Below are 71,427 nucleotides of genomic sequence, written 5' to 3' on the forward strand. Positions count from 1 at the left end.
AACAGAAAAATCTTTCAAATGTATTTTTAAAAGGCAGAATTAAAGCATCCCATCCACTAAAATAGGCCATAGATCATTAAAAGCCAAAGTCCTGGCAGAAGAGAAATGATTATATGGTTGGATAATTTGTTAGGTTGAAATTGTTTAATAAAAATATTTTTTTTAAAAAGAAATGTTTTTGCCTGGTGCATATGGATGTGTAATTATGGGTTGATTTATAGAATTTATGGCCCTCTGTTCTACAAATATGTACTCAAAGTAGCTTTCAGAGTCCTAAAAGCAATACACAATAATGTGCCACATTACAATATCACATGATATATTTAAAAGCAGTGATACAAATTTCTATAGGGGCATTTCATGTTTCTTCATTCACTCACGTTTTCATCAAGTTGTTGCCCTGTGTTTTCCCCATTCTGCTTCCATTTCTCCTGCTTGCCTGGAAAGGCTAGCAGAGCAGGCAGCTTCTCTCAGTTGTGAGTGACTCAGTGCTGCGACTCCTCTTGTCTTGGCTTTGACATGTGACAGATCAGGGTGGTCCATCTATAGCCACTTGCCATACCATCACAAATACTTTCCTGGTTGGTGCCATTATAACACACACACACTTTTTTAAATCAACACTTTCATTAGCACACAAAAATGGTTATTGAAAATGTAAAATTTGTGCAATTGCACTAAAATGAAAGAGCACTGTAATCCTATTTTTAAATATATGTATTTTAAACCCGTTGCACACCTCTGCCCTTATATTTATCATTCTAGTGATGGGCGTGTTTCAAATTTACTCTTAACATGCTAATTAACTTTTTTTTAAATTCTAGTCCTGAAGAGTAATTGGGAAATAACATTTAAATAAGCATAAATTAGTACAGAAGGCTGATTCAAACATTATTTTTAAAGGTTGGTTCAGTGGTAGAGTCTCCTTACTTCAATCCTCAACATCTCAGGTGAGCCTGGGAAGATCCCACTTGGAGTGGACCTTGGGGCTCTTTGGCAGTGGGCACCCTGAGCAAGGCCACAATTTGGCGCCCCCAAATGGATCTTCTCAGTCAGGGATCTTCTCAACTGTGTGCCCCCTTGGCTTGGGGCCCTGTATGGGGGAACCTCCCACACCGCCCTCAATCTATTGGTGTTGCCAATACCAATGGTCAGCTTAGGTATAAGGCAGCTGCTCTCTGTGGGATCATCCCCACTCTTTTTCTCCCAAAATCTCTTCCATTTGTCCCGTCAGGTTCCCTGGAAAACCCACTGTTTACCGCTGAATCGGAACAATTGTCAGTTTGCAGAAAACCTCACTGATGTTTGCTTTGATTCAGCAGTAGACTGGGACCATGACTGTCATCTAGTCCAACCCCCTGCAATGCAGGAATCCCAGCTAATGTATCAATGACAGATGACCAACCTCTGCTTGAAAACCTCCAAGGAAGGAGAGTCCACCACCTCTCGTGAGAGTCTGTTCCACTGCTGAACAGCTCTTGCTGTCAGAAAGCTTTTCTGAATGTTTAGTTGGAATCTTCTTTCTTGCAACTTGAAGCCATTGGTTTGAGTCCAACCGTCCAGAGCAGGAGAAAACAAGCATGCACCCTCTTCCATATGGCAGCCCTTCAGGTATTTGAAGATGGCTCTCATATCTCCTCTCAATCTCCTCTTCTTCAGGCTAAATATACCCACCTCCTTCAACCATTTCTCAAGAGAATTGGTTTCCAGACCCTTGATTATCTTGGTCACCTTCCTCTACACACCTTCCAGCTTGTCAACATCCTTCTTAAATTGTGATGCCCAGAATTGGACCCAGTATTCCAGATGTGGTCTGACCAAGGAAGAATAGAGTGGGACTATGACTTCTCTTGACTGGGACACTAGAGACTTCTGTTGATGCAGCTTAGAATAGCATTAGCTTTTTTTGCTGTTGCATCACACTGTTTACTCATGTTCAGCTTGTGGTCCATCAAGACACTAGATCCTTTTCACATGTACTGCTAGTAAGCCAGGTGTCCCCCATCCTATATTTGGGCATCTGGTTCTTCCTGCCCAAGTGCAGAACCTTACTACATTTGTCCCTATTGAAATTCGTTTTGTTAGCTTGCACCCAGTTCTCCAATCTGTTAAAGTAATTTTGAATTCTGATTTTGTTTTCTGCAGCATTAGCTACCCCTCCCTTCTTTTTAAGCTCCCCCCCCTTGTTGTTGCCATTTCTGTGTAAATCTATCCTTTGGGAGGTGTATGCAAATATGAGCCACAGTGGCGTTTTGTGCCTGTTTGGCAAGGCCAGGCCCCCATTTGCATGGCCCCTGGCTGGGCTGAGCGGAGCTCCACTTCTTCCACAATGGTAAGATTGTCGTTTGCTTTCTGCCCAGGTATTTTAGGGTTGGTGTTCGGGAGAGCTTTCTGCTGGGAATCTGGGTCAGCTAAAAGTGAGTCCAACCGTGTGGCTTGTGGGGACTTATTTTTTAAAATGGCAAACTGATAGAGAAATGTGGTAAACAAAAGATTTGAAAAATGAGAAAATGAAATCGACACTCCTAGGTGTTACCAAAGCCTAATAAAAATTGTGGTAACCATCTTTACGCTTCTTGTTTCAGAGAAGCTGTCTTCTTTGGGAATAAAATGTACTATGCAGTTGGTGGTCCTCCTCTGCCCCTCAGTTGTCAGGGGACTGGAACTGGGACTGATTTCATGTCACATCTGTTAAACACTGAGGACTGGCAGCTGCCACTATAATGGGTGGCGAGTATGTGGAAGAAGGACGTGCACATTGCAAGGTCTGCCCAGGCTGGGCAGAAATTAAGGCACCTCTTATCATGTGAGCTCTTTGTAGAGATGCATTACAGACTGTGGGATTCATATGACTGGGTCAGGCCAATCCACAGTTGCTTCTGTATTGCTTTTTGATGTAGGATTGTTATCCTTTGTTCACTCACATTTTACAGAGCATCCGCACAACGTTGTCATCACGTCATTGCATTCCAGTGTTGTCCTGGGCTTTTTAGACTTGGTTATTTGGGTTGTCTGTGCGCTTAAAAATGCAACTCTGACATAAGTGTGTACTGGAACTATTTTGGGAGGGGGCTGTTAAATTCCTGGTTTCTTTCCAATATTTCTTTTCTCTTTTTTCCCATTAAAGCAAAACTGTACTATTTTAGAAGGTGGTATAGAAGGGACAATTAAACACTTGAGTTGCTTAACCTCAAGGCATGCAAAATACTGTAGTCTCTATTGGGCCACCTTCACCCTGCACCAAAAAAAGCACCCTCAATATTCTGTAGCTTTTTAATGTGAGTCCTTATATGCAGCAATCACTACTTAGTTTTTGCATAGCTCTAGTTTGTTTCCAAACAGTTGTCTCCATACTACCCAAGGGGATTCTTGATTAACAAATATAAGAGGAAGATTTTAATTTTGTTTTCTCTCTCTAATTTCCTTTCCTTCTTTTTGCAGAACATATTTGGGAAGAATAAGACTCCGTGAGCAACCTTTTATTGACTTGTGGCTTATACTCAACTGCAAGCAGAAAAGTGGGCTTAGAATCATAGAGCCATAGAATCGTAGAATGGCAGAGTTGGAAGCATAGGTGTAGCCAGGAATTGTGTTGGGGGCAGAACTGAGCTATCTGCCACGTGATTGGTCACTTAGTGACGTATTTTTATTTATTTACTTGATGGGGGGGGGGGAGCTCTTACCATCAGAAACTTTTCCCTCACATTTAGTCAGAATCTCCTTTCATGTAATTTGAATCCATTTGTTTGGGTCCCACTCTGCAGCAGCAAAAAACCCAAGCTTATTCTATTCAGTATGGCAGTCCTTCAGATATTTGAATAAGGTTATGATATCACTTCTCTTATCCATGCTAAGCAAACCCAGCTCCCTCAACCATTCCCCACAAGGCTTGGTTTCCAGACCCTTGATCATCTTAGTCATCCTCCTCTGCACACCTTACAGCTTGTCAATATCCTTCTTAAACTGTAGTGTTCAGAACTGGGCACAATATTCCAGGTGTGGTCTGACCAAGGAAGAATAGAGTGGGACTATGGCTTTCCTTGCTTTGGACATTATACTTCTGTTGTTGCAGCCCAGAATTGCATTAGCATTTTTTGCTGCTGCAATCACACTGATGACTCATGTTAAACCTGTGGTCCACCAAAACCCCTAGATTCTTTTCACATGTACTACAGGCAATCCAGGTGTCCCCCATCTTACATTTGTGCATCTGGTTCTTCCTCCCTAAGTGACATTTGTCCCTATTGAAATTCATTTTATTAGTTTTGACTCAGTTCTTTACTTTGGTAAGATCCTCTTGAACCTGGTTCTATCTTAGCTAGGTATTAGCTACCCCTCCTAGTTTAGTGTCATCTTCAAATCTGATGAAATCTTAATTCCTTCATTCAAGTCATATCCAAAGATACTGAGCAACACTGGGCCTCTGGCACCCCATTTGTCCTTTTTTCCTCTTCATCCCTTATTCTACTATCACCAGGTTGGGCACTGTTTTCCTTTAGGAAGAAGACAGAGGCAGGTACAGGTTGAACAGTTCTGCCTTCTCTCTGTCATCCAACAGCGTTTCTCTGTCTTCTCCATGCAGAGGGGCTGCCACTTGCTTGCTCTTCCTCTTGCTTCAAACATAGTCGAAGAAACCTTTTTATTATCTGGAACCTCCTTGCAAGCTTGAGCTTGTTCTGAGTTTTAGCCCAACCTGACCTTCACCCTGCAAGTGTTGGCTACTCATTATATTCTTCCTTCGTGATTTGCCCCTTCTTCCATTCCTTACACATGCCTCTTTTAAATCTCAGCTCATCTGCAAGCTCCTTATGCAGTCACACTGTTGTTTTTTAGATGTCTCCCACTTTTCTTTCTTGTAAGAAATGTTTGCAATTTTGCCTTCATTATCTCACCTTTAAGAAACTCCATCCATCACCGACTCCCTTCTCTTTGAGTTTTCAGATCATGGGATTTCACCCAGTAATTCCTTAATCATTTTGAAATCAGCTTTCTTAAAGTGCAGTATGTGTGTCCAGCTACACTCAGCTTTTCCTTTCCTCTGTCCAGTGGTACCTCGTGTTACATACGCTTCAGGTTACAGACTCCGCTAACCCAGAAATAGTGCTTCAGGTTAAGAACTTTGCTTCAGGATGAGAACAGAAATCGTGCTCTGGTGACGCGGCAGCAGCAGGAGGCCCCATTAGCTAAAGTGGTGCTTCAGGTGAAGAACAGTTTCAGGTTAAGTACGGACCTCCGGAACGAATTAAGTACTTAACCCGAGGTACCACTGTATAATGAATCCCAAGAGGACATGGTCACTTTCTCCCAAGGTTCCCACTACTTCCACCTGATTGATCAGTTCTTAGCTGTTAATAAGGTCCAAAATAGTTGACCCCCTTGCTGCTTCTTCCACCTTCTGGGAAATGAAATAGTGACTGGAGGCTTCACTCTTCAGTGTGTGGAATAAGGGTTAAGGTATAATTGTGATAAAGAGATTGGTATTCTTGTCCTCTTTTCCCCCTTCTTCTTTTCTTTTTCTTTTCTCTCTTTTTTCTTCTCTTCTTTTGTTTCTTTGCTATCTTTCTCTCTTAGATCAGCCTGGCTTTTGTTGTATTTTATCTTAAAAACTTTAAATAGAAATTGATTCTTAAGAAAAACACATTGTCCATCCCCAGAGGATTATACAAGGCACAGAGGTTCTTCCATAGACAGTTTGCTGGGGAAAGGAGGAGGCTCCTGAGGGAAGACTATGCTAATGCACTGCTACAGAGCGTCTCTAGCAGATACTTGTTCAGTCCTTTTTGGACGCAACTACCCAGGGCCAAGTGGAAGAGGAACAGGGAGATTGCCATCTTAGCTCATGAAGCTTCTGAATGTCTAATTTTGTTCCTGCCCTTCTTAAAAGGTCCAGAGTCCCACCTGTGCCTCCCAAGCGACCAGGTAAGCAGTGGAGTACATTACACAGGGATGCCTGTGTTGCGTTCATCACAAAGAAGTGGGGTGTGTGTGTCCCCTTTTAACTCTCATCCCCTTAACAAGCTTCAGCTCCCAGAAATCTTTGGGGAAGCCATGGCTGTGTAAAGGGGTATCATAATGCTTTAAACATTTGGTGCAAATGTGACCTTAGAATATAAGGAAGCCTCCAAAACTCCTTTATTGCGGTGTCCTTAAGTCCCTGGGCACAAGGCCATCAGCCCCTTTGGGCTCAGCTGCCCAGTTATGCTTTGAGTGGTGTTTTCCAAAGCCTTGAGAGACTGAATCTGTTTATTAATATGAAAGTTTTAAATGGTGTCTTAAGATGCTTGTTGATTTTGTTGCTGATGTCTGTTTTTTTGGGAAACACTTTGCGGGAAGTTTTGATAAAAACATGGCTGAGCCAAAGCCCTTTGTGTGTTTCAGAGAAACAGCTGCAGGGGGTAAGTATTCTGCACAACCAGCCAGCTCCCAGCCCTATCCCTGCCATCTTGACCCCAGAGCCCTCTTGACGTCTGCTCCCTAATGCCAACGTCACCCCTAGATAGCCCCCTATGGCAGACCATCTTTATGTCCAAGTGAACCTGAGTTTCTCTACTTGCTTCCCCCTTTTCCTGGGGGGGGGTTGTGTGTGTACTTGCCACCCAGTCATAGCAATGGCAAAGCCCTGTGTTTTTCTACCGCTTTCTACGGATAGCTCTCAATTCTGCCTTGGGAGAGATTGAGAAAAATCTATGGAAACCAGCCCAATGGTTGTATGTCCACTCTCCCTGAATCCTGGGAACTATTGTTTGTTAACGATGCCAGGATTGTAGCTCTATTAGTGTTAAACTACAGTTCCCAAGATTCTCTGAGGGAAAGAAGGCACTTTCAATGCATGCTGCACACTCTCAGGTGGATGTCCTCTGGACCTGGCTATTTGCTGGCTTCGATTTTGTTCTTAAGGCCCAGAGCGGTTTCTTCTGTGGCTGCTCCCTAGCCTTCCATGACTGCAACACAGCCTGGACCACCGCATATTTGAGAATGTGAGGGCCTCACCCAGCTTCCTCCTTCCATTCTTGTAGGTTCCCAGTGATACTCAAGAGGAGGAGGAAGACGATCTGTATACATATGAAGTCCCCCCAAGTAAAGGGCAGAGCAAGCAAATGGTTCCAGCGCTTGCTGAGAACATATATCTTGGTAAGTTGGGAAGGGTGGGTAAGACTCTGGAAACAGGACTCTCCAGAGTATGGAGGGGGGGAATGTGATTTAGTTTACATTGATAGGCAAGCCTGCCTATTTTGAACTTTCTGAAATAATATGTGAACCAAAGCACAGCCCTCCTTTGAAGGCGGCACTCCTCTGAATTTTGCAATGCAGTTCTCCAGCCAAGTAATGTGCATAAAAAATGCATATACTGGGGCAAAGTGTCCACAAAATTGCATATACTGGTGGAAATAGCATACAAGAGGGCATATAAGGGGAAATGGCTTTGCAAAAAATGTGTTTATCAGGCAGAATTGCAAACAAAGATGGGGTGGACCAGATGATCCTCGGGTCTACAATTCTATATTAGGAGCAATTAAAAATGAAACATTCCTGGATTTTTATGAGGACTTTTTTAAAAATTGCAAACTGATGTGGGAATGTGGATAAATAAACTTAAGAGTGGAAAAATGAGGAAACAGAATTAATTGAGAGATTCCCCCATCCATACTCTGGAGCCATCATCACAACCAGCAAAGTTCCCTGTGCCATTTTGATTAACAAACTGGTTAATTGCAGGTTAAATGACAGTACTGCCAGGTAGGCTTATTCCAAGTTGGAAAACTGTACGCAGAGAGTGCTCATCAGTGAATCCCCATTGAACATGGTCTTAACAGTGTGTCCGTAGGTGACTGTGGAGGCCAATTCTGGATCCACACATCCATTCACAGTGGGGACATAGGTTTTCAGGCGGGAGTTGATCATGGTGAGGGTTTGCCAAGTATGCCTTCCTCTTCACACACCTCTTCCCCTTTCTTCCTGAGTTTGAGCATCTTCAAAGTCCATGACACCTTTGGTAAAGGTTGTTCTCCAACTGGAGCGCTCGCAGGCCAGTGTTTCCCAGTTGTCAGTGTTTATACTACTTTTTTTTAAGATTTGCCTTGAGAAAGTCTTTAAACCTCTTTTGTTGACCTTCAGCATTACACTTTCCATTTTTAAGTTCAGAATAGAGTTGTTGATTTGGAAGATGATAATCAGGCATCCGAACAACATGACCAGTCCAACAAAGTTGATGTTGAAGAATCACTGCTTTCACACTGGTGGTCTTTGCTTTCTCCAGTACACTGGCATTAGGATTCTTAACAAATGTGCAAATGACGCACAACTGCTTTGCAGATGGTTGGGGATATGGAGGGGAAGGGCTGAAGGAACTGGATATGGACAGCCTGGAGAAGAGAGAGCTAAGAGGGCACAATGATGTTACAAGTATCTGCCTGTCACACAGAAGGACTTCTTCTCTTCTGCCACCCAGAGGGCAGAACTAGATGGGTTTGAATTGCAGGTGGATTTTGGCTGAACATTAGAAGAACTTTCTTGACAATAAGGATAGGGGACAGTTCAGTTCAGTTCATATCTATAAAGAAGCCTACCTAATTTGAACTTTCCTAAACACTAGGCAGACAGAAACACAGCCATTCGAAATTGCAGTTGTCCAGCCAAGTAACATGTACACAAATACATACACTGGGATTAAGTTTCCATAAAAATGCATATATTTGTGAAAATGATGCAGAAAAATGTATTATATTCGGGGAAATTGCATTGCAAAATGTGCATATTAGGCAAAAGTACATAAAAACATGTGTTTATGAGGAGAAATTTGTACTAAATAGCTAATGAATTTTCATGAGGATCCAAAATAGCAATAATTGCAAACTGATGTGGAAATGTAGAGAACTGAATAGAAGAGTAGAAAACTGAGAAACTGAAAGAAACTGAAATTGGCAGATTTGCCCATCGCTACTTGATAAGAAGATCTGTTTGTCAATGGGATCAGTTACCTAGATGGGTCGAGGTCTCCCACATTGGAGGTCTTTAAGCAGAAGCTGCACAGGTGTCTGCTGGAGAAGCTCTGTCTCTGGAATACCTGCCTTGAGCAAGGTGACTGCATCACCTGCAAGGCCCCCCCCCGGGATTCTAGTGGGAAGAGGGTGGGTGGGTGGAGTGAGCCATGTTGACCAGGAAGAGGAAGGGGAGAAGTGAAAGGTGCTTGTGGGGGTGCAAGAGTTATAGCTGGGACTTGTGATCTCCAGTTCCCTCTCAGGTTGTCTCTCTGTCCTTAGATCGCCCGGCCTTGAGGCGCTTCTCTGAGCCACACAACCTCCTCCAGCCCAAGTCCCTTCCGGTGAGTGATGTGTTGCTTGCACAGGCAGGACAGCTGTGCTCTCCAGACAGCCAAGTATCATCTCTCTGGCTAACTTGCAGGGCATTAAAACTGCAGGGAGAAATTGTATGTTCAGCATTTTTAATCATTTTCCTACTTTTTATAAGTTTTAAGTTAAGAAATGAAATCTTTTGGATTTGGGATGTGTCCTTTTCTTGAAAAGCAAAATTTCTTTTGCACAAGGGCTCAAGACACACAAGGACCTTCTCCAGATTGGTGTTTTTCTGCAGCACCATTGGCCCAAAAAAATAGTGTATTAGTGGTGGATTTATACTGAACCGTCCACACTCCCTTCTGTTTTCTTAGTTGTTCTGTGTTGCTTCCCTGGTATTACTGCATGGGTGTCCCTCCAGATGGCAATAGAGCCCTATAAATATCAGGATAATACCCCACCGTAAATGCATGGCATGAAAAGTTACAGGGCATGTACTGACGGGATGCAAAACTGTATGTCTGTCCACTCCAAAACTTTCACAATCACAAGCAGTGTTGAAAGCGGGATCTTGTCTAGCCCTACCAATCCCACCAGGAGCAGAAATCATCATGAATACAGAATAAAAAGAATGTCTGGAGTGTCCCTGTTTCAATGTGAAGCGCAATTCAGTTCTCTTTCATGCCTTGCAGTTCCTGTCCAAGCCTGGAGCAGATGCTGACGACTCCAGTGACGGGACGTTCAACTTCCTGGCCATAGAAAGAGGTCAGAGGAAGGGGCTGGGCTGAGAAGGGGAGCAGGTGGAAGGGGGGATGATGCCTTCCTGGGGACTGAGGATGTCTGAAGAACCTGCGGGATCAGGCCCATGGCTCATCTAGGCAGAGGGCCTTCTCAGTAGTGGCGCCCACCCTGTGGAACGCCCTCCCATCAGATGTCAAAGAAATAAACAACTATCTGACGTTTAGAAGACATCTGAAGGCAGTTCTGCTTAGGGAAGCTTTTAATGACTGATGTTTTAATGTATTTTTAATCTTTTGTTGGAAGCTGCCCAGAGTGGTTGGGGAAACCCAGCCAGATTAATAAATTATTATTATTATTATTATTATTATTATTATTATTATTATTATTATTATCATCATCATCATTATGCCATTTCGTTCTCACATTGGTCAGCTAGATGCCCCAAAGGGAAACCAGCAAGCAGGGTCCGAGCACAAGAACGCTCTCCTCCCACGCAGCTGGTATTCAGAAGCATTGCTGTGGAGGCAGGCCAGAGCCACCAGGACTCGTAGTCCATGAATCCACCCAGTCCTCTTTGAAAGCCACCCAAGTTGGCGGCCACCACTGTGTCCTGTGGCAGGCAGTTCCATAGTTTACCTGTGCATTGTTCTTTTTTCTGTCCTGAATCTTCCAACGTTCAGCTTCATTGGATGTTCCTGAGTTCTAGCACCATGAGAGAGGGATATAAACTCTCTCCACTTTCTTCATGACATGCATAATTTTGTGTACTCCTTTCATGTCACCTCTTGCTCACCTTTTCTCTGAACTTAAAAGTCCAAATTCTGCAACCTGCCCTCAAAGAGAAGTCACTTCATCCCTTGAACATTTTCATTGCCATTTTCTGAACCTTTTGAACTCTAAATCTCCTTTTTGAGAAGAGGTGACCAGAACTGTGCACTGGACTCCAAGTGTGCTCTGGGGTTGTATAATGACATCAAGCAATTTTATTTTCAATTCCTTTTCTCATGGTCCTTGGCATGGAAATTGCCTTTTTCACAGCTGCTGCACACTGGGTCAACTTCTTCGCTGAGCTATCCAGTACAGTCCTAAGGTCTTGTGATTATTATGGGGTGATTGTCATGTTTGGAAGCTGGCAAGGCAAAGAGTCTTGCTGTTTTTTCACCTGACCCTGGAAAAGCCAGGCTGGGCCAGTGGGGGTTGAGGAAAGCTGTGGCACCGCGAGAGACAGACAGGCTCAGAACATAAAGCACTAAGCAGGTCTGTGCCACTTTCCAGATTAAATATCTGAGTCCAAGGCTCTTCAACAAAGAGGAGGGAGCGCTTAATTTGTTTTATAGCTGTGCATGGACAATGGCAGCATTGTTAGCATCCGTCTGTCTCGAGAGACAATGGAGTATGCCGGGAGCGGGGGGTGAAATCAAACTGCTGCATTAGTGGCACCAAAATGGCCTGGCTGATGTGGTCCAAAGTAAAGCAGAGCAAGACGTTTGGCACCATCTTAGCTGCAGGAGTTGCTGGAAGGAGGTGTACAAGGCGCCATGCAACCCTTTTAGGGACTCCTTCCAGATTTGTATAGGGTTTAGTCTTTAGCCTTTACTTCTCCAAAATATCCCACAAGGCAGTGGAGGTTCAGGATCAGAGATTTTCTTCTGCTCGTTGGATTTCCTTCCCAGGCGGATGAGCCCCACCTGCCCCTCACTTCCCTCTCCAGCACAGGCAGAAACTGCCTTCTTGACTGGTGGACTCCCTGTTGTTCTCAGCTGCTCAATCTGCTGGAGCCTCTCTTTGCATGCAGGGGATAGGCAGTCCCTAGCTAGCCGAGGGTTTCAGACCCATCAGCTCCCCTCACCTGGTTTAGCCAGCCAGTGGAAGCCATTCCCTGGGGTGTGGCTGCTGTCGCCTGCTAACAGCTTCTAAGAGCCACAGGTGAGATCTGAGTACACGGTAGGGACCAAAGGCTCACAAACCACCCCAGAAGGAGCATGACGTGCCCCCACCAGAGGCACTGCCCCTGCAAGCACCCCATACACCCCATACATTTAAAACACTTAACATCCCCAAAGAATCCTGGGAACTGTAGTTTGTTAAAGGTGCTGGGAATTGTAGTGCTGGAGGGGTAGGCCACAGTTCCCAGGATTTTTGAGGGGTGAAGTGCTTCAAATGTATGGTGTATATGCAGCCTAAGTCTCCATTGAATTCAATTGGGCTTACTTCTGAGTTAAGCTTCATGGTTAAGCTCGTGCTTTCAGCTTCCTCCGGGGCATTCTCTGGTTAAATGTCACAATGAAGTCACAAGGTAGCCTAGTTTGATTCAGTCTCAACCCAGAATCTGTAATATGGCTTTGACAGCATGGCTCTACTTTACAGGGTTGTTGAACAGAAGCAAACAGTTTACTCCAAAGTGCTATGAAATAAATATTCTTCTTAACCTGAGAGGCGGTGGTCCTTGCTTAGAAGCCCTTCCTCAAATCCTACATGTTGGTTTGCAATTACTGGGTGGTGTGTGGAAAGCACTTTGCTCATGCTCAGAAGTAATGCAGATCCTTTCTTTGCAGCTCTACAAAAAGGGATGATGAAGCAGTCTGTGCCGCTGCCTCTTCCTCTCTCAGCCCGACGGGGGTCTCTGCCAGTCCTGGGTCCCTCTGGGCCCCAAGCGAAAGCTCTCACCAGCAGAGGTAGGTGGAATTGCTAGGCAGCTGTGGCCTCACTGGAATCTGTGACTGAAGGTTGCTTGAGTAAATTCTTACTTCAGTTGACTGGAGACAGGCAGCTAAGGGTCTTTCAGAGTATTAAGTAAAATTCATTCCCAAGTTATACCTGAAGATCCTCTGCCTGCTTGTCTCCTTGTCTCCTAGATTAGACTACCAACCTTCACCCACCTGGTGCTCTCCAGATATTTTAGACTACAACTCACGTCAGCCCGTCAGTGGTCTTTGGGATGGGAAGGGAAGAAGGCAGGGAGACCTACAGCATACCTTCCAGGTGCCCCAATTTAACTGGGATAACCATGCTTTCCTTCAAGGCGCCCTGGGCTCACCCTTCGTCTCGGAGTGCCCTGATTTTGCACCGACTGCGGTGGGGCTGGCGGAAGCGGCTCCTGCAACAGCAGCGGCATTGTGAAGGAGCACTTCCCGGCCTTTGGGAAGGAGGCGTGAGACTCTGGCAGGCTCCTGGAGCCCGCCTGCCTCTTCTCCTAAGTCGCCAAGTGCTTGCCTGGCTTTGGGAAGAGTCAGAGCACGGTGCCTTCTTCCCTAAGGCAGGGCTGGCAGCGCTTTGGGAAAGGTGGGAGGCCCGTGTCCCAGTTTTTATCAGCAGACTGTTGGGTCATTTGCAACAGCAGGTGGAGCCAGAGCCCCTGGCAGGCTGAGCCCACTCCTTGTCGCTTGGTCCTCTCATGGGCCTGGGAGACTCTCCACCCCAGGGCTGTGAGTCTAAGAATGGCGCCAGTTGGGTTCACTTTGCATAGGGGCTGCTTGAGGGCCGGTGGGAAAAGTAGGCTAAGGAATGAGATGTTAGTGTGTTGATGCGCACATCCCACTTGCTGAGTAGTGTGGGAACATATGTGTTACACACCACCCCAATTTCTGAGTGTCATGAGACTCCAGGGGCGCCAGCACTTGCCCAGGGTTCGGCTTCCTTGGAATGAAGGTCACTGGAGACTGAGGTGTCTTTAGGATATACGGCTTCATTTACACATATCTACAACCTGAGACTAAGGAGGAGGGGGCTGGGATAGCTCAGTTGGTAGAGCATGAGACTCCTAATCTCAGGGTCATGGGTTCAAGCCCCACGTTGGGGCAAAAGATTCCTGCATTGCAGGGGCTGGACTAGATGACCCTCAGGGGTCCCGTCCATCTCTATGATTTTAACCTTATAAAATTATAAGCTGACAGACGGTGCCACCTCCTGGCAGGCAGGTGGAAGCTGACTGAGGTGGGGGGGGGGGCCAGAGCCCAGTGGAGGAGCCCCTGCCAAAGTGACAGCCAAATAGCCCTAACCCCTCCCAGGGCTAAATGGGGTAACATGCTGAGAATGCCTCTGGTGTGGGGAGGGGGAGAGCCATGGCCCCAGGTGATAGGTGGGGGGAGAGGGATCCCAGGTGTGAGGCAAGTTGCCAGAAAGTGTGTTGGGTTTTTGGCAATTCCAGTGGGCAAACAGGGCACTGCCCCCCCACTCAGCCCCAACTGCCTGCCTTCTGACATACAAGGAGGGAGAAGATGGGGACCAAACTACCATTCCTTGTCTCTGCCTGTCACTGGCTCTGGCGCCACCAGCTGTGGGGCTCCCTGCTTTCTGCCCTACCAATATCAGGGGTACAACACTGAACAATTCCCATTACTGGTCTGGTTGTTAGTGGTGCCTTTGCAGAGTTAGATCTTAATATATATGCAGATATTTTGGTTTGAACTGTGCTTTTTAAAAAAATGAATTAATGAATGGACATTATTGAAATGTTATTACATGTTTGAAATGTACTGCGGCTGGTATTACTGAACTGCTTAATGGTTATTTTTATGTATTGCTGTTCTTGCTGTTCAATACCTTGCATATTGTAAGCTGTCTTGGTCACAATTTCCTTTGTGGAAGGGCAGCATATAAAATTGGAGTCCAATTCAGCCAACCTGGTGCCCTCCAGATGTTTTGGAATGCAGGGGCTCATGCTCATTGCTGTTTTTCTAGAAAAAGAGGTGCCAGAGCTCACCATGAACTTTTCCCTTGTTCTCTTAGAATGGCAATGGCGCCCACCTGAGAGGGGCTGGAACTGGGCTCTGCTGAGCTCCTGCTGCCTTTGGGAGGGGGTGAAGAGAATGGGGGCTGGGGGCTTGGGGAAAGAGGCAGAAGAGGAATTGCTGTTGGCTGCTAATTCTTGTCTTCCTTTGCACCACTTTGCAGATCCTTTACCAGCCCTGAAAGATGATGAGGTAACTAAGAACCCACCTGCCATTTAGAACATATGCTGCTTCAGATTACTGTCCCTGGTTAGCACATTTGCAGCAAGGGTAACTTGCAAGTTTCCCTGTGGGCAGCCGGAGACACGACCAAGTCCATAGGAAGGACAAGATGGGCCCTCCCTCACCATTCCATGAGCAGAAGCTGACCTGTCTGGCTGCTGAATCTCCAGCACTGAAGAGTAAATAGTTCTCCCAAGGAACCTGAAGGAAGCAGCCTAGATTTAGGGGACCAAGGCAGGCCATGTTGCATACATAGCTCTGTCTTCCAATGGCGGGAGGAGGAGCTGAGGAGGAACTGCCAGGGGGCTGTTGCCACTTCCTTCTCCAGCATCTGCTGCCTGAGGCTGTTGTCTCATTTGACCTAATGATAAGGCCGGCCCTGGCTGGAGAAGAAGAAATCAGAGGCAAGCAAGTGATCAGCATGTGAGTGATGTTCTCTCTCTCTCTCTCTCTCTCTCTCTCTCTCTCTCTCTCTCTCCCCCCACCCCCAGGAGGAGACCCAAGAGGAATCGATCTATGTGGAATGTGAGCCCAGAACAGGTGAAGCCCCATTCCCCACCAGAAGCCACCACTGTGATGCTTCTAGGAAAGGACTGTAGCTCAGTTCCGGATAGCAGACTTAGCAAGCAGAAGGTCCCGGGGTCATCAACGCCTGCCATCTCTGACTTATGATGGGAAAGACCTTTTGTCCAGGACCTTTGGGGCCTTCTTAAGGGCTGCTCCCAGACTCATCTTGTCCCCCCCCCCCCGCCACTGATGGCCTCCTGACAGCAAAACAATCCTCTGTGTTTTAAACCATATTAAGGTAAAAAGGTAAAGGACCCCTGGACAGTTAGGTCCAGTCAAAGGTGACTATGGGGTGTGGTGCTCATCTTGCTTCCAGGCCGAGGGAGCCGGAATTGTCCACAGATAGCTTTCCAGGTCATGTGGCCAGCATGACTAAACCGCTTCTGGCACAACAGGACACCGTGATGGAAACCAGAGCACACGGAAACTCCGTTTGCCATATTATCTTCCTTTCATTATGTCCTTTAAGCAGCTGCCATTTTAACATTGTCTTTGATCTTCATTGTGATTTTGCTTATTTGTTGCATATTGGACTTTATTGTTGACCCACTAGGGCTTTTTTATTTTGTTAAGGGTGATCATCATCTGAGTGATCCAAACATGTGACAAATGGATGGATGGTCTGCTGTATCTGGAATACGGCAGCTTCACATTGTCCCCAGTGGTGCTAGGTGCTTGTATCCAGCAGACGCCAGCTGGGACCAAACCCGCCCAAAGAGGGGTGCTGAGCTCCAGCCTGCCACCTTCCTCGTGGCCTGATCCTCTTTTTTCCCCTTCCAGCCTCTGTGTCCCGCAAAGTGCTTCCTTGTCCAACCCCAGTGCCTCCTGTCCAGCCTCTGAAGCAAGCCAGGTGAGTGTGTCCTCCTTCCAGAAGAGAAAATCCCAGTATCTGTACATCGGGGTAGCCCACATGGTGCCCTCCAGATATTCAAAGAATCATAGAATCATAGAGTTGGAAGGGACCCCAAGGGTCATCCAGCCCAGCCCCCTGCAATGCAGGAATCTCAGCTAAAGCATCCATGACAGACGGCCATCCAACCTCTGCTCCAGCCCTCATCAGCCACTGCACCATGGCCATTAGTCAGGAAGGATGAGAGTGAAAACACCCATGAACACTGAGATAGGATATTAGTCTCTCTGTCCCTTACTATCTCTTCAGAGGGGCAGCGGTTTTCCAGGGTCCTTGGCAGGTATCCCTCACTTTAGCCCTGCATTCTGGGACTCACTGCACTGAAGAGTCTGAGAGCTGAATGAAGTGGTCTTTCTTTGAGCCAGGGGTCAATCCCACACTCTTGCTTCTGTACTTGCACCGCACCCCCATTTTCAGTGGTGATGCTCAGTATTAGGGAGGGGCCCCATGCACTGCCTCCCTGACCACTCCTAGCCCTGCCCTGAACAAGTGCTCAGCAATCAGCATAGTGGGCTGGCCTGTTCTAGACTGGAGGAACCAGTACCTAGGCTGGCTGTGCTCCTGGATCCAGCCTTGTTGCTTGAGACCCAGGTCTTGTGCCAAGGAGCACCTTTCTGCAGCTGCAGCTGGTTCAGCAGCTATGGTCATCCCTGGTCCAAGGTGGTCTGAGAACAGTGTTGCATGCTCTAGAAATTTCCTGTTCCGATTCAGAAGCTGCACAATGTGGCTGCGCTAACTACCCAATGGGTCACTGTTGCTTACTGAGAGGGCGAGAGGCAGAGGGGTCAGTGCAGTGCAAGGACAGCAGTGCAGCCAATCCAGAACTGCCCCCAGCACATTTGCAGGGCAGGGACTCCCCAACCCTTCTCCCCTCCCCTCCCCCCCCCGTGACAGCGACTCACCTGCCCAGAAGCTCTTGCCTCACCCTGTGAGCTGCTCCTGCTCAGATTTCTGAAGTGTGTCTACCAAGGCTTCTCTTTACTGTTGCTGCTATTTAAACTGTTAATGGTTTTAACCAGTGTTTTTTTCTGGGGGGACGTAGGGGGATGCATACTGCTAAACGTTTTGTGAATCTAAGTTTGGCCTCATTGAGGGGCAGTATTTCAATATGAGTAGGAAAATGAGAATACCCGTAAACATTTTTTTTAGGGGGGAAAAGCACTGGTTTTAACTACATATTATAATTTGGAATGACATTGTATTTCACTTTGAGGTCACAATGGGATCAAAAACAGCATGTAAGTGCATGAAATAAAGACATAGTAGTTGTTGTTAAGAAGCAGTGCTGTCTTGAACAGAGATTAACTGCTCTCTGAAATTCACCAAGGACCTGGGCACGTTCACAGTTCTTTCCCTTTTCATAATCAAATGCTCAGTCTGAGACCTGGGTTTGCAAATCTGTGGATCAAGGGGTTCTAGATCCTAAACGTCACAGGGCTAATGTCACACCACAATCCTATTCTTCCCCCCCTCTCTCTCTGATGTTAGGCCAGCAACCACTCCATCAGGACCCCAGAAGGTAGGTGTGGGGCTGGCAAGGGAGAGCTTGAGATGAGGGTGATGGCCAGGGGAGGTCTCTGGAACTTTGCATTCATGGGCTTAACTGTTGTTTTGTTTTGTTTTGCTATGCTAAGGCAGGCCACCACAAACTCAGGATGCAGCAAACCAAACTGCTCAACCTACCCTACAGGGCTGTTGTGCTGAGAAAATGGAGGGAGGGAAGAGAGGGACTTGTTCATGAAAAGAAAGGGCAGGATAACTAAAGGGACCTATGGGACCACTTTGTCTCAGATTTCCCTGCTTGGCAATTGCACTCCTCAGAGGAGGCATCACTCAGCGAACCGAGTGTCCTAGAGTTGCACTTAATAAGCACTTGAGGGCTGGCTTTTAGTGTTGCAGCTCCAGCCCTCTGGAGTAAACCATGAACTGAAATTAGACAGGTGCCTAGCGCCTTGATAACATTTTTGTTTAAGGAGGCTTGCTCTGAAGTGCGTGACCCAGTCATTTTAGGGAATGAAACCTGTGAATTTTTATAAATGCATTTATTGCTTTTAGTTTAGTGAGTTTGTAATTTTTTTGTATGGTGGTTTATAAATCAGGCCTGTGATGAGGAAGAGGATGTCCGGGAGCAGGGGTACATGGAGTTAGCCCTATGCAATTGCTGGGCAACAGGTAGAGATACCTAGGTTATGGGAACAGGAAGTGAAAACTCTGTGCGCTTGTTTTCTTTCCAGGCCTTTGCGGAAAACCTGTGCAAAGGTAAGTGCCACACCCTGAAGCCTCTGCATCAGCCTTTGCCAACCTGGCCCCTCCAGATGTTGGACTACAGCTCCCACCAGCATAGCCTCCAACATGTGGAGTCCCCAAACTCGGGTGCACGAGATCATGGAGCCCAAAGGATGTGCTTTTTTCAGGACCGTGCTCTCACTATGCCCAAAAATGTGTGTTTTGGGGTGCTGCACAAGATTGTAGCCCTGAAAAGAAGCGTGTTTCTGGGGCAAGATCTTGGTGCAAAATTGTGTGAGATCATGGTGACCTGGGGGATGGGGGATGGGATGTCCTGGTTTTTCTGGGACAAATGCACCAGCCCCAGCCATGTGATGCTGAGGATTGGGGGCTTATTCTAGTGGCTATCTTTGGGATCCCCTCCTAGTCTGTGGTTTCATATCTGTAAGGTGAAATTCTGTAAAAACAGAGATTGCTAAAATGATCAAAGAAGTCTCTTTTTGAGTTAATGACTTTAGCCAAGTGTGTTGAGTATCTCTTTGCACGGCTGCCATGGAATTTTGAAGGGGTCTGGCCACGCCTTGAATTTTTTTTTGCAGGGGGGCTTGGTGCCCCTGCTCAGCTGTACATGAAGATTGGACCAGGGATTGGACCAGGGATCATCTTCATGCAGAGCAGATTCCTGATCCCCAAGCGACAGCTGTGCCCTGATCTTGATTGCTCATGCAATGTGTGTGTCATTCATGCACTGATGTGGCACAGGGAATATTTGCCTATGTAATACATATCTCAGAAACCCTGAAATGTTCTATCTATTTCAGCTGTGTGTCTGAAGAGTGGATCTGTGCCAGAGGTGAGCAAGGAGATCTTGCCTGAGGATTCTTTGGCTGCCCTGTCCTCTTGCTTATAGAGCAGCAGTTAAAGTTTAACCTCCCTAATCCCATGGGGCTAAGCATAACAACTGTGGGGGGGCACTGCTGTAGCTAACACAGGATTGTTACCAACAGCAAAGAGTCCTGCAGTATCTTAAGGATAATGCATTTATTATGACATAAGGGTTTGTGTTCTAGAAGAGTGATGCCTCTTCTTTCGCCTCCCATGCCTCATTATCAGGGCACATATGAATTTATTTAGTATTGCCGTGGGTGTGGGGTTTTGAGTTTACTTTATTGCTGCAATGTGCCCAAGAGTGGTATTATGGGTGGGCAAATCTGTCCATTCATTCCACCATGGGTTTTTTCAGTTTGTGATTATTATTTTTAAGTCCCCATTAAAAATTGTCGTCATTTTAGTGCCCTTTCCTCCTAATACACACATTTAAAAGCAGTTCCCCCCAATATAAACTTTGTATGTTGTTTTAAAAAACTTATGCATTAATATGCACAATTGACCCTGCGGATGCATTTTTGTACACATTGTTTGATTGAGAAATGCACTGCAAAATTTTGAGAAGTGCAAATTTAGATAGTTTCTGATTAAAATGCAAGCAAAATCACATTTCTCCCCACCCTCCCACTGAACCCCTCTGTGGTACATGTGTGTGTGTGTGTGTGTGTGATCTCAACCAGTGCTCATAAAACTTTACTGTTTGTTGTGTTTTGCTTTGCTCCTTTTTTTGCAGTTGGACTTTAAAAACACCCAGGAGGGAGCCTTTCACCTTTGCTTGACATGCCATTTGTTTAATTTGCCCTTGTTCTCTGCTCCTCTGACTAGAACAAAGAGCACTTTTAACATATGGTTTCCAAGTGTTCTCCCATCCAGGTACCTGGCAGGGCACGTTTTCTGTAGCTGCAGCAGTAATCTTGCCACCTCCCCAGAGAAATCTGAAATGGTACCTGTGGGCGGAGGTCTTCAGTGATGGTGGAAAGACATGGGTCCGAATGGAACTGCCACTTTCGTCTGTGCCCCTACCATTCCCTGTGACTGTGCTTGCCTTATCATCTGCTACATTCCCTTAGGATTTTTGCATGCAAAACAAGGCCTGGTATGCAGGGAGCTGTGACCGACATACGGCTGAGGCTGCCCTCCTCCGGTTTAATAAGGTAAAGGTGAAGTTGCTTTCCTGAAGTTGCCCTGCAGCACCATCATAATGCAGCTGCTGTTCAAGGAAGAGGCTCTTCCAATCCTTTTGCCTTCTGGAGCCACGAAGTCTCCATGGTGCTCACCAGCTGAATTAGCTGCAGCTAAGTAACTCGGAGGTCCAGCAGCTGCGGCTGAATGGGATTTCTGAGTGTCATGAGACCAGAAGAGAGAGAGACCCTGCAGGGAGCCAGTTTGGGAGGCAGGCTTGGGGGCTCCATTCTAAAGGCGTCAATGTAGCACGATGGACAGATCATCTGATACTGGGCACAATCAACCAAAACATTTTCTTGCTTAACCCCACTGGCTGGCAGGAGCTGGGCAAAGATAGGATATCCTGTGGTTAATGGGGAGGAATTTTCCACAGAAGACGCCCTTGGGCAAGCACCGCCTCTGGGCATTCTGCTCCCTGGAGCAGCTGCCTCAGCCTACCTCATGGGTGGACTGGCCTTGGGTCAGAGCACACCTGAAGTAGTGTGTCCAGTTCTGGGCACCATGTTTCAAGAAAGGCCCCTTTTGGGGGCACAGCACAAGCCTTGCATCCCAAAGGCCCCAGGGTCACCCCCCCACTGGCATCTTCAGGGAGAGCTGGAATCCTGTGGAGACACTGCCAGTCAGTGTTGGCAGTACAAGGTTGGCTGGATCAGCGCTCTGCATGAAGAAGCTTCCTATGCTCCAGAGGACATTGACCAGCTGGAGCGTCGGGGGGGGGGGCAGCCAGGATGGTGAGAGTTGGGAAACCAGGCCTATAAGGAATGATAGAAAGAGCTGGATATGTTTAGCCTGGAGAAAAATGAGAAGGAAGAAGAGGAGACATTGTATGGAGAATGGCACTTGTGGAGATAATTATTTATATATTATATTTATATAACACCTTTCCTTCCAAGGAGCTAAAGTTGTTGTATATGGTTCTCCTCCTCCCCATTTCTTCTTCACAGCCACACTGTGAGGTAGGTTAGGCTAAAAGGTGGTGACTGGCCCAAGGTCACCCAGTGAGCTTCATGGCTGAGTGGGAATTTGAACCCTGGTCTCCCAGGTCCTAGTCTGACACTGTGACCATTGCACCACACTGTCTCTCACACTGGTTTTACCTTTTGTTAAAACTAAGGTCATGTGTGTCTTGTCTCCTTTGGTTGATGGAGACCATGATGATTTGGTATACAAGATTTGGTTGAAGGAATGATAAGATTGTATAGTAAAACAGGATTGAAGATTGTACAATAGAGTATGAAGAATAGCTACTGGCTTTTAAAGGGAGGAGGAGGAAATGGGGGTTTAAATTTTCTCTTTGTGTTGAATTTATTGTATACATGCAATTCAAAATCAACAAAAAAATGGGGGCGGGGAGGTTATTCCAAGGGCTGAAAAGGAGGAGATGGACAGGCTTCTCTTCTGCTGTTCCACAAGGGAGAACTAGAGTCAAGGGAAGTAACAGAAAGCAGGTGTCGGCTGCACATGATGAGACACTTGCCCTATTAAGCAGTGAAACTGACACTTAAATTATGGGCTGGGGGAAGAAAGCCTATTCCAATTCCAAGGTCCAGATTTTCACTTGCATTTGACGTCTCCTCCCTTAACCTGAATGTCTCCACCCTCTTTTTTCACAAAAGGACAGTGCCTACCTGGTGAGGCAGAGCTCACGGCACGGCTGGAACCAGCCATTCACTTTGGCTGTGCTCTTCAAGAAGCACGTCTACAACATCCCCATCCGCTACTTAGAGAGCAGTCATCAATACACGCTTGGCAAGGATGGCAGGAGCCACGAAGAGGCGAGTGCTCTCTTTCTATGTTGGGAGGGCCGTGGCGCAGCCGTAGAGCAGGCAGAAGGTCGCGAGTTCCATCTCCAGCATCTGCAGGAAAGGCTGAGAGACCCTCTCTCTGCAATACTGGAGCTCCGCTGGCAATCAGCTTAGTCAATGCTCAGCAGGTTCACTGAGTCCTGTCACCTGTATTTCTCATGTTTTTCATTTCGGGGGATTACCGGTATGTGGAAGAATGTTCTAACTGTGCTTACTCTCCTTTTATGACAAAGAGATGCTGGAAACTAAGTTGTGGAATGGGCACCAAAAATTGGTTGCAGGCCACTTTAATCTTGCTTCAGCTGTTGCTCCTTCTTCTCTTGCCCCTCCTGCCTCCCTGCCTCCCTCAGTGTGGGCTCCCACGGACAGGTATCCCCAAACTCGGCCCTCCAGATGCTTTGGGACTGTAACTCCCACCATCCCTAGCTAACAGGACCAGTGGTCAGGGATGCTGGGAATTGTAGTCCTAAAACATCTGGAGGGCCAAGTTTGGGGGTGCCTGTCCTAGGAGAAGGAGTCAAATTAGTTAAGTGTACACTGAAATGTGAACTGAACTGTTTTTCTCTCCCATCCCCAGCCAGAGGGCATCTGATGTAGGGCCACCTTGCAGAAGCCAAGGAGGTCCAGGTCTCCTCAGTGCCTGGATAAGCACCTGGTAACCCCCTGCCCACCAGCCAGAGTTCCATGATGGAAGAAACAAATGCGCCCGTCTCCCTCTCAGCTCCCACCCACACTATGCATGTTAAAGCACTGCTGTACCACCTTGAGAGCCACGGCTTTCCCCAAAGGATTCTGGGAGCTGTAGTGGTTGAGGACCCCCTAACAATTCCCAGCGCCCTTGGCAAACTACTGTCCCCAGGATTCTTTGAGGGAAAGCCATGTCTCTTAAAGTGGCCTAGGTGTGTGTTCAGTATATAGGGTGAATGTGACCTCAGTCAGCAGAGCTCTGCCACCTCGTGACTTGAGGGAAACTGGACTAAAAAAGCTAGTCCCTTGAGGTACAGAAAGAAGCTGACCTGCTCCCTGTTCTGCTCTTTTCCTTGCCAGCTCTTTGACAGCGTTTCCAGCATCATCCAAAGCTACAGCGAGCGCCCCTTGGTGCTGGTTGATGGCAGCACTTCTGCCAAGGAACAGACTTGCTTGCTGTTTCCAGTGAAGCCATGACTTTGGGGCCTGGGGAGTAGGACCAGCTATGGGGGAAGATGGGACGTCCGTCCTGACCTCAGGCACGAACGGCTTCATTTGCCTGGCTGGACCAACACAAGGCCAAAGGATCAGTGTGGCACCCTGGCATTCTGCAAAAGGTTCTTGTGAATCATTCTTCAATATTCCTCAGTAGCCTTCTTCTGGCAAACAGCAGTGCATCTGCAAATATATTCCACTGGTACTGAAACGGCAAAGCAAGGGAACTTGTGGGCTGGTGGGATGGAAGGGAGAGTTTAGCAGGGATTCCCACCTAAGGCACCAGTCCTGCTGTTGGGTGGTTTTATTTGTTACAAAATTGAAATGTTGCACCCAGTTAATAACACTGTTGCACAGCACTCCAATCTCTGAGCAATGTGAGATTCCAGGGGTTCCAGGCGCTTCTCCAGGGCTTGGTTCCCTCGGAATGAGGGGCAGCGGAGACTGTGGCATCTTTAGGATATGTGGCTTATGTACACATATGTGCCTACGATGAGCCTACGATGGAAGGGCTCACAGAATTAGCAAAGGCACAGCCTTGGATTCAAGCAAAAACCAGGCATGGCCCTGTCTCTCAGCTGCCCAGCCTGCAGCCTCCTGCTTCCAGCTCCCCACTCACACACCTCAACTCTGGCCTTTTGTCTTTCTTCTTCTTTGGCGATCCCTCGTAGCCGAATAAGATTGTCTTCCATAAACACAGTTTTAACAATGAGGCCTAAGTGACTGTGGAGGCCAGTTTTGGATCCACATGTCCTTCCACAGTGGGGACATTGGTTACCAGGCAGGAGTTGATCATGGTGAGGGTTTGCCAAGCATGCCTTCCTCTTAGCACATTTCTCCCTTACGTCCTGAGTTCGAGTGTCTTCAAAGCCCATGACACCTTTGGTAAAGGCTGTTCTCCAACTGGAGCGCTCGCAGGCCAGTGTTTCCCAGTTGCCGGTGTTTATACTACATTTTTTTAGATTTGCCTTGAGACAGTCTTTAAACCTCTTTTGTTGACCACCAGCATTACACTTTCCATTTTTAAGTTGGGAATAGAGTAGTTGCTTTGGAAGACGATCATCAGGCATCCGTACAACGTGACCAGCCCAACAAAGTGGATGTTGAAGAATCATTGCTTCAACACTGGTGATCTTTGCTTCTTCCAGTACACTGGTATTAGTTCTCCTGTCTTTCCAAGTGATGTGTTAAATTTTTCGGAAACACCGTTGATGGAATCTTTTGAGGAGTTGGAGATGGTGTTTATCAGTGGTCCATGTTTCACAAGCGTACAGTAATGTTGGTAGTACAATAGCTTTGTAAACAAGCATTTTGGTTTCCCTGTGAATGTCCTGGTCCTCAAACACTCTGCACTTCAATCAGGAGTAAGCCGCACTCGCAGAGCTCAGGCAATGCTAGATTTCAGCATTTTGTCTTTCTAATTAATAGACAATTGAGGAATGGGGACCCACTTCCTTTGTTACATTAACGACCCATACTTAGGGGGCCACTACCAATAAATTTGTCAGGCCGTTCCAACAAATTAGTCCTTGTTGAATCCAGGAATTGGAAGGGACTCCGGCATACTCAGACCCACTAGCCCCAGACCGAAACTCAAAACACTACATTCTTAACTCAAAGGTGGATAGCTTTCAGGCTTGTTGGATCTACTTTGTCTTTTCCTAAATTCGCAAGAACTGCCAATATCAGCTGACACAAGAATCCACTCCTGGCAGGCTTTCGCCTTCATTTTAGTAACCCAATTTATCTGGGGGGAAATGTAAGTTTCCTTTTGCAATTGTTAAAACATTGTGAGTCATAAAGCCTTTCTGATCTACTACAAATCACCCTGAAATCTGCCAGTAGACCCCTGTCTCCCTTCTGCTCACCCCAATTCTAGAAAATCTTGGTTTCCGTATATAGTATTGATATACAGTTTTGTTTTAATGTATGTTAAAATCTATTACATTGCAAAGCCCAGGCTTTTATTTTGAAAACATTATTCCAATTTCCCTAGCTGCTCATCCTCAGAAGAAAAATGAATTACAGTAACAGAGTAACTCAACTCATCTGTTGCTGTATTTTCTAATAACTACAAGGATTTTATTCTGCATGAAATTGATGCAAGGCCCAGCATGACTTGCAAATTACAGCCCATCTAGTAGAAAAGCATTTCCCCCTCCTATTCAGCACAAAGAAGAATCAGGAGAATAGCTTCCAGGAACATGTAGAGAATGCCCACGAGAACCAGCTAAATCAGTACAAAACTATATAGCTGTACTGATTGCCTCAGAATATATTGCCTTCTAGTTTGTAGTGATTTTTCTAAAATGATAATGCTTATTCTCATCTTGGTTCATTTTGTCAGTAGGGTGGGTTTGTTCCATTTGTTGTTTTCTATATGACCTGTCATATGAACTCAATAAAACATTATAAAGATGAAGGTGGCCAGGTGCCCTCCTTTACAGAGGATGGTCCTCTAAGCCATCCTGTATTTGAAGGCCTGCCCAGTCCAAGTCCAGTTTAAAGAAAAGGAACACTCAGAAGGGTGAGCGCTGGAGCTCTGCGGTGGAGCAACTGTCTTGCATGCAGAAGGACAATGCAATTATCAAAGGTGCAGGAGTCCTGGTCTCTTCTGCATCTGGCCAGGCTACATGCCTGTTCTGTGACATTTTGAGGGGTCCTAATAAAGGTTTGGCCTGTTGTGCATTTGGGAGGGTTTTTTCTTTGCAGAGCTCAACAAGCATTTTTTTAAAAAATTGGAAATGTCAGTCTACTGGCAACTCACTGAATGACCCGAAGGTTTCCTCAGTTTTCACTAGATCTTGCCTCTCCAATAAGGGACAGCAAACAAAACCCCAGAGGGCCGGAACCTTTCACGATTCCTTGTGTTTTCTTCGCCAGGACAAGATGTTACATTTTCTGACTCGTGATTCGACATATTTAGGCAGTCCTCCAACCGAGCGCAGCTCCTCAGCAGCAACAGGCCACTCTAAAGAGGCACCAAGACAGGGCCTGGATCCTACAACAAATCCAGTCACCAACTTGGTGCCCATATCTATTCAAGGAACACTTTTACAGGACCTTATAGTGTCTGCAGCAGCATCAAAAGGTTCAGTTCACTTGAGCCGCCTGTCGCACACTCTTAATCTAGCCTACCCTGCAGGGACGCTGTGAGGATGAAATGTGCCTCAGTGCACAGCACCTTGAAGTATTCAGACTGCTACAGCACAACAAAACTGGGAGAACACAGCAAGAGACAGGCATGGAAAGTTTTGGGATTTCAGCAGGATGTTACAGCATAGGCACTGAATGGAAACGAAGCTGTGTGGAAACCACAAAACCTTTACAAGCGCAAAAAGTATTGAAAGTAGAACTGTGTGTGACCGCCCCAAAAACACCCTGAATGTGCAATGTGGAGGGGCTGCATTTATTTTATTTTATTTTTATTTATTAAGTTTGTACACTGCCCTTCATCTGAAGATCTCAGGGCGGTTCACAGCATAAATATACAATATAAAAAACACAAAATATATCATAAAAACAAGACCAGAACAAACTAATTACCACCCTCCCCCCCACCCCCACCCCCACCCCCCACAATCACATTTAAAAGGATACAGGAGGTTAATCAAAGACCTGGTTGTAGGGAAACATTTTTGCCCGGTGTCTAAAGACCCATAATGAAGGCGCCCAGCGTGCCTCCCTGGGGAGAGCATTCCACAAGCAGGGAGCCACTGCAGAAAAGGCCTGTTCTCATCTTGCCACCATCCAGACCTCTCGCTGAGGAGGCACACGACAAAGGGCCTCACATAGTGTTTGCAGGGTCCAGGTAGGTTTGTATGGAGAGAGGTGGTCCTTGAGGTATTACTGAGAGGTTTAAGACTTTCTAGGTCAAAACTAGCACTCTACCGTGGGCCCAGAAACTATTTGGCAGCCAGTGCCGTCAGGTCAGGATTGGCATAATCTGCTCAAACCGTCTTGCCCCGGTGAGCAACCTGGCCACCAAATTCTGCACCAGCTGAAGCTTCTGAACTGTCTTCAGAGGCAGCCCCACGTGTAACATGTTGCAGTAATCTAACCCAGAGGCTACTAGAGCAAAGACAAGAGAAGTAAAGCTGTTTCTCTCTGTTCAGATAGGGGCGGAGCTGGGCCACCAGCTGAAGCTAATGGAAGGCCCTCTGGGCCGCTGAGGCCACCTGAGCCTCAAGCTTCTCCACATTTGCTATTTGCCTTTCTTCCGGCTACATATGCCTTTCTTCCCTCCCCCCACCCTGTCCATACAGTTATGGGTGACCATTGGTGTCTGCACCTTAGTCAATGGTAACAAATTTTCTCTCTCCATTACTTACTGTGTAAATGAAAATTATGCTCAGAGAGATATTTTATTTATCAACATCGCTTGGTTGTCCTTGGACAATTCTATTGGCAGGTAACCAGGGTTTTTGTTTCTAAATACCAAGATATATTACAAGGTGTGTTAATAAGCTTGACCATTAGGCAGTAAAGAGATGTGAGCAGCTGCTGCTGAGCCCATGATCAGTTTGTTTGAGAGAGGTATCCGCTCCACTTTTCTTGAGTTTTCTGCGAAATGTGTCAAATGTGCATACTTGGTTGCTTTTGTGACACAGTTCACATATAAATGCACATGCGCTGTTTGCTTGCTCATTCATTCTTTTACTCATTCATCCATTTAGTGAGTTGTTCAATGAGTGTGCGTGATCAAAGGCTGAATAATTTTTGGAATCAGCCTTAGAGCACATTTGGCTCTAAAAAGCGCACTGACAAAGGACGAGAGAAAAGGCTATCTGTGCCATCCTTACACATAGCTCTTTTGTTTCTTGGCAGCCTGAACAAACCCCAGGCAGGGCTCTCGATGCCAGATCACCTGATGCTGAACCATCGTGTTGCCTTGGCAACGAGGGGAAGGCAGCTTGAGAAGAGACTTGGGCAGGGAAAGGTTTGGCCAGGATGGAGGTCGGACTGAATCATCGCCTCATTTGAGCTCCCCCTCCGCCTGCCACCTCCTTACTGCATCCCGTGGTGACATGGTTGTTGTTTATTTCTATGGGAGGGAATACCCTAGATCAGGCTTGTCCAGCTTCCAAGAGACTGTGATCTATTCCCACAATAAAAAAACTGGCGGTGATCTACCCACTGGATTGACCCTATACTCCCCAAATAAGGGGCAACAAGGTGAGTTTGGTAGGTCAGTCTGGATGATGTCCTGAGTCCCTTCCAGCTCTTGGGATCCTGTATCTGGGGGGGTAGAATGTGTAAGAGCAAGTTTTCCAGACCAGTTCCTTCTCTGGGCAATGGCTTTGGCTGACTAGTTAAGCCCCATGAAGTTGCTCTGCACCATAGAACAGAAGAGTGGGCCTCCCCACTCCCCAGCCAGCTCACCTAGCAGCTAGGTAGGAGAAGAATGGCCACAGCTATGTGTGAATGAGCTGGGAAGAGGCTGGAAGGTGGAGACACAGAGACACGCCTGCTTTGTGCTGGATCCAAAGCTGTGACCAATGGAGAAGCAAGATCATTTGGTGTGTTAATGCTGTGAGCCCCTCCATCCTATGCTCAGGGTGTCTATATATGTGTGTGTGTGTGTGTGTGTGTGTGTGTGCGCGTGTGTGTGCATAAAACCAGATATCCTAAAGACTCCACAGTCTCCACTGACCTTCATTCCAAGGAAGCTGAACCCTGGCTAAGTGCTGGCGCCCCTGGAGTCTCTTGACACTCAGATACTGGGATGGTGTGTAACACATTATTTCCCACGCTACAGTAAATACAAGGATAAATGTAAGCAGTCGGGGACTACAGTTCAATTCCTTCACAATATGTATAGCTGCAAATTTAGAAACAATTTCCATACTTCAAACAGAAATACAGTGGTACCTTGGTTTCCAAACAGCTTAGTTCCCAAACAACTCGGAACCCGAAAGCTGCAAACCCGGAAGTAGGTGTTCTGGTTTTTGAAATTTGCCTCGGAAGCCAAACATGCTATTGAGCTTCCGTTTTCACTGTTGTGCAGCTCATTTGAGTCCCGCCCCCCCATCATAATAAAGGCTTTTTTCATTCTGTTTGTTTCCTTGAGCAGCTAATTTAAGCCCCACCCCCATCATAACTAAAGCCTTCCGTTTCTGATTGCAGTGTTCTGAGGTGATATTTGGTGCTTTTGTTTTTGCTATTTTTTGCGGTTTTGTTTGTATGGCTTTTTCATTTTTATGACTGTGGCTTGTTTTTCTTTTTATGGTTGATTGGTTGGTTGGTTGGTTGGTTGATTGATTGATTGACTGTGGAAATCAATAAAAGCCCCCCATCCAAACAATGACTATCATCATGCAGGTAAGAAAAAAATTAATTTTTATTTTTATCTTCTACAATACTGTCTTATTTATTTTATAGTACAGAACATTGATTATTGCTTTCATTTTAGGGATCAATGGTCTAGTTAGATAGTAAAATTCATGTTAAATTGCTGTTTTAGGGGTTGTTTTTAAAAGTCTGGAACAGATTAATCCATTTTCCATTACTTTCTATGGGAAATGTGTGCTTTGGTTTTGGAACAGACTTCCAGAAAAGTTTAAGTTTGAGAACCAAGGTACCACTGTACAATACAGCTCACCACCGTGAGAAAGAATGTGACCAGGTGAGTCATGTGCCAACTCAGTGTGTTGTTGATGGGCAACATAAAGGGTTTATGCTCTTTGGTTCTTGTGGTTCCTAAACTTTAAGATGGACTTGGACTGGGAAGCCCTGCAAACAGAGGGCAGCTTCAAACAGAGGACTGTCCTCTGCAGAGTAGGATTCCAAGCCACTCTCCTGCTGGGGGAAGGAAAAGAGGGATGGGAAACTGCCTTCCATGAACTACCTTAAGTTCATTTACCTTAGGATCCAAGGGAACCATGACTGGATTTGCTCTTCACCCATGCCATCAGTAAATAACATAAACTTCTGTGGCAAAGGTAACAGTTTGCATTTGAGCTAGTAAGTATTCCTTGCTGCAATTGGCTGTGTTTTCCTACCCTCCAGCCACCTGCTAGCCTAAATGAAATATATTTAAAGTTTACAATTGTTGGAGTGCTCCAGAATTCTTCATCAGGGCAGAAGAGGAGTGGAAAGGAACTGGCTGGGCTGCTACACAGGCTTGGAAGGGACCCATAGGTCTTATGCAGAATCACCTTTCTGAATCCTATAACAATATTAACACAGCTGAAGGTTAATTTCAAGGTAAAAGCATTAGAGGCCAAACTGGGTAGCTTGGGGAATGTGTTGATTAGATTTGCAGGTCAAGCAACAGAATGATAAAGACAGATCCCCTTCAGCGAGCTCAGGGCTCCTCAGATCACCTGTTCAGTCAGCATTCATCATGAGTTGCTTCCACAACACTCTGCAGTGGTCACACTATGTCTTTATCGAGTATTCTGGTTTGTTTATGACAATCATCCTGAATTTATACAGATTTGCTTGCAGGGTCTTTACACGTCTTCCTGTTAATTATTTGTTCCCCACCCATTGTAAGCATAAAACGTCTGTTCTTTTATTAAATCTGCTTTAACTCAGCAAAGCTTAACTTCTGGCATGAACTGGAATCCCCCCTCCCCTTGACCCAGCAAAATGTCTGGAGGCACCTTCAATGGTCTCAGAGAAGCGGAACTGGGGATAAAGGCCAAGTATTGAAACGACTCCTGTTCCTGAGCTCACATTTTCCCTGAGGAGTGTTATTGCCTTTGGAAGGACGGGGATCTGATAATTTCAAACACTAAACATTGTACTGTTTGTCAATAATAATAATAATAATAATTTATTATTTATACCCCGCCCATCTGGCTGGGCCTCCCCAGCCACTCTGGGCGGCTTCCATAAAAACCAAAAATACAGTAAAATATCACACGTTAAAAACTTCCCTGAACAGGGCTGCCTTAAGATGTCTTCTGAATGTCAGGTAGTTGTTTATCTCTTTGACATCTGCTGGAAGGGCGTTCCACAGGGCGGGCGCCACTACCGAGAAGGCCCTCTGCCTGGTTCCCTGTAGCTTTGCTTCTCGCAATGAGGGAACCGCCAGAAGGCCCTCGGCACTGGACCTCAGTGTCCGGGCAGAATGATGGGGGTGGAGACGCTCCTTCAGGTATACTGGACCGAGGCCGTTTAGGGCTTTAAAGGTCAGCACCAACACTTTGAATTGTGCTCGGAAACGTACTGGGAGCCAATGTAGGTCTTTCAAGACCGGTGTTATATGGTCTCGGCGGCCGCCCCCAGTCACCAGTCTAGCTGCTGCATTCTGGATTAGTTGTAGTTTCCGAGTCACCTTCAAAGGTAGCCCCACGTAGAGCGCATTGCAGTAGTCCAAGCGGGAGATAACCAGAGCATGCACCACTCTGGCGAGACAGTCCGCAGGCAGATAGGGTCTCAGCCTACGTACCAGATGGAGCTGGTAAACAGCTGCCCTGGACACAGATTTGACCTGTGCCTCCATGGACAGCTGTGAGTCCAAAATGACTCCCAGGCTGCGCACCTGGTCCTTCAGGGGCACAGTTACCCCATTCAGGACCAGGGAATCCTCCACACCTGCCCGCCTCCTGTCCCCCAAAAACAGTACTTCTGTCTTGTCAGGATTCAACCTCAATCTGTTAGCCGCCATCCATCCTCCAACCGCCTCCAGACACTCACACAGGACCATCACCGCCTTCACTGGTTCTGATTTAAAAGAGAGGTAGAGCTGGGTATCATCCGCATACTGATGAACACCCAGCCCAAACCTCCTGATGATCTCTCCCAGCGGCTGCATGTAAATGTTGAAAAGCATGGGGGAGAGGACAGAACCCTGAGGCACCCCACAAGTGAGAGCCCAGGGGTCTGAACACTCATCCCCCACCACCACTTTCTGAACACGGCCCAGGAGGAAGGAGCGGAACCACTGTATGACAGTGCCCCCAGCTCCCAGCCCCTCAAGACGGTCCAGAAGGATGTTATGGTCGATGGTATCAAACGCCGCTGAGAGATCCAGCAGAACTAGGAAACAGCTCTCACCTTTGTCCCTAGCCCGCCGGAGATCATCAACCAGTGCGACCAAGGCAGTTTCAGTCCCATGATGAGGCCTGAATCCCGACTGGAAGGGATCCAAATGGTCCGCTTCTTCCAGGCGTGCCTGGAGTTGTTCGGCAACTGCTCGCTCAATCACCTTGCCCAAGAATGGAAGATTTGAGACTGGGCGATAGTTGGCCATCGTGGCCGCATCTAAAGATGGTTTTTTTCAAGACTGCACAGACTGTACTTTTCGCATTTCACTGCCTATTTAACCCCATTGTTTACAGCTCCCTGCTCTACCATACACAGGTGTGTCTATGGTTGCTGCAGAAAACTGCTAAGTTTATGCTTTTCAAATCTGGTGAAAATAATTCTAGTCCATGAATGTTTGTGCCATGCATTCTGTCTTTAAAGTGTCGCAAGGTTCATCATGGCTTTTAATGTTTATCAGTGGGCTGTTTCTCCTGGGCCGTGTCCAGAAAGTGGTGGGGGGAGATGAGTGTTCAGACCCCTGGGCTCTCACTTGTGGGGTGCCTCGGGGTTCTGTCCTCTCCCCCATGCTTTTCAACATCTACATGCAGCTGCTGGGAGAGATCATCAGGGGGTTTGGGCTGGGTGTTCATCAGTATGCAGATGACACCCAGCTCTACCTCTCCTTTAAATCGGAAGCAGTGAAGGCAGTGAAGGTCCTGTATGAGTGCCTGGAGGGGGTTGGAGGATGGATGGCGGCTAACAGATTGAGGTTGAATCCTGACAAGACAGAAGTACTGTTTTGGGGGGACAGGGGGAGGGCGGGTTTGGGGATTCCCTGGTCCTGAATGGGGTAACTGTGCTCCTGAAGGACCAGGTGCGCAGCCTGGGAGTCATTTTGGGCTCACAGCTGTCCATGGAGGCACAGGTTAATTCTGTGTCCAGGGCGGCTGTCTACCAGCTCCACCTGGTACGCAGGCTAAGACCCTACCTGCCCGCGGACTGTCTCACCAGAGTGGTGCATGCTCTGGTTATCTCCGGCTTGGACTACTGCAACACGCTCTACATGGGGCTACCTTTGAAGGTGACCCGGAAACTGCAATTAATACAGAATGCAGCAATTAATACAGAATGCAGCTAGACTGGTGACTGGGAGTGGCTGCCGGGACCACATAACACCGGTTCTGAGAGATCTGCATTGGCTCCCAGTACGTTTCCGAGCACAATTTAAAGTGTTGGTGCTGACCTTTAAAGCCCTAAACGGCCTCGGTCCTGTATACCTGAAGGAGCATCTCCACCCCCATCGTTCAGCCTGAACACTGAGATCCAGTGCCCAGGGCCTTCTGGCAGTTCCCTCATTGTGAGAAGTAAGGTTACAGGGAACCAGACAGAGGGCCTTCTCGGTAGTGGCGCCCACCCTGTGGAACACCCTCCCTTCAGATGTGAAGGAAATAAGTAGCTATCCTATCCTTGAAAGACATCTGAAGGCAGCCATGTTCAGGGAAGTTTTTAATATTTAACTCTGTATTGTTTTTAATACTTGATTGGGAGCCGCCCAGAGTGGCTGGGGAAACTGGGCGGGGTATAAATAATAAATTATTATTATTATTATTATTATTATTATTAATTGGTGCAGCTGTTGTGTGTGATGCATCCATGTGTGATGCTTGAGAAAACAGGCCCCAGGGGCTTGGGAGGAGATGGGCTCTGGGCAAGCAGGCTACGCAGGTTGCTTATAGATGCTTCTATGAGCTGAGAGGGCTCTGCCATTAGGCAGAGTGAGGGGGCTGCCTCAGGCAGTTGGTGGGGGCAGTGAGAGAGGAGGTTGTGCCCCTCTACCTGCCCTGTGCCTCTTAAGAAAGCCTGTTGATGCTGCTATCTTGTCTCTGGTGTGGAAGTACGAGATTCGTAAGATTCATTTGTCAGTCCTGTTGAATTGCACGTGTGTATCTTCTCAGGCAGCAAAACGTATTGAAGCAGCCCTGCAGAGTAGCTGGTGTGGGGCCCACTGGCCAGCGCTGCTTCCATGCCTTGCCCCTTTCCTGAACCTTTGATCTCTTTGCCATCCACAAACTTGCCTACCTTTGATCTCTTTCCGGCTGAAAAGAGGCCCAAACAAATGAATCACGCAGCTGGCTATCAAAAGGAAAAAGAAAAGAGAGAGGGAGGGGGAGAGAGAGAGAGACTGCATGTACAGGGTCATAAGAGTTCCTGCGTGAGAAACAGCAGCACACAGGAATGAGATAAGGCCTAATGCAATGCCTGTCTTGCCTGCCTGCAGAGGGAGGAAGCACAATAAGTTGGTGCTCGCAGGCATGTGCTAATTTTGCAAGCGCCTTACAGTATTTGTTACACACCAAGGAGCAATCATGTCTTATAGTGTGGCAGCAGCTCTGGAACACCCTGCCTGCTCCAGATATTATTGGGTTGGAACCTTTGTGGCATTGTTTTAGGTGCCTGCTAAAATAAATTGTTTAGGCAAGCCTGACTAGACATGCAATTTTATGATGTATATTTGTTCTTAAGCTCTGTAGATTTTATCTCCGTTTTGATCATTTTATTTATTTATTTTTTTAAATAATATTTTATTAAGTTTAACAATAGAAAAATGGAACAATAAGAACACACAAAAAAATATAAAACACAACAATACAAACTTTCACAATACATAAAATACAAACATTTAACAAGAAAACAAAAAAAAAATCAACACTCAAAAAGTAGAATAAGAAAAACACAAATCACTCTTTTCTAATTATTCATCTTCAATTAACTTATTTTCCTGACTTCCTCACGCCTCCCTTTTTTATATCCCTTTTTAACAATTAGTTCAGCAAATTCGTATCCTATTACTTTATCCTTATATATTTTACCTCCCAAATTTCAAATTTTTATCTCTTATTACTAGAACCCCTTCATTTTAATTCAATGTCATCAGCATTCATACATTTTACAATACTTCTGTAAATAAATTTTAAATTTCCTCCAATCTTCTTCCACCAACTCTTCTCCCTGGTCTCGGATTCTGCCAGTCATCTCAGCCATTTCCATATAGTCGATTACTTGCATCTGCCATTCTTCCAAGGTGGGTAATTCTTGTGTCTTCCAATACTTTGCAATGAGTATTCTTGCTGCTGCTGTAGCGTACATAAAAAAAGTTCTATCCTTCTTTGGCACCAATTGGCCGACTATGCCCAGGAGAAAGGCCTCTGGTTTCTTCACGAAAGTATACTTAAATACCTTTTTCATTTCATTATAAATCATCTCCCAGAAAGCCTTAATCCTCGGGCACGTCCACCAAAGGTGAAAGAATGTACCTTCAATCTCCTTACATTTCCAACATTTATTATCGGGCAAATGGTATATTTTTGCAAGCTTGACTGGGGTCATGTACCACCTATACATCATTTTCATAATATTCTCTCTTAGGGCATTACATGCCGTAAATTTAATCCCAGTGGTCCACAACTGCTCCCAGTCGGCAAACAAAATATTATGACCAATATCTTGTGCCCATTTAATCATAGCAGATTTTACCGTTTCTTCCTCAGTACTCCATTTCAACAGCAAATTATACATTCTTGACAATATCTTAGCATTGGGTTCCAACAATTCTGTTTCCAACTTTGATTTTTCCACCTGGAAACCAATTTTTTTATCTTGATTATAAACCTCTCTTATTTGAAAATAATGTAACCTGTCTCGCACCTTCCCTTTGAGCTTCTCATAACTCTGCAATTTCAGCTTGTCACCTTCCTGTTCCAAAATTTCACAATACTTTGGCCATTTTGCCTCCATATTAAGTTTTTTCATAGCTTTCGCTTCCATAGGTGATAACCACCTTGGGGTTTTGTTCTCCAAAAAGTCTTTATATCTTGTCCAGACATTAAATAGTGCTTTCCTGACAATATGGTTTTTGAATGCTTTATGCGCTTTAACCTTGCCATACCACAAATATGCATGCCACCCAAATACATTATCATAACCTTCAAGATCTAAGATGTCAGTGTTCTCAAGAAGTAGCCATTCCTTCAACCAGCAAAAAGCTGCTGATTCATAATAAAGTTTAAAGTCCGGCAGGGCAAACCCCCCTCTGTCTTTAGTATCAGTAAGTATCTTAAATTTTATTCTGGGCTTTTTGCCCTGCCAGACAAATCTAGAGATATCTCTTTGCCACCTCTTGAAACAATCCATCTTGTCAATGATTTGTAATGATTGGAACAAAAACAACATTCTCGGCAGTACATTCATCTTAATGACAGCAATCCGACCCAGCAAGGAAAGCTTCAAATTCGACCAAATCTCTAAATCCTTCTTCACTTCTGACCAGCATTTCTCATAATTATCTTTAAATAAATTTGCATTTTTAGCAGTCATATTCACCCCCAAGTCGTTTTGATCATTTTAATAGGTCTACTTATTGTTAAAGTCTGTTGATTTTATCAATGCTTTCCTTATGAATAAACCACTTAGAGCTTTATTGATATTTTGATTAAACAGGCTATAATTCTTTTAAAAAATGAATAAATACAAATTTCATCAATGCCTGGTTTCTAGAAAATGAATCATCAAATGGCAGCTCATCATCTGATCAGTAAGCACAGGAAAACTGGTCTAGGACTAACATTATCTTTGGAACACAAACATTTGTCAAATTGCTTTAGCTGAAAAGTTGTCAGGAAGAGTGAAGGCTGTGAAAGGTGGAAAAAAACCACTTTGACACTGTTTGGTTTTACAGTGGTACCTCAGGTTACATACATACATTATAGGATGCTGCTGAAGAACACCCTGGGGCCAAAAGGTGTTGGGCTGTTGATAAAAATCCCTCAGCATCTTGAAATGTGGCCTCATTTTTGTGTGATCTGTAGGTGGGTGGGGACACAGGAATTGGGGCTTTTGCCTTCTGTGGTAGAGGTGGTACACTTTCCTTGTGCGCAGAGACACAGTGCTTGGTAAAGCTTTACTTGTTGAATTTCTGCTTGTCCTAGAGCTCCTAACAGCACAGGACAGCAACACTATCCCTTGGAAATGCTGCACTTTGAAGGCTGGTGCATGGAGGCATGCCGGGGCGATACAGTATGAAGGGGAGGGCCCTCCAGGCATGTTCAGAGGCTCTCTCATCCAGATGGCGGAACATGAATGGCAGTCGCAGCCTGACAAGGGAGCTGCTCACTGAGCAGAGGCAGGCCTGGGGAGCTTGTAACTGACCAGGATGAATGCAAGGTCACCCTGTGGGGAGGCCCACCAGGGATCTAAGCAACCACCTGTTTCTTTGCTGACTGCAAAAACAGGGCAGCGCAGAGGAGGCTTCTTAATGTGCAGCTGCCTTTGGTTCTCTCCCCCCCCCCCGCCCCCCGTCACAAGGAGGCCCAGCACGAGGGTGAAGACTGGCCTGCAACATGAATCTGGAGGCTGGACACCATACGGCCCTGCATCTGACGCAGGTGTCGGTTTCACGGCCTCCCCGCTCACACCTCCCGGATCTGTCCTCTGAGCTGCTGGTGCTCCTGGAACGAGAGGGTACAGTAGCAGACGTCACTTTGCCAAGGCTGGCAGATTCCTGGACACGTGCCTTTGTCCTCTCTCCAGGAACTCGGCCTGAACTCTTTTCGCCCTGAGCTGCTTGTACCGTAAGTGGATCCCAGGAATGAAGATGTGGAGCACAGGAAAGGGTGTGTATGTGTGTGTGTGCGTGTTTGACTGCAGAAAGGTGCTTGGCAGAGTTTGCCCAGCAAGTAAGGTACTAACACCCAATGCAGAATATAGCTTCCTCCCACTTCCAGAGTATATGTACATATGAAACGCCAGTGTTCCAGTCCACACAGGCATTATCCAATAACTTTGCAAGAGCTTGGAGGCTGTAATCAGATTTCCATGTGTGTTGTTTTCCCTTTAGAGCCCCTGCAGACGCTCTCTTTGATCAGAGCAGTAGCGCTGAAGGGGTGCATGCTTAACCCTTTCCAGAGTTTGTGGGCACAAGGCACCCATAATTTAGTAAGTGTTAGAATTTAATCAAGGTTTGGGGTGTTAAACTGCCAGCCCTGAACTCCCAGATCCAGCAGGGATTCAAGGCCAGCTTCCTCACGAGGTGGGCACCTGATGATGGCCAGGTTCTTAACCTAACAAAAAATGAGCCATCAGAACATTCAGTGCTGGACGGCAAGGGGAGTGAACCCCTCTTCCAGCTGTGTGTTGGTGGGCAGAGACAAAAAGGGGTTAGGATTTCAGTTGTGGATGGTGTAGCCTGGGGAGAAATCCTTTTCAGTCTGTAAATGGTGACAAGGAAGAAAAAGAGGGGCAAAGAGCACCACATGGGCCAACTGTGACAGAAGGAGAGAGAGAGAGAGAGAGAGAGAGAGAGAGAGAGAGAGAGAGAGAGAGAGAGAGCACACATGGCTGAATTCTCTGTTCTAAAACCTACGCCTGCTGTGTCTATGGGAGAAACCAGAGACCCTTTTGGAATGTGAATGCTCTGAACTGTCTGCATTTAGATGCAGGTTGTTTATAAGTGTAAATAAACCATATATAACAAAGACACCACAGTTTCCACTAGGTCTCATTTCCAAAGGAAACACAGACCCTGGTTAAAGTGCGCCTGCAGCCCCTGGAATCTTGTGGAGATTGGGGAGGCGTGTAACACTATTTTAATGATCTAAATGCTTTTTAATATCTATATGAAGCTGCTGGGAAATGTCACCAGGCAATTTGTCATGAATATGCGGATGACTCTCTAGCTCTCTGTCCCAACTGAATCAGGAGAGGCGGTTCAGGTGCTAGATCAGTGCCTGGAGGTGGTAGTGAGCTGGAAGTGGGCCAAGAAACTTAAACTAAATGTAGACATGATGTGTTTTGAATTCTTGGGTCCAAGAGGTGGGATGGCAGCCTGCTCTCGATGAGGTTTGCACTTCCCTGGAAGGGGCGAGGGCAGAGCCTGGGGTTACTCCTGGATCCCACATGGTCACCAGAGGCTCGGATTTGCCTCTGCAGCTAGCAATGCCTATTTCCAGCTATGACTGGTTCGCCAGCTATGGACTCTCTTAGAAAGAGATGACGTAGCCACAGTACTCCAGACTGTAGTTACTTGCAGATTAGAAGACTGCCTGTGCTCTGTGTGAGATTGTCCTTGAAAACTGGTGCGGAAGGCAGCAGCCAGGTTTTGGTGGGGACAGCTGCTCAAACACATTTAAAACATGTTCTACAGCAGCTGCATTGGGGGCTCTCAGCTTCCAAGCCCAATTCAAGGGGCTCATTTTAGTCTTTAAAATCCAAAATGACTTAGAAAGTAAAGTCATGGATTCAGAATATATGCAAGTTAACCAGTTAGTCATTTCTCACAAAGGTCATGTCCTTTCAACTTCAAACTGGGCAAGGTGAACAAAATAGCAAAAAGACAGGAACTTGCAGGAAATAAACAATGAAGCAAAGGAATAAAGTTGTTATGACACTTATCCAGGAAACCTCCTCCCCCCCATCACCATAAGTTAATATTAGACCAAAATAGTACTTAAACCCCAGATTTGTAATTGTTGGGTAGTTCATAAGCTCCAACAGGACCCCCTTTTTGTCGTACACTCTCAAGAATCAGTTTCATGCTGCACTGGACAAGGGGCCAAGAAGCAGGTGAGAGAGATGCTGTAAACCTTCCTGGAGGACAGGCTATTGGAGGGGAGAGATTACTCTCAGCATGGAAGGCACACATCCCTGACTTGGATTCCATTTACTTCAGGACAGGTATACCACCCCACTCCCTCTTTAGTGTGGGTCTGTGGCAAGTTGCTGTGCCTACTCTTCAGGCTTCGGGGCAGTTAGGAATTTGTTTACTCTTAAAATCAAGGTATGCATGATTTGCTGGCCACATAACTGTGATACTGTCTGAAGCAGCACCTGTCATTTTCATTTCAAGCAATAAACCAATCTTTTTTTAGTTCCTGATGTGTGTAACTTCTCTACAATGGTACCTTGGGTAAAGTACTTAATTCTTTCCGGAGGTCCGTTCTTATCCTGAAACTGTTCTTAACCTGAAGCACCACTTTAGCTAATGGGGCCTCCTGCTGCCACCGTGCCGCCATCGCGCGATTTCTGTTCTCATCCTGAAGCAAAGTTCTTAACCCGAGGTACTATTTCTGGATTAGTGGAGTCTGTAACCTGAAGCGTCTGTAACCTGAAGCGTATGTAACCCGAGGTACCACTGTATTGGGCATAAGGTTAAAGGCTGAAACACTTGGAAACAAGTTCTATTGAGTTCCATGGGATTTGCTCACAACACAAGTAAGTGCACATTGGATTACAGTCCTAGAGTCACAAAGCAAAAGTCACATCCCCTGGAGGCAATGAAAGATTTTTACATAACAGGTCCTTTTCTTGTGCACCAGACCGCACCAGATGCCTTGAAACAGCTGCTGAGCCAAAATCAAATGCTCCATGAGCTTGTCTGCACAGGAGAGGAGGGAGGTTGCTGGGCTGATAGAACAGACGCCTACATTAAATAGGGCCCGAAGTCTGGAATGTGGGGGCTTTCCCTCCCACTGAACATCACCTATGGCATTGCTGTGTGCAATTTGTTGGCTATGACTCAGCAGAAAATAGGTTTAAACCTTTCTCTTCTTCTCCCTCCCTCTCTCTCTCTCTGTGTACAGGGAGGAATTTTCAATCATGATGACTCAGACTCTGTGCTTTCAATCTCTATCCACTTTCTTCATTTTCACACAGTTCATAATTCTATTACCTCTGTCACATTCCACCTCTTAGTTCTCTTTTGCCTGAGCTAAAGAGCCCCAAATAATTCAAGCACAATGAAGGGGCTTGTTCTTCTTCTTTGGCGATCCCTTGTAGCCGAGTAAGATTGTCTTCCATAAACACGGTTTTAACAATGAGTCCGTAAGTGACTGTGGAGGCCAATTCTGGATCCACACGTCCTTCCACAGTGGGCACCCTAAAGACAACAGAAAGCTTTTTGCACCAATCTTCCTTATTAGGAAAGGGGCTCCAATCCCCTGGTCATTTCCTGTGCATTGTTTGCTCTCCAAGGTCCTTTCTAAGATGCAGTGGTCAAAACTGTACCCAGTGTTCTGAAAGGAGGGGCTGCACCTAGTAATAACCTTGTAGCAACATTATCAGCTCAAGCCCAGCAGCTAGCTTTCTTCTTAAGCAAAGCCATATGTGCCCTTGCATTCATTATTATTATTATTATATTTTTTATTTGTATCCCACATTTCCCCCAGACTGGGAAACAAGGTGGCTTTTAGATGAATATGCAACAATGCAGCTAAATTAGAGAAAGCTAAAAACATAAGAATATAATAATTTAAAAGTAATTCAACAATAATAGATCCTTTTAATATATTCTTTTAATTCTATTAAAAATAAAAATAATACCAAGAATAAAATCATCACAGCATTAAAAGCGTGTTGGAATAAAAAGGTCTTCATCTGCTGGCAGAAGGAACAAGCAGGGAGCCAGTCTAACTTCTCTAGGAAGGGAGTTCCAAAGTTTGGGAGCAGCCACCAAGAAGGCCCTCTCCCTCTTACCTGTGAGGGTGGCAGGCCTGAGAGAAGGGTCTCCTCTGACCTCAGAGCCTGGGCAGGTTCATATGAGAAACTATGGTCTTCCAAATAGCCTGGACCTAAGCCACACAAGGCTTTGTTGGTCTGTGTCCGGAACCAGACCATTAGCCACTGGAGCTGTTATAACAAGGCAGCCCTATTTATTCCTATTTAATTGCTTGTGACAGCAGACTGACAGTGTGTAGAATCTCTGAGTCATCTAGAAATATAGTTGGCCCTTTGGGGAAAGCCCATAGCCCTGCGGCAGAGCACATGCTCTGTATCCAAAAAGGCTCCACGTTCCATCCCTGCATGTCCAGGTAGAATGGGGAAGGATTCCAGCCTGAGATCTGGGAGAACTGTGATCACCAGTGTCACCAATATTGAACTAGATGGATTAATGATTTGACACAGTACAACACATCTTCTTGTGTTTCTGTGTGTCATCACATGTGACCTGAAACCAGGCTGAGAAGGAAGAACAGCTGCAGGCCTGGTACAGTTTTGACCACATGCAAAAGTTTGTGCCACTGATATGAGGTGCTGGTTTACATCATAGAAGCCCTCCCCTCATGCGCTTCCTAAAACAGGGTTGCCATACAGTGGCGTTACATACGCTTCAGGTTACAGACTCCGCTAACCCAGAAATATTACCTCGGTTAAGAACTTTGCTTCAGGATGAGAACAGAAATTGCGCAGTGGCGGCAGCAGGAGGCCTCATTAGCTAAAGTGGTGCTTCAGGTTAAGAACAGTTTCAGGTTAAGAACGGACCTCCAGAACGAATTAAGTTCTTAACCCGAGGTACCACTGTAATTCAAAAAGTGAAAATTCAGACACAAAAGTTGTTGAGTTGTTGAGATTTTTTGGCAGAGTTTTTTTGTGTGTGTGTGTAATATCTCAAAAAATATAGTTTTTAGTTTTTACCATTTTTGTAGGGAAATCGTAAAAAAAAAAAACCCTATGCTTCTCATATGGGCTGCCATACACATGAGATTCCCTGGACATCTTAGCCACTTTTCGTTAATTCCGCCCAGATGCCATTTTCGACAGATGAATCCCAGCTGTGTCAGGGAAATTCCAGATGTATAGCAACCTAAAGGCATTTCTTCTTAGTCCTGGATTCTTTGTTATCTGACAGTGTCTGCACTATCTTCTCCATACTGTTGCATTGCTATTTTAGAACCTCTTTCCAGGGCTGAAGGAGAATTTCCTTGCTCCACCTGCCCCGCTTCCATGTTCAGGCACGGGACATGGCTGCTGCCAGACTGCAATTGTCCCTTTGCAGTGGCCTGCAAGGGGAAAGCCTCCATGTCTTATTATGCTGAGCAGGCAAGAAGGGCCAGTCAGAGGGAGACAAAGGCATTAACCGCAAGGGGCAGAAAAGAATGGAAACTGTCACACATGTTCTTTGGGGAGGTGAGGGTCCTGTTTGTGCAACCTTTGCCCCATGGTTAATCAGAAGTCCAGTTTATTCAGCAAATTCTCCTTTGGTACAACCCTAGTTAGTTGGGCCCACTGAGGTGAGAGCTGCATGTTACTTTTGCAGAGGTTTGCAACACAATGTTGCAGTGTATCCTTACTTTGGTCAGCTTCAAGCTTCTTTTTGAGGTCCTACAGACATTACCTGGAATGAAGGCAACTGGAGCAGAGGGAAGCAATATGACTGGGGATGTACACAACTGGGTGGGTGAACTACCATGATGTATTTTTGCTTTGTAGGCACAACACAAAGTGCTGGGAAGGTAATGTTTCTCAAAGTTTTTGAACAGAGGTGTGAGGGCTTCTAAACATCCAAACTGTTAATATTTTACCGGAGAGACACATTTGCTGGAGAGACACAATTGCAAACCATAAATGTAGGTTTGCACAATTGAAGTTGATTATATAAAAAGCCCAGATTTTATTGCAATTAGAAGAATGCACTAAAATGTGGGATAAACAACTGATTGATAGGAAGATGTATCACTTCCTTGGGGCAAAAATTTCATTTCCCCCTATGTTAAGCACCATGTACTTGGGCTATATAAATAAACAATAGCACCTGGCTCTTATACTTTCCAGTCTATTTTTGAAGGGAAAAGTGGGGGTGAAAAATATCAGCATCAGTATGTGGGAGTTGAGCTCCTAGGAATAAAATAACTGCCAGGGTGTTAAACGCATACCAGCAAATTCAGGTTGCGGGGGGGGGAGGGGAGGGGAGAGAGTGTCAGTATATGAGAACATCGCAGCTGCAAACCGCCAGCTTGTTGACATCACATGATGCGGCTATCAGTGGGAAAGAATTTCCCAGGAAGTTCACAGGCTGGAAAAGGCTCTGTGAGGAGTGTAATTTGAAACCTTCCGTTTGCGCATGTACAGGAAGTTTGTCTGAATTGCTAGAAGAACTGAACTGAATGGACATGTTTTTCTCTAGTGCTGTAGTCAGAAATAAAAGAATGTAAAAGACGTTTCTGACTTGTGTCCTTTCCCTGCTAGGGAAGAAGCAGGAGGAGGGGGTGTGCATTTACCCAAGCTTGGGAAAATGTCGCCTATCAAAATCTCCCTGGTCTGTCTGGATGTCAGCCAGAGGAGGTTACCAGTATGCAAGCTCCGAGGACAGTGAGAGGGGCCAGCCTCTGTGGAGGGGGCTTGCAAACCAACAGAGAGAACATTGAAACAATTTGCATTTAAAGGTGAATTTACCTAAATTGCACTCTCTGAAACAATATGAGAACCAAGGCTGGATCTAGACACATTAAAAAAGTGTTTCAGGGAAATACATGGTAAACCTCAAAGTGGGAAAACACGTTGGCAAACGACGGAACTCCACAGCACCATCTGGTGCCCCAGTGTTAAACGTATATACTGTAAAATGTTTTTTCTTTACTAATGTAGCTGAGTCCCCAAGCACAGCCATCCTTTTGCAATGCAACTCTCCAGCCAAGTAATCTGTACATGGATATACTGGGGTAAATTGTGCCCCCCCCCCGGCATATATTAGTGAAAATAATATAGAAAAATTCATTAAAACATAAAAACAACACAACGACACAACAAAAATTATTGTTTTGCAACAAACCAGGTTCCCCAAAAGATTGGACTTTCCTCAGTAAGGAACAGGAAAGTGGGAGAAATAAGTCTGGCTTTGGTGCAGCATCGCCTCACAAACAAATCAGGATGAATGCTCAGTAAACAGTTTGGCTGGAAGTGCCCAGCATTATTAACTCACAGAATCATAGAATCATAGAGTTGGAAGAGACCACAAGGGCCATCGAGTCCAACCCCCTGCCAAGCAGGAAACACCATCAGAGCACTCCTGACATATGGTTGTCAAGCCTCTGCTTAAAGACCTCCAAAGAAGGAGACTCCACCACACTCCCTGGCAGCAAATTCCACTGTCAAACAGCTCTTACTGTCAGGAAGTTCTTCCTAATGTTTAGGTGGAATCTTCTTTCCTGCAGTTTGGATCCATTGCTCCGTGTCCGCTTCTCTGGAGCAGCAGAAAACAACCTTTCTCCCTCCTCTATGTGACATCCTTTTATATATTTGAACATGGCTATCATATCACCCCTTAACTTCCTCTTCTCCAGGCTAAACATGCCCAGCTCCCTTAGCCGTTCCTCATAAGGCATCATTTCCAGACCTTTCACCATTTTGGTTGCCCTCCTCTGGACACGTTCCAGTTTGTCAGTGTCCTTCTTGAACTGTGGTGCCCAGAACTGGACACAGTACTCCAGGTGAGGTCTGACCAGAGCAGAATACAGTGGCACTATTACTTCCCTTGATCTAGATGCTATACTCCTATTGATGCAGCCCAGAATTGCATTGGGTTTTTTAGCTGCCGCATCACACTGTTGGCTCATGTCAAGTTTGTGGTCAACCAAGACTCCTAGATCCTTTTCACATGTACTGCTCTCAAGCCAGGTGTCACCCATCTTGTATTTGTGCCTCTCATTTTTTTTGCCCAAGTGCAATACTTTACATTTTTCCCTGTTAAAATTCATCTTGTTTGTTTTGGCCCAGTTCTCTAATCTGTCATGGTCGTTTTGAAGTGTGATCCTGTCCTCTGGGGTGTTAGCCACCCCTCCCAGTTTGGTGTCATCTGCAAATTTGATCAGGATGCCCTTGAGTCCATCATCCAAGTCGTTGATAAACTCACGAGAAGAAGTAACAAAACACTTGTGATCCATATGTATTGTGCAAGGCCTCATTCAGAACAGCAATTATACCTCTTTGCCCAGATAATTTGTGGAGCAGTAAAAGTGATAGCAAGAAGGTGGGATGGGGAGGGGGCAAATATTCCTAGGAACTGTCTGGGATAGATTGGGCTGAATGCCAAGCCTTAATACCACCTTGTTCTGGCTTTTATTATGCTGCAAAGAAAACTCGTCAGCAAAATTAGGACTTTCTCCCCTCTCTTCTAATGTGATTTATTTTACAGTTTTGAATAGGATTAACCGCAGCCCATCTGCAAGAGATTAGAATGATCTGCACTGTCAACAGAAGAGAGAACTCACTGCAACCCCCTCTTTCCCCACCTCGGCTGACTGGCCTCCTTCCTTTTAGCCCTGCTTCCATAGGCACACTCCGAGAGGCCTTTCAAATCCTCAGTTACCATGGCAACGGAGATGTTCCAAAGCCTGAGGCTGCTGGCAATGAGGAAGGCAAGCTGGAACCCGGTGCTGGGGTAGCCAGGCTAGCCTTGGACATGCAGCAGCAATAAACCTGGGAAGGAGAGAGCTGCTCCCCCGAGGGGACCTGTGATTTGGAAAATGTAAAAGGTGGGGCAATCAGCTAGATGCCCCCTTGGCCTGATCCCGCAGACTTAGTTGTGGCATAAGAACTTAAGAAGAGCCTGTGGGATCAGGCCAAGGGGGCATCTAGCCCAGCATCCTGTTCTCACAGGGCCTACCAGATGCCTCAGCAGCAAACGATGCCTTATGAGGAACGGCTAAGGGAGCTGGGCATGTTTAGCCTGGAGAAGAGGAGGTTAAGGGGTGATATGATAGCCATGTTCAAATATATAAAAGGATGTCACATAGAGGAGGGAGAAAGGTTGTTTTCTGCTGCTCCAGAGAAGCGGACACGGAGCAATGGATCCAAACTACAAGAAAGAAGATTCCACCTAAACATTAGGAAGAACTTCCTGACAGTAAGAGCTGTTTGACAGTGGAATTTGCTGCCAAGGAGTGTGGTGGAGTCTCCTTCTTTGGAGGTCTTTAAGCAGAGGCTTGACAACCATATGTCAGGAGTGCTCTGATGGTGTTTCCTGCTTGGCAGGGGGTTGGACTCGATGGCCCTTGTGGTCTCTTCCAACTCTATGATTCTATGATTCTATGAAACGTACAAGCAGGACCTGAGCTCAATAGCCCACCTGTCCCCCAATTCCCATCAACTCATATTCAGAAGTGGAGGTACTTATCCAATCTCATATAACCCACATGCTTAAGTCGAAATAATGCATGCAGGGGTTAAGACCATAGAGTAAGCTGTCCTGCCAGGCTTAGCCCCCCTTGGGAGCAACAAGGGAATCAGGCCTATGGTTCTCTTCCAGTCTACCAGAGACACTCAACCTGTGAAAAGCTTTTGGGCTGGTTGGTGCAAGCCAGTAATACCAATAATTTAGGAACCTTCACCACTGTCATGACTGTTAAAATAGTATGTGCTTTAAATATGTGCTGTGGAGATGACTTGGGAGCTAACATTTTGAGTAGAGGCCATAGCTCAGGGGTAGAGCAACTGCAGTGCATGCAGAAGGTCCCAGGCTCAATGCATGGCACAGACTCCCTGTCTGAAATCCTGGAGAGTTGCAGCCAGTCAGTATTGAGCTAGATGGACCCAGGCTCTCACCAGGAGAGTTCTGAGTTGTTTTTCTACACGAATAAAGACTTTTAGAAGATAAGGAAGGTACCGTTCGTGAAGCCTGATTTATTACATGCACACACACAGCAACAGTTTCTACGCTGCGTACACTCTGCTACAAGTAGCTGTGGGAAGTCCTGGGAGCAGAGCGCTGAGGCGGAAGCGTGTGGGCTCCAGAAAGAAAAGCTACAAATCAAACATTCCATAGGTTATGGGTGGTCAGCAAACGCTTTGAAGCAGAGACGTGCAAGGACGTGCCGGTGTGTGTTGCAGCCAGCTGAGAAGACGCTGGAGAAACGCTGAAGCCAGCTGGAGTCCTGCCAAGGGTTTGAGGGCGGAGGAACTCGCTGGAGAGGAGCTGATCTGCTGAACCGGGAGCTGGAAAGCTACTGTTGTTTACGTGAGTACGCTGGGCCCCGGGGGAGAAGATGGCAGACAGCCATGAATCGTACGCAGTCCCATTTGAAAAATTGGATGGAAAGAACTGGGAGGAGTGGAGTAGGAAGCTGAAGGCCTGGCTGGTAGCCAAGGGTTTGTGGGAAGCAGTCCAACAGCGTCCATTACCCGCACCAGCAGCCGATGCTGCGGCAGCAGACGTTGCAAACGCACACGCGTCACAGAGAAAGAATCAAAAGGCCCTGGGAGCTATCGTGCTCAGTTTGGAGGGCTCACAGCTACCTTTGGTGGAGGGTCTTGACAGTGCCCAGGCTGTTTGGCAGGAGCTGGAGAGGGTTTGCCGAGAAACCACAGCGGAAGCCAAAAGCCACGTCCCCAGATGCAGTACAGCCTCAAGGAGAGCTGCTGGCAAGGTTGGGGGGGCAGAGAAGACCAAAGGCAAGTTTGCAAAGTTTTCCACCGGTTGTTTGTGTGACGAGGAGGAACGCCGCCTAAGAGGGGGCCAAGCTGGCTCGGGAGGCTCCTCAGGTTGCAGAGGGGCCAGGCCAGCGGAATGCTCCGTTCAGGCTTTTTCCGCTCGTTGTTGCTTTGTTTGCAATTCTCCTGACCATTTGCGTCGCTACTGCCCCCAGAGAGCAAGGGAGACAGGGCAGGATGTTTCCAAGGTTGCTTCCCATGGGAACCAGTCGGGTTTCCATGGCAACCAGTCCAGCAAGGGAGGCAGGCGTGGGAAGACGCAGAGAGTACGTGACTCAGAGGGAGAAGACGGCGCTTATCAGCTAACTGCATCCATGGCGGTTTTAAAGGACACCTGCCAAGGCCCCAAGGACGGGGGCAGCGGGAAGTCTGTTGCTAAGGCAACAATGAAGGACAGCTCCAGTGAAGACAAAGTGATGCGTTGGATTGTGGACTCTGGTGCGAATAGGCATCTTATAACTGAGACACCTGGTGTCAAGATGTGGAACTGCAAACCTGTTTCAGCTGGGAAATCAGTGTGTTTTGCAGATGGCTTACAAAAGCCATTGTCTGATGTTGGAAATGTTTATGTTTCTGTTTTGCAGGCGCAACTGGAAGTCTACGTGTCGCCAGGGATAAAACATTGTCTTTTATCTGTACCTTGTCTCTTACAGGAGGGGTATAAGGTTTGTTTTGAAAAGAATGTCTGTACAATTTCCAGAGGGGGGAAGCAACTAGTAAGTGTTGAGAAAAATCAGAACAACCTCTTTGTTCTGGAAACACCTTTGGAGGGTGAAGGGAATGCTGGCAAAGCCACCGTTCACACTCATGTTTCATGTGCTTGCGTGTGGCACAAGAGAATGTCACATGGTTCTTGTGAAGACATCCAGATGTTATCGGAGTGCACTAAAGGGTGCAAAGTAAAGGAATGTGGTAAAACCCTAAATTGCAGAGCTTGCAGGAAAGCCAAGACCAAGGGATACAGTTATCCCAGGGTGGAGAGAGTAACCACAAAACCTTTTGAGCTTGTGCACGCAGACCTTTTTGGTCCCATGCCAAAGCCAAGTCTGGGCGGGGCCAGGTTTATGCTGACGCTGTCAGATGATTTTACTCAGAACGCATGGGTATTCACGCTGAGAACGAAGGAGGAAGCAACGCAACTGATCAAAGATTGGATTGCAGAGGTGGAACTACGGTTCTCCACCAAGGTGCAGGGGTTCAAGTGTGACCGAGGTTCAGAGGTCACTGGGTCTGCTCTAAAGAGTTTTTTTTGCCAGAGAGGGATACGTCACAAGGTGACTTCTCCTCAGGAGAGGGGCGTGGCAGAGCTTAGGAGTAAAGCTCTGGTTCAAGCATCGGAGATTCAGCTGTGTGACTCTGGTTTGCCTCAGAGGTTTTGGGCTGAATCGATTAAATCTGCAAATTTCACGATGAACAGGTGCTACAATTCAGTGGTAGGCAAAACCCCGTATTTTGCACTCCACGGAGAGAAACCGCAGGTGCATTTCCTCCGTGTGTTTGGTACGAAAGCCTTGGTGCCTGTACCAAAGTTTCAGCAGAAGGAGGGTGGCCCAAGGTACCAGGAAATGATCTTCTGTGGGTATGAACCTGCGACAAAGGGGTGGAGGTTTGTATATCCAGAAGGTGATCAGACCAAGCTTCTGATCAGTAAACATGCTGAGTTCTGTGAGCAGAATGGTTGGTCACGGATCCAAGCGAGTCCTTACGTTCTCTCAGAATGTCTATCTGATTCTGAGGTGGAGGGAGAGGCAGAAGCTGAACCTGTTGATGAGGACCAGGTCGCTGACCAAGGTCAAGAACAGGGTTGGGCATCTCCACAAGTTGTTAAAAGAGAGCCCAAGAGTGAGCCTTCGTCTCCCGTTAGCAAAGTTCAGAAGGCCCGAAGACACAGTAAGTCAGAGGGGGAGTCTTCTGATACCAGTGAAACACTTGCTGGACCCAGTGGGACAGAAGGAGCACCTGAGACTGTGCTCAGACGGTCCGCACGCACCACGAAGGGGGTACCACCTGAGAGGTTTCAGGTCACCAGCGCATGGGTTGGTTTCGCACAGTGCGAACCTGGGAGTTTTGAGGAGGTTCAACAGTTGCCTGACAATGATGCCAGGAAGGAGCGAAAGGCAGTGGGGAAGGTGTTGAACTTTCAGAGGTCTGTAAATGTGTGTTCACAACTACTCTCAGAATGCAATACGAGAGGGGGTGTGGAGAGAATCAGAACTTACAGGGTTAAGAAGTTCTGAGTGACGTCTCACATTCTGAGGCGTGGTTTAGTATACTGAGGGGAGTGTTTCCTGTGTCTCAGTGTTGTTCCGTTACTGGAGGAGAGACGAGCAAAATGAGTGCTCTGTCACCAGGAGAGTTCTGAGTTGTTTTTCTACACGAATAAAGACTTTTAGAAGATAAGGAAGGTACCGTTCGTGAAGCCTGATTTATTACACGCACACACACAGCAACAGTTTCTACGCTGCGTACACTCTGCTACAAGTAGCTGTGGGAAGTCCTGGGAGCAGAGCGCTGAGGCGGAAGCGTGTGGGCTCCAGAAAGAAAAGCTACAAATCAAACATTCCATAGGTTCAAAGTTGGGAAAGGATTACAGCAAAGCTGTATATTGTCTCCCTGCTTATTTAATTTATATGCAGAATTCATCATGCGAAAGGCTGGGCTAGATGAATCCCAAGCCTGAATGAAGATTGCTGAAGAAATATCAACAACCTCAGATATTCAGATGACACAACCTTGATGGCAGAAAGTGAGGAGGAATTAAAGAACCTTTTAATGAGGGTGAAAGAGGAGAGCACAAAATATGGTCTGAAGCTCAACATCAAAAAAACGAAGATCGTGGCCACTGGTCCCATCACCTCCTGGCAAATAGAAGGGGAAGAAATGGAGGCAGTGAGAGATTTTACTTTCTTGGGCTCCATGATCACTGCAGATGGTGACAGCAGTCACAAAATTAAAAGACACCTGTTTCTTGGGAGAAAAGCAATGACAAACCTAGACAGCATCTTAAAAAGTAGAGACATCACCTTGCCAACAAAGGTCCGTATAGTAAAAGCTATGGTTTTCCCAGTAGTGATGTATGGAAGTGAGACCTGGACCATAAAGAAGGCTGATCGCCAAAGAATTGATGCTTTTGAATTATGGTGCTGGAGGAGACTCTTGAGAGTCCCATGGACTGCAAGAAGATCAAACCTATCCATTCTGAAGGAAATCAGCCCTGAGTGCTCACTGGGAGGACAGATCGTGAAGCTGAGGCTCCAAGACTTTGGCCACCTCATGAGAAAAGAAGACTCCCTGGAAAAGACCTTGATGTTGGGAAAGATGGAGGGTGCAAGGAGAAGGGGACGACAGAGGACGAGATGGTGGGACAGTGTTCTCGAAGCTACCAGCATGAGTTTGACCAAACTGCGGGAGGCAGTGGAAGACAGGAGTGCCTGGCGTGCTCTGGTCCAGGGGGTCACGAAGAGTTGGACACGACTCAACGACTAAACAACAACAAAAGGGCCAACTCTGTCAGGCCGAAAGAATCATCATCATCTACCCCACATCTGCTCACTAGAGCTTCCTCTTTAACCAGTGGTGTAGTATAGTAATGCTTTGTGTTCTGATTCCAAGATCCACTGAAATTGGTTATTTATGCCAATCACCTGTTCTTACACCTTCTGAGGCAAAGCTTTGTCCATTTCTGGTACTTCCACTTCTGCAGTCTTTCCATTCCCTTGAGCTAAGAAAGCGAAAAGTGCCATATTAGCAGAAACAATCTGACAATCTGGGCAGATACAAAGGTTCTTCCTTCTACCTCTGTTGGTGAATATCAGCCTCAGTTGAATTCCGCTATAAAAATAGCTTTATAGATCAGCAGAACACTTAAAGGGGTGGGAGCAAGTATCCATCTCAGCAAGCTGCCCTTTGTACTTCTTGGTGTCACTGTATTTCATAAACATAAGGTTGGATAGGAAATGTTGGTTTACTGAGTGAAATTGTCTGCCAATAATTGCCAGGGCTGCTACTCAACAGGGTTTTTTATGGATCCACTTAGAGTTCTGTGCAATGGCAATTTCCAGAGGGATTGCTGTCTAAGTTTTTTGCTGCAAAAACAATGAAGAGACAATAAAAAAGAGACTAAAAACATTGAGAAGCACCTTAAAGTGCAATACATTTTTATCGTTGCATAAGTGCCTGGCGTGCTCTGGTCCATGGGGTCACGAAGAGTCGGACACGACTAAACGACTAAACAACAAACCAGGGGTATCCAGCTTTTTTTTAAGACAGTGGGCCTATCTGAGAAAGTGCTGTGGTGACCAATCACAAAACAACAGTGGAGGTGGGTGGCTTAACATTAAAAGGTTTCTGTGGGTGACATGGGCATAGCCGGGGGGGGAACAACTGCCCCCCTAAATCAGTGCAAATCAGTGCAAATCTGAGGTTCTGCCTCCACTAACAAAAGCCTACATAACACATAAGACTTCTACATTTTAAGGAGCAGAAAAAGAGACAGTGCCACAAAATGTTGTGGGCAGGCTCCTGCATCAGTCTCCCCTGTCTGAATCAACAGGGAAAAGGGCACCAACATCAGCTGCCACTGTGCTCACTCACTCTGCCCTTCTCCTCTGTTCAGAATGGAAAGGGGAGTGCAAACAGGAACTGAGCAGGAAAAGCAAACTGTATCGAGTGCATTGTGAATTTCTAAGGGGATATTTATCTGATTCAATTCTCCCAATTGGAGAACAGAGTGTTTGAGGACCAGAACATTCACAGGGACACAAAAATGCTTGTTTACAAAGCTATTGTACTACCAACTTTACTGTACGCTTATACAGTAGCACTTACAAACACCTCAAAAATAAGTCATGCCAGACCAATCTGATTTCTTTTTTTGATGGAATTACAAACTTGGTGGATCAGGGAAATGCTGTGGACATAGTGTATCTTGATCTCAATAAGGCTTTTGACAAGTCCCCCACGATATTCTTGGGAGGAAGCTAGTAAATGTGGGTTGAACAAGGTAACTGCTAGGTGGATTTGTAGCTGGTTGACTGGCTGAACCCAAAGAGTACTCATAAATGGTTCCTTGGCATCCTGGAAAAAAGTGACAAGTGGGGTGCTGCAGGGTTCTGTCCTGGGCCCGTTGTTGCTCAACATTATAAATGACTTGGATGAAAGAATTGAGGGGATGCCCATCAAATTTGCAGATGACATCAAACTGGGAGGGGTAGCTAATGCCGCAGAAGACAGAATCAGAATTCAAATCTTTAACAGACTGGAGAACTGGGCCCAAGCTAACAAAATGAATTTCATTAGGGACAAATGTAAGAGTCTGCACTTAGGCAGGAAGAACCAGATGCACAAATATAGGATGGGGGACACCTGGCTTACTAGCAGTACCTGTGAAAAGGATCTAGGGGTCTTGGTGGACCACAAGCTGAACATGAGTCAGCGAATGCTATTCTAGGATGCATCAACAGAAGTGCTTTCCAGGTCTTTATTTACTTTGCCTTTTTGCTTTTCTAGCAATGGGGGGTCCCTCCTGGATTGTTAGCAGGCTCTGCATAATTAAAAGGTAAAGGTACCCCTGCCCGTACGGGCCAGTCTTGCCAGACTCTAGGGTTGTGCGCTCATCTCACTCAAGAGGCCGGGGGCCAGCGCTGTCCGCAGACACTTCCGGGTCACGTGGCCAGCGTGACAAGCTGCATCTGGCGAGCCAGCGCAGCACACGGAACGCCGTTTACCTTCCCACTGGTAAGCGGTCCCTATTTATCTACTTGCACCCGGGGGTGCTTTCGAACTGCTAGGTTGGCAGGCGCTGGGACCGAACGATGGGAGCGCACCCCGCCGCAGGGATTCGAACCGCCGACCATGCGATCGGCAAGTCCTAGGCGCTGCGGTTTTACCCACAGCGCCACCCGCGTAATTAGCTGAGCTCTAAGTGGAAAGATACCTGTGAAGCTGAAAGCATTTGCTGGTTTGTGTGAGGGCTTATCTTCATTTCTTATTGGTTAGGAGGGAGGAGGGAGAGAGCAAAAAAAGCTGGAGACACTGTGCCTGCAAATTATTTGCAAAATTTGTATTCAACTGACCTACCCCCTGGGAAGCTGTTATGTCTCCACCGGTATATTCAACTATATGATGATTTATTGCACAGCCCTACCGGTCATGTTGTGCGGATGCCTGATTATTGTCTTCCAAAGCAACTACTCTATTCCCAACTTAAGAATGGAAAGTGAAATACTGGTGGACAACAAAAGAGGTTTAAAGACACTCTCAAGGCAAATCTTAAAAAATGTAATATAAGCACTGATAACTGGGAAACACTGGCCTGCGACTGCTCCAATTGGAGAACAGCCGTTACCAAAGGTGTCATGTACTTTGAAGAAGCATGAACTCAGGGCGAAAAGGAGAAACGAGCTAAGAGGAAGGCACATTTGGCAAACTCTCACCATAATCAACTCCACTGTGGAAGGACATGTGGATCCAGAGCTGGCTTCCACAGACACCTATGGACACACGGTTAAGACGATATTCATGGAAGACAATCCTACTTGGCTGCAAGCGATTGCCAAAGAAGAAGAAGATTTACCAAGACCCTTCATGAATGCCACAGGAGGTACTGGATTGGACACTGGCCCCCCTAGGGCACCACTTTGGCAATTCCTGCTTTTGTGGATTAGAGTGCACATCACTAGCTGGTCAGCAGCTACTCAGTGCTGGATGTTCCATTTAACCATGGTGGATTAAGCAGGGTCAGAGTTGGCTTGCATCAGCTTTCCTGAGCGGCTGTTCCAAAGAGTGATCTTTTCTTCTAAAGGAAAAAAAAGTACAAAGTCTTGTGGCATCTTAAAAACTAACCATTTTATTATGGCATCAGCTTTCATGTCTAAATGAATCAAGATGGTATCATACAACCGTGAGTTCTAAAGGAGGGGGGAAAGAGACATAATTTAGATGAGAACATGTTCAGAAGACAGCAGTAAATGACAGAATAGCCTTTGCCAAAAGTGTTTGGTGCCATACAAAGTGAGAAGGTAACCTAAATAAGCTTGCTTCATGAACCTTGCTGGCCCTTGGGCAGGGTGGGCATGTGCCCTACTTTAAAGGGCAGTTTTGTGTTTGAAGGCACCCTCTTGTTTTAAGGACTAATCAGTCTAATTAAGATTAAAGATAAAGAACCTCAGGAAGAGAGAGTGGAGGGGTGGGGCGTTGAAGTAGCCCATCAACACTGAGCAGATGGCTGCAGGCACACAGCTCACCTGGGCACAGTTTCTTCCCAGCTATGGGAAATGTGTTGCATTTCTGTGTACATTATAGTAACTCTTTCTAAATGTGAATCTGTATGCTTAAAGAATATGCAAATCTGTGTCCTACTTTGCTTGCAGAAGATCCCAAGTTTGATCCCTGCATTGATATCCACATAGGGCTGGGAGAGATCCCAAAGAGTTGCTGCCAGTCAGTGTTGACAGCACTGAGCTTGGTGGACCAAGGGTTGGACACAGTGGTGGGAGGAGGCAAGAAAAGAGACAGCTTGAATTTGTTCAGAAAGAGAAAGGAATCTGAGATTTTCAGGTAGCAATCTTGGGAGGCTTTAAGTGTGTGCTGTTGTGGCAGTGATGGGTGGGTGGGTGGAAAGACAGAAGTCTGAGATGGCTTTGAAGACCAGCACTGAGAAATGAATTAAATAGACAAATACTACAGATGGCACCTGTGATGGGATGATGAGCTGCTTGTGCGTGAAATTCCTAGTCCCTCAGAGTTTGGCTAAGTCCACAAACCTCTGTCTGTAACGGAGCTCCTTAAGCATGGCTCCGTCAGTCGCTGGTAGAATCCGACAGTGGGCGTTTACGGAACTTCTTCCAGCATAAAAGCTCCTTAACGGAAACGCGTCTTCTGGACTCTCGGCGCGACAGTTTCCGGCGAGGAGTGGGTGTCCCTATAGGAGGTCCTGAAACCTCCCCACTGTTTTCGCTGGAAGTGTCTCTGAGCCATCCCTCCGACTCACTTTCCCTTGGAGCTCCTCCTCTCCCCCTGCTGGTTCCCTCCTCAGCTGATAAGTCTCTCTCAGCCTCTGTGAGCCCTTTCACCTCCTGTTCTTCCGATGGCAGTTCCCTGACAGCACCCTAAGCCCCCAGAATTCTCTTCTTGCATAGAAAATGACCTTCGAGAACGCTCTCTGAAACCACCTACCTACTAGGGAAGGTGAGGAAAATAATATCCCTGGTTGATGGATGCCTTGTTTAATAACTATAGTCATGGGCCCACATGGGCCAAACAGACATTCTATCAGAATCTATGGGCTTTTTTTCATGCACACCCAGCAGGGAAGACCACTGTACTGTGGACAACTCTTATTAATTGCTCAATATTCCCAAAGAGTGAAGCATGCACAGAGAGAAGTTCACCTAAGGCAGCTTTCCTCAACCTGGTGCCCTCCAGATGTGCTGGGTCACAACTCCTATCAGCCCCAGCTATCACAGCTGGAGATTCAGTCCAGCACATCTGGTGTCAAAGGATGACAAAGGTTGTATTAAGGAATAATCACATGTGCTCTGAAATCTCTCTGCTTAGTATATTTTGACCTTTCTGTCTGTTTTACGGGGTGTTTTCCAAAGCTTGCTGGAGTATGGGGCAGATTCTGAAAGGAATGTTGCTCCTTTCGAAACAAAGGCTATCCAACAATTAAACTTCTGACCCTATAAACTAAAGGACAAGCCATTTCTCTCCTGGGGCCTTCCTTGAGTCACTTCCTGTCTGTGTGAAGCTGCTTCTCCCCATCTTCAACGTCAGTAATTATAACAAGTGTGTGTGCTTGCATTTTGAAGCATGGAACCAAAGACGTATGTATCACACTGTGAGATATTTATCTGTACGTACAGGCAGAATTACTTCTCTGATGCAACATGTGCCTGCCAAGAATTAATTTGAAGTATTTCTGTAGTTAAATATTACCTAATCCTTTTTAATGATGTATACACTGAACAATTGTTATAGAAGCTTTGTTTAGGATGTAAAGAGCAAAGCTTCAAAGTGTTGTTGGGTCAAACAAGTATGATTCTTTCCTCTGATGTCTATATGTGCTATTTCTTTAGCATGGCCAACTTTCTTACTGCCAGGCTGTCTTTAACAGCAGCCTCACAGGCCAAAATCAAGCAGGATAATATTTCCCCACCTTTTCAACCTCCACTCCCACGTTGCCAGTTTGTGACCCAGGTATTCCCTCAATTCACATGTGACAATGAACTGGGAAATGCATGTTTCCCCCAGGATCCTTCCTGCACTCTCTTCTGAGCAAGACACCAGGCGTGCCTGCCACACAGCAAACTGGCAATCTTGGAAGTGGAGGGGGGGGGAACATTAATCCAGTGCATTTCCCCATCACTTTCCTAACTGCAAAAAGCTTTTTAAAAGTGAATTTGTTGCATCAGGACAACAGATCACTTTAATCAACTGTGACTTTGCAGACCAAAAGTTACGATATGAGCTTGAACCCCTCCCACAAAATACTGACAGTCTGATGACCTCAGTCAGTCAAGGTTTTTATTTATGACCAGTCAGCTAGGCCATTGGAAAACTCTGCACAACTGTTTTATACGGAAAAACAACAGAGTAATCATAAATCCGACGTGTTACAATATCAACCTCTGTCAGATGGCAAAAGAGGAAGCCATATCACTACAATTAAGGGCACCAATTGTTTAAAAGTATATTTTATAAAACAGGGCTCAGGAATCCGTGGCCCTTTAGATGTCATTGGACTGCAGCTCCCACCATCTCTGAGCATGACCCTGCTGGTTGAGAAGGGCTGATGGAAGTTGGAGTCCAGCAACTTCTGGAGGGCCACCTATTCCCTGCATTAAAGCTACCTGAGCTACCACAGCAAACGTTGGACCTTGGTAGACTACAAATATGTCATGGCTAGATAGCACATGTGGACTATTCCGCTCATGGCAAAAACTGACCTTCAGACAGCAGGGATGGGGTGGGATCAGGCAATATATGAAGGCCGTAATTGGTGTCTGAATAGCGCAGCAGCACCATTTTGACATAGTGCCGGGGAGTATCTGGGCTCTAATTCACCCAAAAAATGTTTTGGACAGGCATTACCACCTCAGCAACTTGTGTTGCTATATTTTATTTACTTACTTTTATTTTTTAAATACAAATATAAATTAGTACCTTAGCAATTACTACTAAAAAAATGGTAAATAATAATACATCAATAATGTAAGATACAGTATATAAATACAATACTATCCTAAAAGATATGAGATATCTATTTTCAAGATAAAAACTTTATTTTCCTGAGTTTATAAAAGAGAATTGGACACATTGCACTGCACTGCACATATTGCACTGCACGGCACGGGTCTTTCGTGCCAACAATGCAATTACCTAATTTTTGCCTTCTTTCCGGGCATATTTTAATAAGATATCTCCAAAATAAAAAGAAAATAGGGGCCATAATTAACCAGACAAAGTATGGATTGTGAATAGAAACTAATGAAGTATGAGGCCTTGTCCCAAAGCAGTTTATTTATCTGGAAATAGCATTAACACAGCGATCACTAATCTGGTGGTCTCCGGATGTTGTGGACTACAACTCCCATCACCCACAGCTAACATTGGAGGATCGGGAGGGCAAAACATCTTTAGGGTGCCGGTATTAATAGAGTGTGGTATTAATCTGTTCCTGGCTTTTAAACGCTAACTCGTTTGGCTGCATGTGGTAGGTAAGAATTGTCTCATCCCTGTCATGACCTCAGAGTCCAGAAACAACCAAGACGGTGTGAAGGTTGCAGAGTCTGTTGCTACGGAGCCAGATCAGGGGCAGGGCTCTGCTCCTGGTGTTGGAGATCAGAAGACCTCCCATAATTGTAGGGAGAGAGCCTGGACCCTTGAGTTTGAGGAAGCAAGCAGCTCCCGCTTCGCCTCACCAACCCAGCAGTGCAGGGAGTGCATTAGGTGAGAGGCCAGGGAAGTAGTACAGTACCTTTGGGGGTGTCGAGGAGAAAGGGTCTGTGGGCAGAGGCTTATAAAGGCTTGGAATTCTCTCAAACTTTGTTAGACCAAGTTGCTTGCTCAGATGTATCCATGATTCCGTAACTTTAAAACCACCACCACGCAACCCACCCCAAAACTTTCCATCATGGTGGCTGCAATCTTTTGTTCTCGGAGGAAAGCGTCTGCTACTTTGGTGATTTAATGGATGCAAAAAGTGCCAGTTCCATTTCTTGATAACTTGTTTTTGGTTTGACCATATGTATGTCACACTGGGTTGAGAGTGGATGACCATTTTGCCAGAGTATAAAAGGTAGCTGCTCCCCACAACTTGTGGAAGAATTGTCACTCCGTGGTAGAGCACAACCTTGGGTTGCTGAAAGACCCGGGTTCAACCTCTGGTGTCTCCAGGCAGGGCTGGAAAAAGGCCCGTGTCTGAAACCCTGGAGAGCTTATGTCACTAAGAGCTTATGCCAGTGTAAGGGCCGCCTCATTTGATCCCTATGGCTTAAAAACTGGGCTTGGCAACTGGCATCTGAAATAATAATAATAATTTATTATTTGTACCCCACCCATCTGGCTGGGTTTCCCCAGCCACTCTGGGCGGCTTCCACAGAAACCAAAAAACACTAAAATATCACACATTAAAAACTTCCCTGAACGGGGCTTCCTTAAGATGTCTTCTGAATGTCAGGTACATATGTCAGGTACATATGCTACATATGTCAGTATTTTGTTTTCTCCTCTGTTCACTGATCTCTCTAAGACCTGGGACCCTGATATGCCACACCCACAAGCATATAATCAAAAGGGGTCCCTTCCAAAGCATATCTGGTACATATGATGAGAGTCCTGTTGCTCAAAGCTTAAGAACACAAGACAATAATAATTAGTTTGAGGGATCAGAGCAAGCAAGACCCAGCTAATCTGCTGTTCTGCTTCCAACTGCAGTCCACTGGGTGCCTCTAGGCACCCCCAGGCAAGGCAGCGAAGGGAAGGCACTCCCCCTCTTGATCCTCAGCATCTTCCTCTGTGCTTGTTTGCTTCACTCTTAAGCTGCTTACAGGGCTAATACGTGTGCTTTCACCACACTAGACCTGCATGACTGTGTCCCACCGAACAGGGTCGGACTTTGGTCTTTCAAATTTCAGTGGAGCTCTGTGGGAGGACAAAACCCCCCCCCCAACTCTCGCCTTCCATTCTGTGCATGCGCTAGGTCATAGTTGTGACACCCTGTGGTGCCCCCCTTGGCTTGGCATCCAATGCAGAGGAACCAGTCATGCTGCCCTAAATCCGCCTCTACACCTAACCAAACTCCAAAGGCAGAGTTAGGGCAGTGCAACCAGTTCTGCCACACTGGGCGCTGAGCCTAGGGGGCACTGCAACTATTGTGTAGTGAACTGGGCAGAACAGAATGAGAGAGGCGGGCGGAGGTGCCAAGTTTTGTCCTCGCACAGGGCACTACTCAGTTTCAGGTTCCATCTCCAGGTAGGGCTGGCAGAGACCTCTGCCTGAAACTCTTGAGAGCCGCTGCCAGTCAGTGGATAATACTGAGCTAGATGGACCACTGCTCTGAGCTTCCTGGGCCCTGCTTTTCCCCTTGAAGGCAGCAAAAGCAGGAGGTTTATTGAGCCCCTGGCCAGCTGTGTTTGGCTTGGCAGGGCACAAACAGTCCAGGCCTGTGCCAAGAGAATATACACAATGGTGTAAAATAAGATTTTGTGGAAGGTTCCATAATCTTTATGGGCACACAGTGATGCAGCTGGATAATTTTAGTTACAGAGGAGCCCTTTACATGGTAATGCCATTAAAAAAAGTCAGCAACCTAAGGTGCCTCCAGCCTGTCACTATTTTGCATGACAGATTTAAGCACATACTGGAAATGTTGGTTTGGGCAAGTAGTACTTGAGTAAAGTAAAGTACTCCATTGCTCCTGCAGAGCAAATCCACTTAAAAAAACCAGAAACAGATTTTTTGTGGTTAGGAAAGTGATGAGAAAATACACTGAAAAGTATGGGACAAGCAAATGATTAACAGAAGCATCCTGTAAGCATCCTGTAAGCAAATCAGGGTGAATGATCATTGTCACATAACCTCCTTGCAAAATCAAAACAAATGTTCAATAAAGACTGGTCATAGTCTAACCACTGCGTAAGCTTTGTGCAAGCAAATCAGGATGAATAAGCAGGTCATGTGGTGCAGTCCTTTCTAGTTACATATCCTATTGCTGGTTTGAAAACCTTTTGCCTCCATGTGCTGGGCTCCTATTTCTCTTTACTCATTGCCTGCATATGGCAACAGTTATCCTGTCTTACATCAGCCCAGATGGACTACCTGCATTGCCTCAAGGTATCCTAACCTGCCTACCATGGCAGAGCAGGTCTGTCTGCTTCTTTGAGATCTTGCAGACACTACCTGGAACTAAGGCAGCTGGATCATCCGAGGATATATGCAACTGGATTGCCCTGACCTATTTTTGCTTTGTGGATGCAACAGAAAGTGCTGGGAAGGCAGAGGCAGTTCTTCTCAAGCTTTCCAAGCGGAGGTGTGGGGGCTTCTAAACTTCCTCTGCTTTCTGCCTCCCAACCCAAACAACACAGCACCAATCATATATGCTCCACAAGTACAGAGCACCTTATACTGTACACTGAGAAAAAGTGACAAGTGGGGTGCTGCAGGGTTCTTTCCTGGGCCTGTTGTTCTTTAGCATCTTTATAAACAACTTGGACAAAGGAATTGAGGGTATGCTCATCAAATTTGCAGGTGACACCAAACTGGGAGGGGCAGCTAATGCCACAGAAGACAGAATTGGGATTCAAAATGACCTTAACAGATTGGAAAACTGGACCCAAATGAACAAAATGAATTTCAGTAGGGACAAATGTATGATTCTGAACTTAGGCAGGAAGAACCGGACACACAAAAATAAGATCGGGGACACTTACTAGCAGTACATGTGTCAGGAACTGAGCAGAAGAGGAATGGTGGAGACCACCTCCCCAGCCTGACCCTTCCAGAGAAGAAGACATTTCGGAATTACAACAGGGGTTTGAGGGGGGAAACTGGGAAATAATGGGAGAGGAGGAGGAGGAAGAGGAAGAACCAGGAGGGCAACAGTTGATGGACACAGTGTCTTTAGAAAGCATCCAGACCCCCCCCCCGAACCCAACAGGCATTGATAGTAGTAGACAAAGGGCCCTCAGTGCCACCCACGGGGGAGATGATGACAAATGAGGACGTGGGAGAAAAGGGGGTGGAGAGTACTTCAGGGCAACACCATTATTTCAAGAGGCTGCATTCCAAGCCCCTGTAAATATTGAATAAAAAGCAGGTGGTAAGGACTTTTCCTTGTCTTATCCATTCCTGGCAACCTGCCATGCGGGTTGGCAGGACAACACATGAAAAGGATCTGGGGGTCTTGGTGGACCACAAGCTGAGCATGAGTCAACCGTGTGATGCAGCAGCAAAAAAAGCTAATGCTATTCTAGGATGCATCAACAGAAGCATAGTGTCCAGATCAAGGGAAGTAATAGTCCCACTCTGCTTTGCCTTGGTCAGACCACACCTGGAATACTGTGTCCAGTTCTGGACACTACAATTTAAGAAGGCTGTTGACAAGCTGGAATGTGTGCAGAGGAGGACAACCAAGCTGGTCAGGGGTCTGGAAACGAAGCCTTTTGAGGAAGTTCAACAGTTGACCAGAGTCCCTCAGAAGGCTGTGGACTCTCCTTCCTTGGAGGTTTTCAAGCAGAGGTTGGATGGCCATCTGTCATGGATGTTTTAGCTGAGATCCCTGCATTGCAGGGGGTTGGACTAGATGACCCTTATGGTCCCTTCCAACTGTACAATTTGATGATTCTATGATTCTAGGGTGCTTCCAAACTGCCAGTATCTTACAGGAGCAATTCAAGTGCTTACTGAAAAATTTAGGTTTGTGCAATAGAAATTGGTTAAGGTGCTTGGTCACCCTAGCACAGCAAATCCACTTTTTAAAAATCAGACTTTTTTGGCTATAAGAAAGTGACAGGAACATGCATTTAAATGTGTGGGATTAACAAAATGTTATCAGGAAGACATAGAAACACCCCACAAGCAAAGAGGATGAATTGCTTTTGTAAAATGGATGAATTCAAGATTAATATTCATTGTCATATAACCTCCCTGTAAACAAATCAGAATAAATTCTGAATAAACACCAAATATAATTTAACCTCCATGGAAGCTTTGTGCAAGCAAATCAGAAGAAAAGTCAATAAACAGGTCAACTGGAGACCACAGAGTTATGTATTGATTCTACTATGTTTAAGAGGCTCTCAACTGGCTGTTGCATTTCTAGATTGCTGCCATTTTCAGGTGGGATTCAATCACATCAGGAAATTCAGGTTGCATAATTACAGTTGATCTGGCATCATTGCACAACACACCTGATCCTACCCACCCATTATTGGAACTTTTGCAATAACAAAAGTCATGGAGAAATGCACTGGAAAGTATGGGATAACAATTGTATAACCTCCCTGAAAACAAATCAAAATGGATGCTCAATAAATAAAAGTTCACATTGTGTAACCTCCTTGGAAACTTTGTGCAAACAAATCAGGATAAGTGCTCGATAAAAGGACTATGGAAGCAACCAAAGGCTGCATGCACACAACACATTTAAAGCACTGTCCTTGCCAAGAATTGGAGAACTGCAGTTTATTGCTCACAGAGCTAGAATCCCCAGCACCCTTCATAAACTAAAGTTCCCAGGATTCTTTGGAGGGATGTGTTTTTCTTAAGCTCACTTCTTCACATATCATGTCGGGATGGTGGGATCATAAATCCCACTTCAATCCACTGTCCAAGAGGCATTTGGTTTGTCCACTTTGCGCTGATAGGGAAGGAGGACCCCCTCCCTCAGGAACCTATCCCTCTTCAGGAACTAGACCCCTCCCTTCCAAATGCTCCTTGTCCAAGGCAGACCTGCCTCACAGCTGGAGAATAAGTGTGGCAAGGCAGAGGCTCTGTTGCATCATATGGGGCAGCCTGACATGTCCCTGAGGCCACACACCACATCTCATAAACAAACATATGGGCAGTCCTATCTCTGGTCGGTAGGCCTTTCCTGTCACCTGCCAGGCTGACTCTGTCATAAGTGGGTCTTCGTTAATTTAAAAGAGGGAGCCAACCCACGCCTTGGGTTGTGCTTGCCAGAGGCAAGTTTAATGAAGGAGTGATGTTTCTGTCACTTGAAGAGTCTATCTAAGGAAAAGGACATTGGATCTGTGCTCCAACCAAGTGCCTGGCACTATTACAGCAGACAAGAAAGCAGGGCTGCTTAGCTAGGGTAACTGGCTGCAAATGAGAAAGGCAGGACTCTTCTTATTTTTTGAAATGGTAGTGTAGGAGAGCAAGGTTCAGTTGGCACAGCTTTCCTTGCATGACAAGCTGTACCTCTTGAAGTCCTGGCTGTCTGTGTGTGCATCATCAGCTTAAAATGCAGATAGGTTGTTCTTTCTCTCAGTTTGCATCAAATTTTGTTGCAGGGGGACACACACACATCAAAATGCACTATTTCCTAAGTCACAACAGGACAGGGACATAAGAAGAGCCTGCTGTATCAGGGGAACGATCCATTTGGTCCAGCATCCTGTTCCCACAGTGGCCAACCAGATGGGAAGGCTGCCACAGGACCAGAGCACAAGAGCCCTCTTGCTGCCGGAGGTTTCTAGCAGCTGCCATTCAGAAGCAGACTGCTTCAGACTGTGGAGTCAAAGCATAACTATTGCAGCTGGTCACCACGGATAGCCTTGACCTCCATGAATGTGTCTCTTCTAAAGCCATCCAAGTTGGTGGCCTGTGGAAGTGAGTGTCATAGCTTAGCTATGCACTGTGAAGTTACTTCTTTTGTTTGACCTGAATCTTCCAACAGTCATCTTCATTAGATGTCCACAAGTTCTAGTGTTCTGAGAAAGGAAATATTCTCCCTGTCCACTTTCTCCTTGCCATACATCATTCTATACCCCTCTTTTACGTATCCTCGTACTTGCCTCTTCTCCAAACACAAACGCCCCCAATGCTTCAATCTTCCCTTATAAGTGAGTCATTCCACCACCTTGATATACTTTTAGCCAGGGCTTTCTTTTAGAACTAGAACTCGTTTCCAGCAACTCTCGGGTGGGTGCCGTTGCTATGATAAGAGAACAAGGGAGGCGCTCATGGTGAGTTCTGACACATCTTTTTCTAGAAAAATAGCACGGCTTTTAGCTGCTCTTTCCCAATCCTTTTTCAACTCTACAATATCCTTTTTGAGGTGAGGTGTCCTGAACTGTAGGCAGTATTCCAAATGTTGCACCAGAAATTTGCATAACCGAATGATGATATTGGCAATTTTAATTTCCGTTCTTTCCTATAAGGATCCCTAGCATAGGATTTGATTTTGCACAGTTGCCAGTCACCACCAGCTCAGATCCCATGAGCACATATGTAAAATGAAGACTCCCGCCCTCTCAGCAGGCATTACTTTGCACTTGTTTCACACATTCAGCTGAATTTGCCATCTTATCTCCCATTCACTCAGGGCTCCTCCACACTTTCCTTTGTCCCGCAATTTATTCCATTTGTCCCATGATTTCTAGGCATGGGTCGGAGAGGTTTTTGTTTTGTCCCACTGCTTTCCCCAGGAAAACCTACTCACTGCTGAATCAGAACAAACCTCAATCTGCAAAAATCCAAATGACATTTGTTCTGATTCAGCAGTAAATGGTGGATTTTCCCAGAGAAAGCAGCAGGACGAAAGACCAACCCACGCCTAGGAATTATGGGACAAATGGGAGCTATCTGCAATCACTTTTACTTTTAACAATCCTGAACAATTTAGTACCTTCAGCAAACTAGGCCACCTTATCATGGGCGTAGCAGGGGGGGGCAGCTGCCCCCACTAAATCAAGTAAATAAATAAAAATACTTAACTAAAAGTAGAAATTGTAGAAAAACTGTGACATATTTTTTGAGCGCCTGAGGTCAGAAGAAAGTACCGTATTTTTTGCACCATAACACTCACTTTTTTCCTCCTAGAAAGTAAGGGGAAATGTCTGTGCGTGTTATGGAGGAAATGCCTACGGGTGGCATGCCTACGGATTTTCCTCCTCTAAAAACTACGTGCGTGTTATGGTCGGGTGCGTGTTATAGAGCGAAAAATACGGTAGTTTAAAACAATTGCTGTGGAAACATTTTGTTCTGAATCTGCTAGACCAGGGGTCGGCAACCTAAGGCCCATGGGCCGGTAGTGGCCCATGAGGCTTCTCTAACCAGCCCATGGGGACCCCTGCTACCGCCCACCCCCCACTCTTACTGGAGATCAACTTCCGGGTTGATGGTGCCTGTGCGCTTGCACACAGGTGCTCCTCTGACCCGGAAGTGCACCGGAAATAGCATGTGCGCACGTGTGCAGGACGGAGAAGTGCCCGTGCGCATGCGCACACGCTATTTCCAGTGCACTTCTGGCTCAGAGAAGCGCCGGAAATAGCGTGTGCGCACGCACACAGGTGCTGCTCTAACCTGGAAGAGCACATGTGTGCACACGCTCTGGCCCATCCTCCGATGGACGGAGCATCGACTGGTCCATCTTCCGATTAAGGTTGCTGACCTCTGCTTTAGATGCACCAGAATGACCAAGCAGATTATTGGGGGGAGGGTTAAGCACTGAGTCCCCACCCCACCCTGCAATGCTGCTTTCTACTCAACTGCTGTACAGTGGTACCTCGGGTTAAGAACTTAATTCGTTCCGGAGGTCCGTTCTTAACCTGAAATTGTTCTTAACCTGAGGTACCACTTTAGCTAATGGGGCCTCCCGCTGCCGCTGCGCTGCCCGATTTCTGTTCTCATCCTGAAGCAAAGTTCTTAACCTGAGGTACTATTTCTGGGTTAGCGGAGTCTGTAACCTGAAGACTCTGTAACCCGAGGTACCACTGTAGTTCACTAGCATACAGTTTATCCTTGTGTGTAAAACTAGTTCATTTGGCTGCACCTGTTCCTGTCATAGAGTCTTGTCCCCAGCACTTCCTCTGACCTAATCTTATTTCATTTTGAGACATCTCTCTGCCCCAAAGGCTTGCACACTAATACCACTTTTGAGAAAGATATATTGCACCATGGAAAAGGTTTTAGCTGCTGTAGCTTATTGAAGAGCACTTAATAATCCAGTGTCTATTGTATCAGCTCTGTCATCTAATGGAAATGGGAAGTGCAACACAAGTTCTTAGAATAAATCAGAGATGGGCAACCTGTGTCTCTTAGGCTCATTTGCCTCCCTTGGCCTAATATAATACTTCCTTTGACCTCAGCAAGACCTGTTGCAAGAGTTATCCCTTTCCTAGCAGCCTTCTGGGTGGGGAGGAAGAGAGAGGAAGCAGCGGTGGGGAAGAAGGGGGTGGCAGAAAGAGAGAGAAATAAATGTTTTGCTCTGCCCTTGCTTCCACTTGGCATGCGGCCCCTGACAAATTGTCTCTAAGGAATATACATATTTATTTAGCTAAATTTAATTACCACTTGATTTTAATGAAACCTCTAGTTGGTTTACAAAAACAAACAAAACCCTCATTAGACATTAAAATTATCAATAAAAGACAGGTATTTGAAAATATTCAAAAGATACTTCAAATCAAAGGTAAGCTAAAAAGAGATTAAAACACATGTCCACATTCTGCATGTCTGAATAGGCTTGCCAAATAAAAATGTTTTAAGCAGGAGCTGGAAAGAGTGAAGCAAAGTCACCTGCCTGATCCAGTAGGCAGGGACTTCTAAAGTAGGTGCCGCTGCTGCAACTGCAACACTAAGAGATCAGCTTTTTACAGCTGTGCAGATTTGGTGGGCATACATGGGGTAAGGTGATACTACAATGTAGTAGTGATAAGAAAATGTAGTCTTAAGGGGGAGAAAGTTGCTCACCTTTGGCATAAATGAACAGATATATTTGACATTTTCAGCAGCTTTTGGGTATCTTAGCTTCAGACTACCTCAGATACCTCCAGCATCTATGGAAAAGCAATGGCTGCCTCACCTGCAGCAGAAGACCCAGAGGGATCCACCATGGATGAGGTCACCGATTCTGCTGTGGCAGCTTCTTCGCCTGCAGAATCAGAGGAGGTTGAATGAGCTCTCAGCCCCATAAAACATTGGTGTCAGAAGGTGGAGGCAAAAGTAGCTGTCACAGGTATTGGTTTACTGAATTCCAATGCAATGCTACCCAAACACACTTACTCAGGAGAACAATAATATAAATCACCACTACTGTATTTGAACCGCTGAATTTATGTTTTTCATTCACTTGCTAACATAGACAGAAGGACTCCTATTTAACTGTACTAAAAGCCTTCAGGTTTGATGAAGATGGGTGTAATGTTGTTGAGATGGTTGTGGGGCAACATTTGTCAGACAAATATCGGCAGCCCTGGTTTCACATGACTCCAGCAAGGCTCTTGTCCAATATATTTTGCTGCCTGGAGTGGTTAACCCCAGGTTAACCAGAAGGTGGGTGGTCCGAGCCCACCCAGGGGATGTTGTGGGCAGGATTACTGCATTGTAAGGGGTTGGACTAGGTAGAGTTCCACCCAACTCTACAATTCGATGATTCAGTGAATAGAGTCTGAACTGGCATTCCTCCTGCACCTCACTTCAAAACCGGCCATGGGACAGCGTCCTCCACTGCACTTAAAGCCGGCTATCCTAGGGCAGGATGCATGGCATGCCCAGAGCTTCATCCTGCAACACCTTGCTTGCTGCCACTCATTCACTTCTCTAGCTGCAGAATGGCTCCCACTGCTGCCCCATCCTCACTCTGCCTAATTGTAGGTTTCACCCTCCCTCATGGTGGATAGAGAGCCAGCTTCTTCCGTCAGCTCAAGCAGCTGGCAAGATCCATTACAGAATTCTGGAAGCTTTTATCTCTAAAATTGCATTTCTAGCCCATCTGGAAAACATTTGCTTTTAAACAAAGCCATGAAAGAAGCTCAAAAAGTTATTGCTGGAACTTCTCCTAATACAAAACTCTTCTGTTTCCCTCAAAATTCCCTGGTTGCTTTGCTTGAGCAGCAACATCTAAATACCCAAATCCCACTGTTTTGTGGTGAAATTTTAGTGCCCAATGCTAACCTCATTCTCTTATTACTGTTGCTGAGAGAAGCATCTGCTTTGTGGAGAGGGATACAAATAGTTTAAACTTTAAACAAATTCAATGTGGCTCCAAGCCCAAGAGTCCATTTTAAAATGCATATAAGAATTAAAGGATCCATTGCCCCAAATCAGCTTCTCATGTTAAATCGTATGGAAGCTGTTTTCTGTGAACCACCCTGAGACCTGTGGGTAGAGGGCGGTATAGAAATTCAATTAATAATCATAACACTGGGCAACAATTTTTTACTTTTTGAATGTTGTCTAGATTTCTACAACTGATTTAGGGTATTTTTGCACTGCTGAATCAGGAAATGGCATCCGTTTCTCTCTATCAGGTCAGGTTTACTGTAAACTGAATGGTGGGCATTGATAAAGGTAAGTACACATAAATTGCATGTTACTTCACCATTTTTCAGACTTTAGGGCTTGAACTTCCGTTTCTTGGAACTCCTGGAATGCTCACCGGCAGGGAGGTCTCTCTTCAGAGTCCAACAGTAGTCAGCCATAATGACTGTGTCCCAGCGACCCTGATACCTGGTCTCCATTTCTTTCATGTCCTGATGGAATCTCTCCCCCTGCTCGTCACTCATTGAACCCAGGTTCTCAGGAAACCGGTCCATATGTGAAAATAGGTAGTGCATCTTGACGCTCATGTTGCAGCCCAGGTTTCTGAAAGCAGTCAGCATGTTGTTGACAAGTTCTGCGTAGTTTCTGGCCTTATTGTTGCCAAGAAAGTTCTCCACTACCAGAACAAATGCCTTCCATGCTTCCAGTTCCACTTCGTTCATTGAGTTTCCGAACTCTGGATCTCTGATGAGCTGACGGATCTGAGGACCGTCAAAGATGCCAGCTTTCAACTTCTCCATGGTCAATCCTGGAAAAGCCTGGCACAAGTAAGTGAAGCAGTCACCATCCTTGTCCAGAGCCTTAGTGAACTGCTTGATTAAGCCGAGCTTGATGTGCAGCGGTGGGAAGAGTATTCTGTCTCCGTCCACCAGAGGGTCGTTGATGACGTTCCTTTCTTTGCAAGGCACCAATTCCTCCCGCACAGGCCAGTCCTTCTTTGTGTAATGCTGAGCATGGTCCCTACTATCCCACATGCACACAAAAAAATGGGTACTTGGTGAAGCCAGACTGTTGTCCCAACAAAAAGTTCACCATCTTCAGGTCAACACAAATAAACCACTTACGCTGATCATAACCAATTTTCTCCAGCACATACTTCACCGCTTCATAGTTCTCCTTCAGTGTACTCGAGTGAGCCAGGGGTATAGAGGCAAACTGGTTGCCGTTGTGTAGCAGAACAC

At 46.1% G+C, this 71,427-nt stretch overlaps 1 protein-coding gene and 1 non-coding gene across 8 annotated transcripts; both read left to right on the forward strand.

Annotated features, from left to right (window-relative positions):
• The first annotated feature begins 767 nt into the window (after positions 1-767).
• SH2D6 (SH2 domain containing 6) lies at positions 768-29,349 on the forward strand. Of its 7 annotated transcripts, XM_053401604.1 has the most exons (17): positions 768-2,332; positions 3,442-3,467; positions 5,885-5,919; positions 6,379-6,395; positions 7,017-7,131; positions 9,231-9,322; positions 9,986-10,058; positions 12,590-12,709; positions 14,928-14,956; positions 15,478-15,526; positions 16,334-16,403; positions 17,952-17,982; positions 18,698-18,722; positions 19,511-19,542; positions 20,648-20,731; positions 22,379-22,537; positions 23,615-24,270. In XM_053401604.1, the coding sequence occupies exons 1-17, from the start codon at positions 2,288-2,290 to the stop codon at positions 23,729-23,731; spliced, it is 1,119 nt and encodes a 372-aa protein (XP_053257579.1). In that variant the 5' UTR covers positions 768-2,287; the 3' UTR covers positions 23,732-24,270. The 7 variants fall into 7 exon arrangements, 6 of the variants coding, with proteins under 6 accessions (XP_053257579.1, XP_053257576.1, XP_053257582.1 ...); XM_053401601.1 differs by having other exon boundaries at positions 3,442-6,395; XR_008331974.1 differs by lacking the exon at positions 768-2,332 and adding an exon at positions 28,577-29,349 and having other exon boundaries at positions 3,349-6,395; positions 23,615-23,871.
• TRNAR-CCU (transfer RNA arginine (anticodon CCU)) lies at positions 13,761-13,834 on the forward strand. The gene has a single exon. It is a non-coding gene; the product is annotated as a tRNA-Arg (tRNA).
• Positions 29,350-71,427: the final 42,078 nt, after the last annotated feature.

This window comes from Podarcis raffonei, chromosome 8 (assembly GCF_027172205.1).
Source record: "Podarcis raffonei isolate rPodRaf1 chromosome 8, rPodRaf1.pri, whole genome shotgun sequence".
Lineage (NCBI taxonomy): Eukaryota > Metazoa > Chordata > Lepidosauria > Squamata > Lacertidae > Podarcis > Podarcis raffonei.

Coding starts and splice junctions, on each gene's coding strand:
- SH2D6 (XM_053401601.1), top strand. CDS start 6,252: ATGAAAGTTTTAAATGGTGTCTTAAGATGCTTGTTGATTTTGTTGCTG. Junction 17,983..18,697: donor CTCCATCAGGACCCCAGAAG/GTAGGTGTGGGG, acceptor TTTTCTTTCCAG/GCCTTTGCGGAAAACCTGTG. Junction 22,538..23,614: donor ATGGCAGGAGCCACGAAGAG/GCGAGTGCTCTC, acceptor TTTCCTTGCCAG/CTCTTTGACAGCGTTTCCAG.